Source organism: Lithobates pipiens, unplaced genomic scaffold (assembly GCF_037356315.1).
Source record: "Lithobates pipiens isolate NorthernLeopardFrog02 unplaced genomic scaffold, aLitPip1_a1.2 Scaffold_8, whole genome shotgun sequence".
NCBI classification, from domain to species: domain Eukaryota; kingdom Metazoa; phylum Chordata; class Amphibia; order Anura; family Ranidae; genus Lithobates; species Lithobates pipiens.
Window position 1 is genome coordinate 292,422,487 of NW_027507903.1, and position 72,089 is coordinate 292,494,575.

At 43.0% G+C, this 72,089-nt stretch overlaps 2 long non-coding RNA genes across 2 annotated transcripts; one reads left to right on the top strand and one right to left on the bottom strand.

Annotated features, from left to right (window-relative positions):
• Window positions 1-23,245: 23,245 nt before the first annotated feature.
• Window positions 23,246-24,772, bottom strand: LOC143962940 (uncharacterized). Its single transcript, XR_013270839.1, has 3 exons — window positions 24,065-24,772; window positions 23,646-23,780; window positions 23,246-23,516 (listed from the first exon to the last, which is right to left on the bottom strand). It is a non-coding gene; the product is annotated as an uncharacterized LOC143962940 (long non-coding RNA).
• A 9,669-nt stretch (window positions 24,773-34,441) lies between these two features.
• On the top strand, window positions 34,442-35,923 carry LOC143962941 (uncharacterized). The gene is made up of 3 exons (XR_013270840.1): window positions 34,442-35,149; window positions 35,434-35,568; window positions 35,698-35,923. It is a non-coding gene; the product is annotated as an uncharacterized LOC143962941 (long non-coding RNA).
• The last annotated feature ends 36,166 nt before the right edge of the window (window positions 35,924-72,089 follow it).

The window sequence follows — 72,089 nt, forward strand, 5'->3', positions numbered from 1 at the left end:
GGCTCTAATCAGGATGTTTATTAGAGCTGACAGCTCTAATCTGGCACTTCCAAAAACATACTCGCTGCTGTAATTCAGATGCCCGGCACCCGACAAGGGGCCAGACACCTGAATAGAGGGCGGCAGGAATCTATCTATTGGTGATAGAGAGGTGCAGGAGAGAGGGGGCAGCGCTCCTGCGCCCTCTATAGACGCACCGCCACTGGTTAGTTAATAAACCTTAGATTGTAAGATTCTTGATGGCAGGGACTGATGTGAACATTAATTTTGCTAAAATGAGCAGTCCTTATTCTTTATGTAAATCAACCCAATTAATGTCATATCAGTACAACTTTTTTTTAGTAAAAGAGTGGAGGCTGTTATCTTAGCAAAATTAACGTTGATACAAAAGATGTGCCTATGGTCACTTTAAATACCCAATGTAATAAAAAAGAGATTTTGCTAGCACATGATTGGGAATACAATGTGCACACAGGTTAACCCTATTTACCAACATTCTCTTCACGCCAAGTAAAAAGCCTCTACACCATTTGTAAATCAACCCCATTACCTTTTAGGGTAATGACAACAGACCTGTAAATTAGGAATGAAGTATTGTAGCTTCATTTTACTTATAAGGAGCCAATTGAAAAAGATACATTTTAAGTGCATCATGGAAAATGAAGTAGCTTTATTTAATAATTTCCTGTTCCGTGAACATAACTGTAATTGTATGTAGACAGGTGCTGGACTACAGAAATAAATAAAAGTGAGGAGGCACCCCATCTTAGTGTATCAGTTGAAAGAGTAAAGACAAATATAAAGGATTGCATTCACAGGGCAAGAGTAAACATCAATCATCATCAGTCCCAGCTGGCTTGCCGATTTCATCTGGGGGAATTCCAGTGGAGGTTGGGGGGAGAGTCCAAAGCTCTCACTGAGGGTAGAGGTGTCTGTGATTCCTGCTTGTGGAAAGATGGTGTTGCTTGGTGGATGAGGCTTGGCAGGAGCTCAGTAGGATAAAGAGAAAAACAAGAAATTTAGTGTACCTAAACACTTTAGAGAAGTAAATGCCCAATCCAATGAGGGTTTACAAGTGAGGATCATCGAAAAGATTCCCGGTACCTTCCAAAAAACAGAATGGTACAAAAAACTATGTGAACAGGGAACGTTCTGGATTTTCTCCTTAAATACTCTAATCCCTATATGACTCAAAGAGGAGATAGAAACCCACACTATTTTATGACATTCCATAGTACCACAGGCATCCCTGCTGATAAAGATGATCTATGTCTTTAATCTTTTAATAAACGGATACACTTGGATGGCAGCGCCTTCTCCCTTTTATTTAATTCCATAGTGCACAGAAGAAACCAATACCAGCATTAAGAAGAGCTGCAACCATCTGTAAGTAAACAGATTTACATGGAGCTTTCCCACATATAGACTTATGGCACAATAAGGTTATTAACCCATTCTCTGATTGCGATAGGAGTTTTTTTTTATTCACTAGACTACAGAATCATGGAGAAGGAGACATTGCCCTCTTTGCTTTCACTTTTACTGTTATACTGGGCGTTGTGTTACACTATCCCTTCCAGCCAGCAAGGGTAGAACTATAGTGAGAAAAGCCTATAGACTTCTATGCTGGATGCTGAGGATCACAGGAATTTAAATCCAGGGCGGCAAACATTGAATGGGACTCATGAATCATTTTAAACGACAGTTCCCAGAGAACCCTAAGGCGAAGGGGAAATGGTAATATAGTGTACCTGTGTGCTCACATATCAACAAGAGGTCAATCCAACAGGGACCAGAGCCTGATGCCCAAGTACTGCCATGCCAGGAGATGTGCAGTAGGGATCACAGCAATCACATCAATATCACCTATACTGCATGTTGATTTATCAAGACTGTGGTTAAGTGCTGCAACACTTCTCAAAGAGCCCCAATTATATCCGGCAGAAGAACATCATACAGGACTTCCCCTTACCTAACCATTTTCCTAGCTCTTACTCATTATTATACCTCCACCCTGTGAGACTAGGCCTAGCATAGTAAGCAGCAAGGCACTTTGGCAGTATAGTCTCCTGAACACAGTTAATTATGCTACATTACTGTTCAGTGCAGCTTTTCAATTACTTTTTTATTTACGCTGATCTGGCGCAAAGCGTCATCTTATGCCTAGTGCTTGCTATTGACTTCCATTAATGTCAAATTGTGTCATTACTATTGCCAAGCCATTTTATACTTTCTTTCATAATTATCCATATTGTGTGATTATATATTAAGACTTGCCTTTGCTAATTTGGTTATTGCCTGTTAATTTAAATAGTACTGCTATCGGGTATCCAATATTGCCTTCAGTAAATTTCTGTGATATTGCATGGTTTGTGTACTCAATCTAGTGCATCAGAGGGGCTGAAGTTCTTGAGGAGGTCTTGGCAAGGAACAGAGGACCCGTTCTAACAAGTGGCTCCTACAGAGGTAGCTCCCCATATATGTTTACAGTGCTGCTATTGTTTCCTTTGAGCTATAGAGGTCTCAAAGTTCTTAAAGTGGTTGTAAACCCTTACAACACACTTTGACCTACAGGTAAGCCTAGATTAAGGCTTACCTGTAGGTCCAAGAAATATCTCCTAAACCTACACGATTTTGGAGATATTTGGCGAAAGACAGGCACCGCTGTCTATGGCGCATGCGCCGTAGACAGCGGCGCGCAGGCGCACTGAGCGTGCCGCGGTCAACGGCGATATGCCACTAGTGCATAGTAGTCCATTATGCTTTACCTTTGCAGGGAATGAAAGAGGAAGTAAACCCATCAGGGTTTACTTCCTCTTTAAGATCCTAAAAATTAATATAGGCCAGTAAGAACATTTTGCTATGGGTGAAAGCTAGCTTGACTGTAATATTTGAAGATGTTTTTTAATCAGTGTCATAGAAACATTGGTCAGAATGGTCACTGACTGCCACCCAAAAGAGCCAACTGTAGCTACTCATATTGCTCTGATATATCAGCGTCCCTCCTTCCCCTCAACATGATAGTATATGGTATATGCAGAACATAGACAGCTGGACTGAAATTTGGATTATAAGGATATAGGATATAACTGAACTAAAAATTTGAGAGTGCACCAAGGATCTGAGCATACATGTAAGAATATAACCAGCTTGTGTTGTTACCTGGGGTTTAGACCCTGCACCAGGTTGGCAGAGTATTATTTTTGCAAAACAAAACAAAAAGCCCCTGTTGAAGACTTTGAGGTCGAAACGCGTAGGGATAGCAGTTGTCTGCTCCCCACATTGCTATTTTTTACGTATCACGTGATTTTATATTTTTAGTTCTGTTCATCAAATTTTTTTTCAATAAACCTTCATTGGTTGTATTTCACCATGCGAAGCGTCTTCTATGCTCTATTTCTTTTATGGTGAACCCCTACCGGACATCTGGCATCGAGTTCGATCGTAGTGTGTGGCGCGGAGGTTCCATTCACCTTTCCTGTCCGTGGACCGTGAGGAACCCTGAGAGGAAGACACATCGGGTCGGTGTACTGGGGTGAGTGGCTGGAGCCCCCCCATAAGCTCGCAAGACACACTACTATAAGGTGGATGTGTCCAACCCATCTGGTAAGGGTACTTATTCTTTCTACTTGCTTACAATCCAGTTCCAAGAGTCACCAAGGGCGGAGAGCGTAGTAGGATAATTCACCCTGAATGCCATCTGCGGACTTGTAATTTAGCCTTGGACGCTCCAGAGCGAATAATTTTTGGGACTGTTCTTAAACATTTCATGAACTTTTGCATTCACTTGCTTGTAGTGTCAGTTATGCACATTATTCACCTTTTTCACCTATTTAAATAGGTGCCTTTAAGCGCAGCACTAATTGTATTTATGTTTTGCAAAAAATATTGTGGCTACTTACAGTAAGCGGCTAAAAAAATTCATAAGGCGCTGCATAAGGCCTCATTGCGTCCTGAAAGGCTGCTGCCCAGAGGAAACGGTTAAACCTGAGCGGAGCCTTAAAAGAGGGAAGCTGTTTCATACATATTTATAAATATGTCATAAAGTAGGACAGTTTCTTAAATGTGCTGCCCAGTGAAAGGTTAAAGGGTTGTATCTGCTGACTCTTTTGTAAGTGAATGGAATTTAAATGCACAGACCCAAAGCTAAACAAGTGAAATCTTATTTTCCCCTTTTCTGGAAACATGACAAATGCCTGCAGGCTGAGTAATTGCTTAGATTTCTTATGGACCAGCAGCGGTGTGTGTATTTGAATCAGAGTCTTAGACAACCCCTCCTATCTGCTTGCACACTGGACTCTCTAAAGTCGCATAGCTGTCTTTGTGTCAGATTATTTCAGCATGCTGGACAGTTCCAGACACCGTTATTAAGCTCTGACCACTCCCTTGCACCTGTACCGTCTGTACTATTAGCTCTCTGCTAGCTCAACATAAAGAATATATATGGGTATTTCAAGGCTCTCATCATTCTATGCACGTACCTGATTGCCTTGGTTTATAAGCACAAAAAAAAAAAAATGCATTTTTACAGTTTCAGAAAGGTAAATTTAGGCTGACAAAAAGCAAAGTCAAATAAGGGCATTTACAAAGTGCAAAATGCAGTGGAGTGCAGCCACTCATTAACACATTAACGCATTCATTCTGTTAGCGAACATCTATCGATGAAAAAAAAATCTGCTGCAAAGTGTTGAGACTATGCATTTGATGGGGTTTACACAGAAGATAATACATATGCCCAGAGTTAGGAAATCATAAAAGTCCACATAATAATAAAAAAAAAAGACTTTAAAGATGTCTATGTCCAACATGCAAGCATTTTCTTTTTTACAACTCTGTTCAATAAAGACCACAGTCACAACCTAAACGTGTTTAAACTACAATTTAGTGGTTTACATCAAAAATATTAAATAGTATTGGTCTGGACATACATTATTCATCATTTTGGATCCCACTGATCCAAAACTTATATTTTGAATTTGCTCCAAAGAAAATGGTGACTGACCTTTTCATTTGAAAATAGAGTCGAGTGGTTATGGGGATGGTATGTAGTATTTATTAATAGATAAAGTATTTAAAGTGGTAGTAAACTCTTTTATACCACTTATACCTATAGGTACGCCTATAATAAAGCTTACACGTAGGTACTGTGAATATGTCCTAAACTTGCACTGTTTAGAAGATATTCAGAGTGCATGCAGCCGGCACATGCTTTCTGAAGGTCCGGCATACAGTGCAGGACCTTCAGGGCCCGTGCTGTAAACAGCGGCTCCCGCGCACATGCGCAGCAGTGACGTCATAGTGCCCGTGGCCACTCATGTAGGCTGCAAACTCGGAAGGAAGATCGGAGGATGGAGGACTTTGTTTTGAGGCAAGTCTCTCATAATGTGCTAGTATGCAATGCATACTAGCATATTATGACATTGTTTTGCAGGGGATTTTTTTTATCTTCAAATCCGGTTTACTACTGCTTTACAGCAACATTAAAGCTTTATTTTTATTTTTTATTAAAATAACAGACATGCTATACTTACCAGCTCTGTGCAATGGTTTTGCACAGAGCAGCCCCAATCCTCTTCTTCTGGTGTCCCCTGTCAGCACTCCATGCATGTCCCCTGACCATTGCCCCCTTGTAAAGCCGCTTTCCATTGGGGCACCCCTGCATGCTCGCTGCCGAGCCACGCTGTCTGCATCTATTGACACAGAGCAGACGACTCAGCCCCACCCCCCATTTGGCGCAGCATTTAATTGACAGCCATTGGCTCCCACTGCTATCAGTCTGCTCAGTGAGGAGGGAAACAGTGGTGAGAGCCACTGCTCTCATGCACATCGCTGGATTGGATCAGGCTCAGGTAAGGAAAAAAAGGGGGGCTGGGGGGATCCTACTGCACATAAGGCTTATTATCACTTCCTTATTCTTGCAAACTGAGAATCACTTTACTCCAGGGAGTCAAAGGAAATCCAGGAATGATACTTGTAGTGCTTTCACTACAGGAGGGATAAGGACTTATTCACACCAACAACATTGTGCTGCACTCCCAAATAAGTCCCAATGCAAGAAAATTCACTTAAATGAGTTGTGATTGGCAGGCAGTACTGCCCACACAACATGATGGAGGAGATAATTTTTGCTGTGCATAGTGGCATGTGTAAACCTAGCTTTTGCTGGCCATACACAATATGAAAAATCAGGCGAACCCAATTTCCAAAAACGAATGTTCGGCCGCGAGCGCAAACGATGGTGCCGTCATGTAATGACTGATAAATCGTTCAGTGGACATAAAGAAGTACATTTTATGTTTTGTTTTTTTTACATATACCTAGTGCAGACAGGTCGGACTGGAAACACATTAACCTTTCAATCTATCGTTCGTTTGGCAGAACATTTTCAAACTTGTCCTTAGTTTTTTCGGCTCAAAAACTGAAATTTTGCCCGATTTTTCATATAGTGTATGGCCAGCATTAGTAGTTTAAGGGGGCAGTTGGTGAGCAGTAAAAATGCAGCTCATTCGTCTGTATTACCTCCTCCCAACAGTAAGCCTTGCAGTGTTTTCTTGATAGCTGTCTGATTGTGTTCACCTGTTTCCTGTTAATAGTTCACAAATCATTTTGCTTATCTCTGTTCTTTGGTTCTTATAGTTAGTGTAGATAGCAGGCAAGTGGGGGCAAGTAATTTAAAAAAATAAATAAATACATTTGTGGTAGATTTGATTTTAGCTCACTGATTGTGACATTATAATGGCTTGAGATGGAGGGGGTTGGTTCACACCCATGCCCACACTATACACGTGCATGCTAGTGTCTGTCTTGTAGGCAGTGAGGGACAGTAGCAATACTTCAGTGTTTACCTTCTTTTCTTTTTTTCCATAAATGTTTTTATTTATGAAATTAAGTATAAAAAAGTGTCATACAAGTAGATTGAATGGAGATTGTACAGTAACAATGATAATGTGTAAAACTCTTAGCTCTATACAACAGCACATTGTGATGCCCTGCGGTGTGGTGACTAGGGATGAGCTCAGGCATGCTCACTTGCTCCACGTGCAGAGCCCACCAGGAAGTCGGCGCAGCGCTGCGCTAATCACAGGCAGTGAGACTTTTCCTGATCTCTGCAGCCACGCACCGGGGCAATGTCTCAGTGCCTGTGATTAGCGCAGCGCTGCGCTGACTTCCTGGCGGGCTTTGCACGTGGAGTGTGTGAGCACGTCGGAGCTGATCCTTGGTGGTAACTAAGAATGAGCTCAGGCGTGTTCGCATACTCCACATGCAGAACGCGCCAGGAAGTTGGCACAGCGCTGTGCTAATCACAGGCAGTGAAACATTGCCGATCTCTGCAGCCGCGCATCAGGGCAATGTCTCACTGCCTGTGATTAGCTCAGCACTGTGCTGACTTCCTGGCGGGCTCAGCACGTGGAGCATGCGAACACGCCGGAGCTCATCCTTGGTGGTGACTAGGGATGAGCACAGGCATGTTCGCATACACCACGTGCAGAGCCCGCCTGGAAATCGGCGCAGCGCTGCGCTAGTCACAGGCAGTGAGACATTGCCCGATCTCTGCAGCCGCGCATCGGGGCAATGTCTCACTGCCTGTGATTAGCGCAGTGCCACGCCGACTTCCTGACGGGTTCTGCACGTGGCGTATGCCGCGCGGTGAAGTACAGACATTTTATAAAATGACACGAGAAATCAATTCAATTTTTTTTATACAGTGTTTTGCAATGTATATAAAAAGTTTTCTTGTTTAATGTTCAAAATTATTATTGCACCTTTACAAATTGCTGATGTTCTTGTCTCACATTAATAGGTTTAAATTCCACAATCTCTCATGAGACTTAATATGTGAATCATTTGAGTAATTTGCAGTAACCCTTATAAATGTAATATTGTGAGATTACTCCAAGGACATCCACAATGTAATAAAAGCACTCACATGAACTATAGTCTGCTTTTGATATATTGATTAATGACAGTGCCCCTATATGACATTCACGTACAAAGTGCACTCACTATGTGACATGCAAGCCAAAAGAGTAATCCCTACCATTAGGAAACCTTCCTAGTGTGTCAGTACACACATGATTTTCTGACACGGAAGATTTGTGTTTTGTGCCATTTTATTCAGAGTAATGAAATTTCCACTTGGCTGGGTGAGGAGACACAGGACAAAGCATCTCTCCCCCTTATCACCAGAAAGCCGAGAACCGCGTGACCCTCTTGGGACCTTCACTCCCCACACATCACTGTGGATGGGTGAAAAATGAGAGGAAGAGAAGAAAATGCAATTATCCGGCTGCGGAGGGAGTTGCCATGCCCAAGACACCTATTAACAGGTTATCTAAAGGTGGCCTGGTCCCCAAGCTCTCTATTGTTCTCACAACAAGCCTATCATACAGATCAAACAGTCAGTTAAAAGTTTATTTTTGGAGAAGCTGGGCCAGCGTTTGCTAATCGATAAAAACTAGGAAGGCTCATCGGAAACAGTCACGTGCACGGCCTGGTACATTGCGGTTGCACACAGGGGTGCATTCAGGCTGCAACCATATAACTTTTTACTGTTTCCTGGGGCTTGTTAAATATTGTTTCTTTTTAATCTCTTTTATTTGGCCAACCTGTTCTTCAGTGCAGAAATTCTGCTGGGATAATTGCCTTTGAAACTGTTTACCTCAGCACGGGCCGATCTCTTTTCCTTTCCTCTCTCAGCTCACCTTTTTTCTGCTTTCAATGCATAATTCTTTTTTGGGTTTATCTTAATTTTGTCCTTTGCCATTTTTGTTGTTTTTTACCTTGTTGTGCCGTTTTCATTGCTGCAAACTCACAGGCTCATAATCTAATCTATATTTTAAGAATATCCATCTCCAATTCCTCTTCTCTCTGCAAGGTTATGAGTGTTTTATGCATGTGTGTTTCTGATTTCTGTCTGTTAACCATTGCTTTCTCTTTTCCTCTGTCACAAACCATATCAGAACAGAGTCGTGTATGATAATGTAATATCCACATACTTTATGTCGGGGAGCTACATACAGAGGTTTCATCCAGCCAAGTGGTTGGCCGCAGCAAGATCAATTGCCTGTAACACAATCAAGCATCAAGGAGTCGGCTACTGCATTTTTCTGCTTGTCTTCTGTTGTTTCTTCTCCAGCTGCTGTTGCTGATTTCAATACATTTGTTAATACTGATTATGCTTCCACCCCCTGCTTGCCTTCTCTGGGTTTTCTTATAATGCAGATTACCTTCCTGCTATCGAACCAGGGATGTGCAGAGAACTCTTCATGGGCAGGTGTTCACATGAATAAAGGGGCACCCCTTTAACCACTTAAGCCCCGGACCATTTTCCAGCTAAAGGACCAAGCCCCTTTTTGTGATTTGGAACTGTGTCGATATAACTGACAATTGGCTGGTTGTGCGACGTGGCTCCGAAACACTTTTTCTCCCACAAATAGGGCTTTCTTTTGGTGGGATTTGATCACCCCTGCGGTTTTTATTTTTTGCGCTATAAACAAAAAAAGCGCGTAAATTTTGAAAAAAAAAACACATTATTTTGCTATGGTAAATATCCCCCAAAAATATATGAAAAAACAAGCAATATACAGGTAAGTAATTGTGCCCAGCCATGCCATTCTGCCAACGTACATCGGCGTGAGGCGATCCTTAAGCGGTTAAAGTGACACTAAAGGTTATTTTTATTTTTTTGTTTGTTTTGTTTAAAGAACAAACATGTCATACTTCCCTCCACTGTGCAGTTAATTTTGCACAGAGTGGCCCTGATCCACCTGTTCTGGGGTCCCACGGTGGCTCTCGAGCTCCTCCCCGCAAAAGATAACCCCCTCTGGGAAGCTCTATCCCAAGGGGGTTACTTTTCAGGCATGCTCCTGTGTCGTACACTCGGCGTCCATAGCTGCCGAGTGTATAACTCGGCCCCCACCCACGGCGTCATTGGATTTGATTGACAGCAACAGGAGCCAATGGCTATGTTGCTATCAATCTATCCAATGTAGTGCCGAGAAGCCGTGGACCGAGCGACGCGGGATCGTGCCTGCGGAAATTCAGGGCTCAGGTAAGTAAAACGGAGGGGGGGTGGGCTGGCCACTGCAAGGTGTTTTTTTACCTTAATGCATAAGATGCTTTATATTTAAATAGATATGTGTGCATGTTCTAGGAGTATGTATGTGTGGTTTTGTTGAGAAGTGTTTTTATTGCTGCTGTAAAGAGTACCCGGAAAAATGTTGTATGTATACAATGACAATAAAGTATATTTATATCTATATGCATTAAGGTGAAAAAAACACAAGCCTTTACAATCCCTTTAACCATCCATATAAATTAAGGCAGGTCTTATGCCTAAATTGTATATGCTACACCGAAGTACACCATGAAACTCAAAGCAAACTACACCATGCAACTGAATACATACTTTACCATGCAAAATATAAAGTGCAGCGCTAGGTTTAAACACAAGATGACCCTGTGTATGAAAACATATATAAAAATAAATAGTAGTGCTACATATAAACTATTTTTTTCCTCAGTTTAGGCAGATATGTATTCTTCTAAATATTTTTGGTAAAAAATTAAGTGTATATTGGTTTGTGCACAATTTATAGCATCTACAAAATAGGGGATTGTTTTATGGCATTTTTATTTATTTATTAGTAATGGCGGCGATCTGCAATTTTTTTTTTTTCGGGACTATGACATTATGGCGTACACATCAGACATTTTTGACATTATTTTGGGACCATTGTCATTTATACAGCGATCTATGCTATAAAAATGCATTGATTACTGTGTAAATGACACTAGCAGTGAAGGGGTTAACCACTAGGGGGCCGTGAAGGGGTTAAGTTTGTCTTAGGGAGTGATTCAAAAGCCTCATACACACGATAGGACTTTGTACAAACTTTCCCTTGGATTTTTGTACAAAGGGCGTCGGCCCTGAACTTGTATTGCATACACACGGCAGGACTTTTTCAGCCAACTTTCACCAAATCATGTGTTTTTTCTGCTCTTTACCGCCACCTTTGGTCAACTTCTGTATTGTTGTCTGATCTTTTGCATTGGTTCTGAGCATGCCTGTTTGTACTTTGTACAAAAGTCCTATGGTTTTCTGTACACACGATCAGACTTTGCTCCATCTGACTTTTGTTGCCAGAAAGTTTGTCCGTTCGCACAGCCAACAAAAGTCAGATAAAAACCAAAAAAGTTTGTCCGATGGAGCGTACACGCGGTCGGATGTTGCTCCAAAACAGCTCATTTGCATGTTTGTTATCAAAAAGTCTGACCGTGTGTATGGGCCTTAACTGTTAGGGAGCTGGACTTCAACACACAGGACAGTGATCACAGCTCTCGATGAGAGAGAGCTGTGATCACTGTCCTATCACTAGGCAGAACGGGGAAAAGCTTTGTTTATAAAAGCATCTCCCCGTTCTTCCTCTCTGTGACACAATCGCGAGCACCCGGCAGACACTGACTCCGCGGGATCCATGGTCACAGAGACTGCAGCGGGCTCGCGCACGTGACACCGCTTCTTAAAGGGGACGCACCTGTACACCCTTTTGCCTACTGGCACCATTCTGACGATGTACATGCGCTGGTTGGTAAGCAGTTAAAAGGAAGGAGTTGCAGTACAAAAACTCCAAGGCAAATATATCAAAATTGCAATAACAGTTCTTGCAAGGAAAAATGTGTGCATAGGACGATCGTTTTGTCAAATGTGACGCCATTAGGGGTACGCGCACACGTCTGCACCTGCGCATTAAGTACCTCACTCGCAAAATGGGGAAGTGCTGCCATAGGTTGCACAAATTGGTGCATGAGAGCTCGTTGGGTGTATTAACACGCCAGGTGGAAAAAATGTTTAATTAAAAAAATATAACTACTGGAGTGTGAAAATACACACCCCAATCAGTTACCAAAAGGCAAAATGGTGCATAATGCCATCTTGTGGAGAAACATAGTAATCCAAGTAAAATTTGTACCTAAAATATATATATATACACATTATATATATATATATATATATATATACACATTATATATATATAATATATATAATGTGTAATAGCCAGCTGCCCGTGTTGCCACAGGTTTAATTAAAAACAACCGATACATGCTGCAAACCAAAGTAATATATTCAAGAGAAATTGGCATATGAATGACCATAAAATAAATTATAAAGGTGTATAAATTCAACAATACTTATAATCAGAATCACAATAGAAAACATATTCATTGCTGTTTAATAGACCTGAGGGATATAAAGTACAGCCCTTAGAGAAAAACTCTTTATATCAATTATTTGATAATTTACAAAAAAAAACAAACAAAGGATTTATTTTTTTAAAGGAGTATAAAATTGGGAGATTTATAAAAACAGTGGAGGGGACATCAACTGTTATTCATAAAACAGTTGATGTCCCACTCCACATTCAAGGCATTCGGCACATTGGACCCCAGTTTGTATATCCAATTTGTTTCAGATCTGGATATGGTATGTCTTTTATTGCGGTATATATTTCTCAAGTGCAATGAATGTAGTACCCCTAGGGTCTCTGTTGTGCTTTAGGTCATAATGCTTTGAAACATTATGCTTATGAAAACCTTTTAGAATATTAGCTATATGTTCTCTCAAGCTAACATGTAGCATCCAAATGGTGCGCTCCACGTATTCAAGCCCACAGGGACACCTGAAGAGGTAAACAACACATTTTGTTGTGCATATAATAAAAGATCTAATGGGGTATGTGACTCCTGTGCCAACTGAGGTGAATTCTGTCCTTTTTCTACCACTGTACCACTGTGGGTGTAAGAGAACTGCTGTTGCGCTCTGGGCGCATTTGTGCACGCATGCGCGCACAAGGGACTGTACAAATCATGGGCGCGCGAACGTGCGTGCCACTGCGCGCCATGGTGCGCGTGTTCGTAGGTGCGCATCCACGCACCTTTTGGCGCCAGACGGCCTACTTAGGGGGCGCGCTGACTTGTAGCAGATGCTGACTGATCTTTAGCTGTTCCTGTACCCATGCCATGTGACCTCTTCTTTGCCTGATTGATAACCGCTGCCGTACCCCTGGCTTTCCTTGACCTTGCTTTCAGACTCCCCCACTTTGCTGATTACTGGTTCCTGATTCCGGCCTCCTATCTGACTCTGCTCCTGTCTGATTTAGTACCTCGCTGCCCATCTGCTTCCGAGCCTGGCTATCCCTGTGACTCTGCTTCTGTCTCCTGTTTGGCTCCGAGCTGCCTGCCGTGTTTCTGCAACTCCACTCCTGCGACATGCTGAGACTTCCTGCATTCCTACAGTTGCATCATCTGTCTCAAGCATCTTGAGATCCATCTGCAGGCACTCGTGTTCCTCCTTTTCCTTGGGTCCTTCTGTCTCCATCCTCAGCGGGACCCGGGTTGGAGAGACAAGAGAGGCTGACCTCGTCGCTTCAGACTCCGACCAGGTACGTGATGCTGAGCATTAATTTTTCACACTTAGTATTTTCCACATAGGTAGTACCCCTTTAGATCTCTAAAGAAAGTTGGTCTAACTGGTGAATTGGGAATGTTAGGTGCTATAGAGTGCCTCAAGTTGGAAGCACCTATAAAAAAGATAACTCGGGGTTGGTCCGACAGTAGCGGGCCTTAGCCCTTGTACACACGGTCGGACATTTCAACAACCAAATCCGTCGGATTTTGTCCGACGGATTTTGTCTGGCGGATTGTGTCTGAAACTGTTGCGTACACACGGTCGGGCAAAGTTGTCGGAAAATCCGATCTTTCAGAACGTGGTGACGTAATTTCGTTACGGTGGGACAACCTTCAGGCTAGTAGCCAATAGCTTTGATGTAGGAATTTGATCTGAGCATGCGTGGCACTTTGTCCGATCGGAATTCTCTACACATGATCGGAGTATGTCCGATCGGACCAGTTTGTCGGAAAATATTTCCAGCAAGTTGGAAAATTTGGTCCGACGGATATTCCGACGGAAATAGTCCGATGCATACCACACAAGTCGGATTATCCGACAAAACGGTCCGATGGGACACATTCCGACAGATTCTCCGACCGTGTGTACAAGGGCTAAGACACGATCGTTCTTAATGACCGGCCAATGTCTCTTAATTCTTTTAATTGCCCAGTGCTGGCTGGAATATGTAGTAAAGAATAGAGATGAGTCCGATGTTTAAGTCGAATGTAAATTTGACTCAAACACCAGGTGTTCGCCGAACAGCGAATAATATGTGGTGTTCTTGGCAAATTCGAAAGCCGCCGGAACACCGTTAAAGTCTATGTGACACTAACATGAAAAATCAAGTGCTAACTTTAAAGGCTTATATGCAAGTTATTAAAAAGTGTTTGGGGACCTGGGTCCTGCCACAGGGGACATGTATCAATTTAAATTTTTTTTTTTTTAAACGGACATTTTTTCGGGAGCAGTGATTTTATTTATTTTTTATACTTAAAGTGAAACAATAATAATGAAATATTCCTTTAAATATCGTGCCTGGGGGGTGTCTATAGTATGCCTGCAAAGTGGCACAAATAAGGGGAGGTAAGAGAGGGGTTATGGGGATGAGGCCCTTGTTCCCATCAACATTGGGACAAGATGCTTTTGGGGGGCTACCCCAAAGCACCCTCCCCATGTTGAGGGCATATGGCCTGATACAGTTCAGGAGGGGGGGTCGCTCTCTCATCCCCCCCCCTCTTTTCCTGTGGCTTGCCAGGTTGCGTGCTTGGATAAGGGTCTGGTATGGATTTTTTTGGGGGGCTCCCACACCATTTTTTTTTTATTTTGGCATGGGGTTCCCCTTAAAATCGATACCAGACCTGAAGGGAAAAATGTGCCCCTTTATAGACATACTACAGATACCCCCAGGTATGAAATTTAAAGGAATATTTCACTTTAATTGTTTCACTTTAAGCATTATTAAAATCACTGCTCCCGAAAAAACAGCCATTTTTAATACTTTTTTTTGCATTGATACATGTCTCCTGGGGCAGGACCCAGGTCCCCAAACACTTTTTATGACAATAACTTGCATATAAGCCTTTGATATGAACACTTTTGATTTTTCATGATAATGTCCCATAGACTTTAATGGTGTTCCGGCGGCTTTCGAATTTGCCCCGAACACCGCACATTGTTCAGTGTTCTGCAGAACAACCAAACTTCAGCCCGAACCCTTTGCCCATCCCTACTGCACAACTAATAGTTTGGTGGACAGATTCTCCCACCTGAGCTATGGATCTCTGCAGCTCCTCCAGAGTTACTACGGGGCTCTTGGCTGCTTCTTTGATATTGGGATATTATTTTATAACCTAACCCTGCTTTAAACTTCTCCATGACTTTATCCTTGACCTGGTTCTCTAACAAACCTCTGAGGACTTCACAGAACAACTGTATTTATACTGAGATTAAATTACACACATGTGGACTCTATTTACTAATTAAGTGACTTCTGAAGGCAATTAGTTCCACTAGATTTTAGTTAGGCGTATCAGACAAAAGGGGGCTGAATACAAATGCATGCCACACTTTTCAGAAATGTATTTGTAAAAAATGTTGAAAACAATTTATCAATTTCCTTCCACTTGACAATTATGTGCCACTTTGTGTTGGTCTATAACATAAAATTTCAATAAAATTATACATTACATTTATGTTTTTGGTTGTAACATGACAAAATGTGGACAATCTCAAGCGGTACAAATACTTTTATAAGGCACTGTACATACAGCTCCAAGCACCCCAATACACACACCATCATGCACCCCAATAAACACTGCACCATATGCCCCAATACACACAGTACCATGCACTTAAAGTGGTTGTAAAGGTAGATTCTCCCTCCTGATTGGCTGAGACACAGCAGCGCCGCCATTGGCTGCTGCTGCTGCTGTCAAGTGAAGTCAACTAGAAAATGCTTACTGCACATGCGCCATGCGTTCCAATAAGTTTTCTAATTTGACAGAACACGAAGGCAGCAGTGGACATCTTCTTACACCCAGGGCAAGTCTTCAATTTCACACTTATTTTAGCCTTAAACTCACCTTATATACTGAAATACATTTTTTTTAAATCTGTGACACTGTTTTGATGTTGCATTTGAAAAGTAGCAACAAACCTGCATTTAGTAGGTGGTAACGGCCATCTTGGTACACATTAAACTGCTCAGTGCCAAACTTATAGTTATTTGGCGTTGAGAGACATTTTTCGAGACCCTCACTCTGTCTTGGTGAAATAGTCTATTTCAGAATAGGGGCCAGAAGCACAGAATAGGTGTCCGAGAAGAATATCTGGGCTGTTCTGTGCAAATCCATTGCAACAAAGCAGATAAGTATTACATGTTTGTTATTTTTATAGGAAAATCCAATACAATCACTTTAACACATTGCACCTTGCACCCCAATGCATACAGCTCCAAGCACCCCAATGCATACAGCTCCAAGCACCCCAATACATACAGCAGCATACACCTCAATATATGCAGCAACATACATTTGGCACACTGCACCATGCACACCTTTCTATGCATTCCCAATACATACTGCACCAAGCATCTAGAATTTTAGCTCAGTAGTTTGTATCATTCCTGGGCTCCTCACTGAAGTTAAGCTCCACTCACTCCTGTCCCCATTTCAATTACTCTTTCTGCAGTGTTAGGTGCTGTAATTAAATGTGCTCCAGTCCTGACTGCCGATGCCACACTGCAGTGCAACATCTGTGGGGGGGGGGGGGGGGGGATATACCTCATTGCACTGTAGTCACAAAAGTGAGTGAGGGCCATGGTCATCTAGACAATTTGAATCATCGAATGCACCCGACAATCAGACGACCACATTTGTGAAAGCAGAAGGTGCGCCTACAGCCCTCCCATAGGCCAATGCTTTGGGTACATTTATCAGCACATAATGAATGCACTCAGACTCACTGTGCAGTTAAGAGGAAGATATTGGAGCATATCTTGATTGGCTCAGGCTCTTTTGAGTTTGGCTCATTCCACAATCATGTTGCTCAATGTAGCATTTGTTAGCTTTAGGGAATGACTCTGTTTTTACTTTAGACTGACCTAGCTCACGACACTGGTTTTCCTCACCCTAATTTCTGTTTGCCTACCAGTCTCTTTTTTGTGGAATTTAAATGGAAAGGGGGATTTTAATGGTGCCACAGGTATAAACCAAAAATCTATTTTTTTTAATAAAAATTATTAATATCAAAATATTAAAAAGAGTGAACAAAGTTAACTCAAAAATGCAGAAATACATAAAAAAAACGTTTTATCAAGACATAATATTGAATAATAATGTGCATATAAAGCTATAGTAGCTGTATAAATGCCTGTTGGGCTCTACATGTTTCACTATGTTACACTATAGTACTTCTTCAGGAGATGTAAGTCATATATTGGCTACAAAAGATACAAGAAAGAAATATAAGATGCATAACATATACAACAATCAAGCACAGAATAATAATGTGCATGTGAATATCTTAAAGTGAACATAAATACTGTATACAAAAATGCAACAACAAATAATAACCCACAGGGCCCCATTCCATGGTCTATGGCTGTATGGCTCTCAAAGTCAAAAATGTGTGTGATGCCATTAAAACATACCCATCATATGTATGATAAATAGATTTATTAAACTCCAGTTGTTCAAATGAGAACCGCAGATAGGGGTCAATCAAAAGTCAGTATTGAGAATCATAGGGTGAGCACCAAAAAAAGTATTGAAATGATTCCTAAATAAATATATATGACAAAATAAGGGTTTATCCGTTCTATATAGATGCAAAAAATAACTCAGTTAAGGTAAAAAAATGTGTGTATATATATATAATATAATCTCACAAAAAGAGTACACCCCTCACATTTTTGTAAATATTTTATTATATTTTTTCGTGTGACAACACTGAAGAAATGACACTTTGCTACAGAGTAAAGTAGAGAGTGTACAGCTTGTATAACAGTGTACATTTGCTGTCCCCTCAAAATAACTCAACACGCAGCCATTAATGTCTAAACCGCTGGAAACAAAAGTGAGTACACCCCTAAGTGAAAATGTCCAAATTGGGATCAAAGTGTCAATCTATTGTGTGGCCACCATTATTTTTCAGCAATGACTACTCTTGGGCATGGCGTTCACCAGAGCTTCACAGGTTTCCACTGGAGTCCTCTTCCACTCCTCCATGATGACATCATGGAGCTGGTGGATGTTAGAGACCTTGTGCTCCTCCACCTTCCATTTGAGTATGCCCCACAGATGTTCAACTTGCTTGGCCAGTCCATCACCTTTATCCTCAGCATCTTTAGCAAGGCAGTGGTTGTCTTGGAGGTGTGTTTGGGGTCGTTATCATGTTGGAATACTGCCCTGTGGCTCAGTCTTCGAAGGGAGGGGATCATGCTCTGCTTCAGTATGTCACAGTACATGTTGGCATTCATGGTTCCCTCAATCATCTCTTGCTCCCCAGTGCTGGCAGCACTCGTGCAGCCCCAGACCATGACACACCCACCACCATGCTTGACTGTAGGCAAGACATACTTGTTTCTGTACTTCTCACCTGGTTGCCGCCACACAAGCTTTACATCATCTGGACCGAATAAGTTTATCTTGGTCTCATCAGACCACAGGACATGGTTTCAGTAATCCATGTCCTTAGTCTGCATGTCTTCAGTAAACTGTTTGTGGGCATTATTGTGCATCATCTTTAGAAGAGGCTTTTTTCTGGGACCCATGCAGACCAATATAATGCAGTATGTGGCGTATGGTCTGAGCACTGACAGGTTGACCCCCACCCCTTCACCCTCTGAAGCAATGCTGTCAGCACTCATACGTCTATTTCACAAACACAATCTCTGGATATGACTTCTTTGGTTGACCATGGCGAGGCCTGTTCTGAGTGTAACCTGTCCTGTTAAACTGCTGTATGGTCTTGGCCACCGTGCTGCAGCTCAGTTTCATGGATTTGGCAATCTCCACATAGCCCATGCCATCTTTATGTAGAGCTACAAATCTTTTTTGCCATGAGTTGCTATGTTGAACCTCCAGTGACCAGTATGAGTGAGCGCGATAACACCAAAGTTAACATACCTGCTTCCCCTTCACACCTGAGACCTTGTAACACTCATGAGTCACATGACACAGGGGAGGGAAAATGGCTAATTGGGCCCAATTTGAACATTTTCACTTAGGGGTGTACTCGCTTTCGTTGCCAGCAATTTAGGTATCAATGGCTGTGTGTTGAATTATTTTGAGGGGACAGCAAATTTACACTGTTATACAAGCTGTACACTCACTACTTTACATAGCAAAGTGTAATTTCTTCAGTGTTGTCACATGAAAAGATATAATAAAATATTTACAAAAATGTGAGGGGTGTACTCACTTTCGTGAGATACTGTATGTATGTACAGTATGTATATATATATATATATATATATATATATATATATATATTTTGTAACCTGGGTGGACAGGTAGCAGGTACAAAGCTCCCTGGGATAAGCAGTCTTTCAGGCACAGATACCAAATCCAGTGAGGTAGTGACAAACGGTGTTGTGTTTATTTGTGATGTATACAAGTCTATATACAGCTGCTGTACAGTGTTCCAGAAAACAAATAGGAACAAAGTGAGCCAAACAAAAACCTAGTCTTGTCTCGGCACAAACTATAAAATATTTACAGGTCCTAACTATCAGGCCTTCCACGTAATAGCTTTTACCAACCTTTTTTCTCTCCTAGACAGAAGTTGTCTGAGGTTCCCAGGCCAAGAGCACTGGCTGTTTGTCTCAGGCGAGTTTAAATTGGCCTGGGGTAGAGGACCAAGGCCCGAACTGGACCATGTATCAGAGATCCCTGAATGTGTATATCTATATAGATATACAGATATATCTATAGATAGATAGATAGATAGGAGCAGGGGAGAAAAAAAATGGGGGGGTGAGGGGACTGGGAAAGGGAGGAGGGAGGGTGGGTAAATAAAGAGAAAAGGAGGGGGGAGGGAAGAGGAGGTTAAAAGAAAAAGGGAGGGGAGGGAGGGAAAGAGGGGAGGAGGGAGGGGGAAAAGAAATGGGGAAAAAAAGGGTTACCTTAAATCAAGCTCTGTAAAGATGTCCAAACGAAAAAGTGTAGCATCCTATCACAGGTACTGTATGTAGGGGAGAAGTTTAACTTCCAAATCTGGAGGGGACGTATACTTCCAGACAATGTAGCCCAGAGTACATTCAGGCTCACAGAAAGATGAAAAGCCCAATCTATAAAGGAAAGGAAATAGTAAGGGAGAAATTCCCATCTCCAATTGGAAAGGCTGAATAAAGAGAATCGAGGAGTAAATCTCTAAACAAATGGGAACTTGAAAGTCACTTATCAGGCAACCCACTAGGAAAATCCAGACATCGTCCCTCTGCTCTCAACAGGAGCTGTGGTGGAGCCACCAACAGCCCTGTTTAAATGGGCCCACCCTTATCAGCCAGCATATGATGTCACCAGTGGATCGCAGACACCAATGGTACCACTGCGCAAGTGCAAACGTCACATCGCTTTGATGTCAGATGCAAGCAAGTCGAGTCTCAGGCCACCATCTTGGAAAATCTGTAAATAGGCAGATATCCATAGAACGGGACTCACTGCATCTGCATGCCAAATGGATTGGTTTCTTTCTTTGGGGTTTGACACGTTGGGGGAATCGTCGAATGTCTTTAATTTTTTTCCCACACAGCTTAGAAAATTAAAATGTAAAAGCTAATTGGCTTCACTCCAGTTGAGGCTATGCCTGCCTCCTCGAGTGGAACCATCTGTGCCCAGCTGATTTTGACCTACTGTATACTTATAAAAGTTCTCTAAGCATTAACCACTGAGTAACTTCAGTTATTCCTGATTTTAATGCAAACTGCCTGACCAACCACTATCTTCCCATCTGACACTTTAGAACACTTAATGTAGATTCTGTAAAGGATTTGTCCACATGTGCTACCGCAAAACATACATTTTTTATAAGGCAATAGCATATGTACAATACAATATTTGTTTAATTTACTAATACATTTTCTTGTTGTTGTTTCCTCCCTTCTACTTCATTTATGAAACTGTTCACTTCTAATATCTACAAATAAAGTTCCAGGCTGATAAGCTTCTAAGCGTAGATATACCCTGTTCTTTAATAAATGAGAGCTGAAGGCACAAAACTCAGTAATAAATATGCAAAGGGAAAAGCTGTTTACCTATGTCTGACTTGTGTTTTAGCATGCATGGTTTGAACAAAAAAAATTAAAGTTCCATACATTTTTTTGCAGCAAGAAATGGAGCCTGTCTGCATGCCTCCCGACTTTTTGAAACAAGAACGATAGACATTGTTTAGCACAAAGAATTTTAAGCACAGTGGGGTTTATTTACTAAAGGAAAATCCACTTTGCACTGCAAGTGCACTTGGAAGTGCAGTCGCTGTAGATCTGAGGGGGACATGCAAGAAAAATAAAAAACAGCGTTTTTGCTTGTACATGATTGGATGGGAGAAATCAGCAGAGATTCCCCCTCATTTCAGATCGTCACCTCAGATCTACAGTGACAGCACTTGCTGTGCACTTGTAGTGCAAAGTGGATTTGTCTTTAGTAAATCAACCCCAGTGTAAACTCCTGGACAAAAAAAGAATTGAAGCCCAGCTCTAGGTATTGAAAGTGTTAATGAGGGGAAGTAAGGGAGTGTTGAATAACAGCAGACAATTTAAAGACAGCATATCCTCCACTACTACAGCTATAACCTTTAGGGTGGAAGTTAGGCTTTAATACATAAAATATGTGTTTTCCCATATTTACAGAAACCCAAGCTGCCGGCTAAGCTAAAAGAAAATACTGAAATGAATCCAAATCTCTCATAAACTGGACTTTGGTGCCAGGGAGAATTGGAATTGGAGAATTGGAGAATTGGCCAGCACTAACAACATTTTTTGGGCTGTGGCCCTGAGTGGAGACATTCCCCCTTTAAAGTGGTTGTACAGGCACAAAGTTTTTTACCTTCATGGATTCCAGAAAAAATCTTCTGTGTGGAGCAGCCCCCTCCAGCCTCCCCTAATACTTACCCAAGCCCCATCTCAATCCAGCAATGACCACAAGAGCGTTGCCTCTCTGGGAACTCTCACTCCTGGTTAGCTTTTGGCAGCAGTGGGGGGGGGGGAGAAATGAAATAAATGATTTCCTCGAGCCAACCCAATAAATGAGATGTATACTGCTGCAAACACTGAACGTAATTTCAGAACCCTAGTATAAATATGAAATAAAAATAGTGCTGCGCTGTAATAAAACAATACAATAAAATAGTGCAAATGTGGAAAATAAAGTGACCAAGGGCACAGTGCTAAATACACATAAAAAGAGGCGATTCCTGTAGAAAATCGACCATAAGCGTCCTTTAGTTGTTGATAGAAACAAAGGGTATATAGAAAGGAAAAGTTATCACGTGCTATCCTAATACTTCTCAAGTGAAGGCAATGGCAATCTCAGGCATCAAAAAACAAGTCCAAATAAATACTGTGTAAATACAAAATTTTCTTTTCATACGTATGAAAAGAAGATTTCATATGTATACAGTATTTATATGGAGTTGTTTTTTGATGCCTGAGATTACCATTGTCTTCACTTGAGAAGTATTAGGACGTTGGGGGGGGGGGGGGGGGACCACAGGAATGTATTAAGTATTAGATTGCAGCGTACACCCCTGTTTTTCCAGTATTCATACCCACAGTCAATTTGGGAAATCCCATTTTGGGACCCACTAACATGTTTTTAAGGGTTTATTTATTATAATAAACCCCACCAACTGACCTTTGGGGAAGTGGATGTATATTTTACATCCCTCATTCCGAAACATTTATGGATTATACCGTGTGTTACAATTCCACTGCAATATCTTTAAAGTATGGCCATATGTCCCCGACATTATTAAGTGTTCCTACCTTATATATATATATATATATATATATATATATATATATATATATATATATATATATGGAGGAGTGCTGTTACTAATAATTGCCACGATATTGCTATTTCCTGCTCTCTACCCCGATGAAAGTTCTGCAATAGCGGAGACTGGAAACGCATTTGGCTTGGGACATCAACGAGAGTATCAGTGGTTTTTTGTATAGATGTTTTTTTCTGTATATTTCTCTGACTGTATATTTTATTGGAGACACTTTGTGTCTGGGTGTCTCTTTTTATTTTATTGTGTAATGAATAAAAATATAATATTATGGTATTCCAAGATAGGAAAAAGGGGGAAAAAGGGGATTTTTTTACGGTACAATATATGAAGAGACAAAAATTGTTTTTTAAGAAAAAAATCTTTCATAACTTTATTATAGAAATATTAAAAAAGCTGTATTTAAAGACAGAGAAAACACAAGTACATTCATAGTACAAAGAAGTACATAGCTATAAAAAATATAGGGGATCCTGAAATTAATAGTTGCTGGGACTGATCATGCTTCCTCCCGACATGTTTCGCATTTGTGCTTCTTCAGGGGAGTATACAACTAATAATTTAATAAAAGAGAAATTTAAGAATACAGAGTATATATGCATACTATTTATACAGATATAATGCAAATTTGTTTATAAAGTAGTTTCATATTTTGCTTAGTCCAAAGAGGAGCAATGCTTACCCAAAGATGGAAAGTCCAAGTCTCACAGCACATAAGCCAATAGATGTAAGAGTAAATGGCAAAATATTATGGGACAGGATCAAGTGATAAAAACACCCTAGCCCTATGCAGGGCATAGATGGAGGAAAACAAACGCTGAAGAGACAAGATGAAAAAATAGGAATAAAAAATAGATACTATGTTTTCAAATGTTATGAAAAATGTTATAATATAGTAAATAAGATAGAAAGAATTAATCCTACAATTATATGTAGGAATGGGGCTAAAAGAAAGTGCCTCCACATTAGAACATAATTATTCATTCATTAAGAATGCAGTAATTAATTGTAAATCGGATTAGATCAAGTTTATATGTAGGTTATAAATAATTGTATAGAATATATAATTAATACACTTAAAATAAATAGAATTCTTTTTACCTGCGGTAATGGTAAAGGATGAGAAGATTCGTTCCATAGAGTAATATTAATGCAATATAAAAGCAGCAGATCCCATTGAACAAATCAGTAAGCTCAGTACAGTGTATGTTCTGAAGGAACTGCAGCGTGCAGCATTAGGCTGCTACTATAAGCTTATTGCACCTACAGACAGATAATCAAGAAAGGGTAAATGAGTATGTGTAATGACTAAAGAATGACAGCAGTGTAATTTAAGAGTGAGAAGGTATGTTTACCATAACGGAAGAAAATCCAGCGTGGCGACAGTATCTATGTCAAACCTGCAGTGTTTGATGGAATGACAGCGCCGGTTTTTAAATCCCCCATCCATCGAGCCGGCGTCTGACGTCACCGGCTCGATGAGGACAGCCATTGGGAGAGACAGTGAGCACGTGCGAGGCCCGTCGAACCGATGCCCTGAACTACCATACCCATAATGCTTCAGTGCTGACACGAGATGGTTGAGAGTGGCAGCAGATGTTAATGAAGCTGAGCTGACTCTCCGCCCAGAGGGGGCGGAAAGAGAACAGGCTATAGTGGAGGCAGACAGAACGGCGGTTATCATGGTCTCTAACCCATAAGGGATACATGCTCATGTTCATCCCGGATCGGGCGCCACCTGGAACGAAAGCCAAACGGCGCCCTTGGGTGTCCATATGCCCGTGCGTACTTGGTGCCAGGGGGGAAGAAACCAAATGAACCCGTCCCATGCCTCAAATTAATGAGGCTAAAAATTGTGGTGCGGGAAGGAAAGGAAAAGACATACTCCTCACTGTGGGTGGAAATCATAGAGAGCAACAGAGATCCCCAAATATACAATCCATGATATCCATCTCTGGACCAAGCAAAATAGGACAATTACAAATGATACAAATCATGTGAAACAATAATAATAGTAAACTAACTGGGTTAATTTTGCAATAATATTTTTTATATAAATATATCAAGTGTGTAAGAGAACAAAAAATGAGATGAAAATAAAAATAAAAAATAAAAGATAAAAAATAAAAAATAAAAAGAGTAATGACAGTGGGGGAGGGGAATAGGGAAGAAAAGAGAGAAGATAAGTGTGAAGGAAGGAATAGAAAGAGAGAGGGAGAATACAGGGAGGAAGAAATGATAGATATTACTTATCTCTCTAATAACCTGGGTCCATGGAGGTCCGCAGCCAAGGAAGGAGGATTCCATGCAAAAAGCAAGAAAAAATTGACTATAAAAAAGGCCTGTAACTTATACTTTCGTTAAAGCCGGGATATTTTGTGGCTTTTAAAGTATAAATCCACTTAGCTTCTGTTTGTAAAAGGAGCTTATCCACTGAGCCCCCTCGAGAGTTTAGAGGTATATGGGCCAGGGCAATAAATCGGATCCAATTAGGATCAAATGCGTGATGGATCCCAATATGTCTGCTTATGGCTGTAATTATTTTTTTATTAAGGATAGGTTTAATGTGATCTTTTATGCGGATAGAGAAAAGTCTTTTTGTTTTACCAACGTAAAAACCTCCGCAACGGCATTGGGCTAGATATACAACGCCCGGAGTGGAACATGTCACATGGAATTTTGGAGCAAATGAATTGCCATTTGGTAATTTAATCTTACGAGAACTATGTATGTAGGGACACATGTCACATTGCCCACAAGGGTAAGTGCCTGGTTGTTTAAGTGTGATATCCCCTATAGGATCCTGAAAGTGGCTTCTAACCAGACTATCTTTGAGTGATTGAGGTCTCATGTAAGTGATGGATGGTACATCATTTATGTACTGGTTGACAATAGGGTCAGCTTTTAATAGCGGCCAAAACTTTTGAATTATGTCTCTTCAGCGTTTGTTTTCCTCCATCTATGCCCTGCATAGGGCTAGGGTGTTTTTATCACTTGATCCTGTCCCATAATATTTTGCCATTTACTCTTACATCTATTGGCTTATGTGCTGTGAGACTTGGACTTTCCATCTTTGGGTAAGCATTGCTCCTCTTTGGACTAAGCAAAATATGAAACTACTTTATAAACAAATTTGCATTATATCTGTATAAATAGTATGCATATATACTCTGTATTCTTAAATTTCTCTTTTATTAAATTATTAGTTGTATACTCCCCTGAAGAAGCACAAATGCGAAACATGTCGGGAGGAAGCATGATCAGTCCCAGCAACTATTAATTTCAGGATCCCCTATATTTTTTATAGCTATGTACTTCTTTGTACTATGAATGTACTTGTGTTTTCTCTGTCTTTAAATACAGCTTTTTTAATATTTCTATAATAAAGTTATGAAAGATTTTTTTCTTAAAAAACAATTTTTGTCTCTTCATATATTGTACCGTAAAAAAATCCCCTTTTTCCCCCTTTTTCCTATCTTGGAATACCATAATATTAGAATTATTGGGGGATGTGGTACCTATTATACTAATGTGTCTCTGGGACAGTGTGGACCAATTTATTTCTACTGTATTTATGCGTTTCAATACGCTTTTTGTCCATAGGCCCACCTCCCTGTGACACGGTAACTGTATGCAATGAAATTTTGTACTTATCTCTACTAATTTAAAATATTGTGTTTTTTTTTTTTTTTTTTTTTTTTCTCTTTCCCTTTTCCCCCCCCTTTTGTTTTTCTTTTATTTTTCCCTCTCGTTTTCGGGTCCATGGCGGCTTTCAGCGGCGAGGCCTGGGAAGGCCTAATGAACAAGGCCTCAGATTTTCAAAAGAACAGTGAACCATCAGATAAAGATCTGGATCTAGCATTGCAATATTTGCAACGACTTTTGGAACGCAAGGTTAGAATTTTCTGGCACAGAAAGTTTTTTCAAAAATACATAGATCAACAAATCGTTCCTTTTGGCCTTAGAGTACAAATATTCCCCAATCTTAATAAAATTGACAACCTCATTAACCAGTTGCCGACCGCCGCACGCCGATGTACGTCGGTACAATGGCACGGGCAGGCATAAGGACATACATGTACGTCCCTTGCCTCCCGCGGGTCGGGGGCCCGATCGGGCCCCCGCCCGGTGCCTGCGGCGGTCGGTATTCGTACGGGAGCGATCCCGGACGAGGGGACGGCCATTCATTCATGGCCACCCCCTCGCGATCGCTCCCGACGAATAGAAATCCCCGGTGACATCACTTCCTCTCCTGTAATGTAAACACAGGAGAGGAAGTGATGTATTCTCTCCTCCGTGTCGGTATTTTTCGTTCCGACACGGAGGAGAGCGGATCAGTAAGTTGCACCAACACTCTACACACACAGTAGAACATGCCAGGCACACTCACACCCCCCCTTTACCCCCCGATCACCCCCCCAATTACCCCTGCCCCCCAGTCACAGTGACACCAATGTCATTTTTTTTTTTTTTTTTTTTTTTTTTGCATTGGTGTCATTTGTGACTGTAATAACTGTTAGGGCAGTTAGAGTTAGCCCCCTTTAGTTCTAATGTACCCCCCTAACCCCCCCAATAAAGGTTTAACCCCGTGATCACCCCCCGTCGCCAGTGTCACTAAGGCTGGGTTCACATTGCAGCGGTTTATGAGAACGAATGTGATTCGCACCGCACTGCAGTGCAAATCACATCCGATCTCTGTGCGATTCGAGTTCAGCCATTCGCCGCACCCGCCGCACCCGCCACACCCGCCGCACCCGCCGCAAATTCGCACGGGACCCTTTTTTTGGCCCGCAGCAGAATCGGATCGCATGGGTGTTCACACCATGCGATCCGAGTTTGCAGATCGCACTGCGATATGCGAACTGATCTGGGGGTGTCAGTAACATTTCACTGACACTCCCAGCAGTTCGCATAGGGCAGTGTGAACTGCCGCCGGGAGGCATGCGATGCGGGAACCCGCCGCGCATTCGTGGCGTTTCCGCATCGCTCCAGTGTGAACCCAGCCTAATAAGCGATCATTTTTCTGATCGCCGTATTAGTGTCACAGGTGACGCTAGTTAGGCAGGTAGGTATTTAGGTTCGCCGCAGCTTTTTATAGCGCCAGGGACCCCCATATACTACCGCATAAAGCCCCCTGATTGCCCCCTAGTTAACCCTTTCACCTGTGATCACCATATAACTGTTACAGGTGACGCTGGTTGGTTAGTTATTTTTTTATAGTTTCAGGGCACCCGCCATTTATTACCTAATAAAGGTTTAACCCCCTGATCACCCGGCGGGTGTCATTTGTGACTAATAACTGTTAGGGCAGTTAGGGTTAGCCCCCTTTAGTTCTAAGGTACCCCCCTAACCCCCCCAATAAAGGTTTAACCCCGTGATCACCCCCCGTCGCCAGTGTCACTAAGGCTGGGTTCACATTGCAGCGGTTTGAGAACGGATGTGATTCGCACCGCACTGCAGTGCAAATCACATCCGATCTCTGTGCGATTCGAGTTCAGCCATTCGCCGCACCCGCCACACCCGCCGCACCCGCCGCAAATTCGCACGGGACCCTTTTTTTGGCCCGCAGCAGAATCGGATCGCATGGGTGTTCACACCATGCGATCCGAGTTTGCAGATCGCACTGCGATATGCGAACTGATCTGGGGGTGTCAGTAACATTTCACTGACACTCCCAGCAGTTCGCATAGGGCAGTGTGAACTGCCGCCGGGAGGCATGCGATGCGGGAACCCGCCGCGCATTCGTGGCGTTCCCGCATCGCTCCAGTGTGAACCCAGCCTAATAAGCGATCGTTTTTCTGATCGCTGTATTAGTGTCACAGGTGACGCTAGTTAGGCAGGTAGGTATTTAGGTTCGCCGCAGCTTTTTATAGCGCCAGGGACCCCCATATACTACCGCATAAAGCCCCCTGATTGCCCCCTAGTTAACCCTTTCACCAGTGATCACCATATAACTGTTACAGGTGACGCTGATTGGTTAGTTATTTTTTTTATAGTTTCAGGGCACCCGCCATTTATTACCTAGTCTCACTAGTGTACCCCTAAATTTAGGGGTGTCTACTTTCCAAAATGGGGTCATTTGGGGGGGGTTTGTGCCATCTTGGCATTTTATGGCCTTCAAAACTGTAACGCCCTTAGAAAGCCTGAAGGCGGTGCTTGGTTTTCGGGGCCCCGTACGCGGCTAGGCTCCCAAAAAGTCCCACATATGTGGTATCCCCGTACTCAGGAGAAGCAGCAGAATTTATTTTGGGGTGTCATTTCACATATGCCCATGGCATGCGTGAGCAATATATCATTTAGTGACAACTTTGTGAAAAAAAAAAAAAAAAAAAAAAGTTTGTAATTTTCCCGCAACTTGTGGCAAAATATAAAATATTCCATGGACTCAACATGCCTCTCAGCAAATAGCTTGGGGTGTCTACTTTCTAAAATGGGGTCATTTGTGGGGGTTTTGTGCCATCTTGGCATTTTATGGCCTTCAAAACTGTAATAGGTAGTGAGAAGTGAACTCAAAAATTTACGCCCTTAGAAAGCCTGAAGGCGGTGCTTGGTTTTCGGGGCCCCGTACGCGGCTAGGCTCCCAAAAAGTCCCACATATGTGGTATCCCCGTACTCAGGAGAAGCAGCAGAATTTATTTTGGGGTGTCATTTCACATATGCCCATGGCATGTGTGAGCAATATATCATTTAGTGACAACTTTGTGAAAAAAAAAAAAAAAAATAAAAAGTTTGTAATTTTCCCGCAACTTGTGGCAAAATATAAAATATTCCATGAACTCAACATGCCTCTCAGCAAATAGCTTGGGGTGTCTACTTTCTAAAATGGGGTCATTTGTGGGGGTTTTGTGCCATCTTGGCATTTTATGGCCTTCAAAACTGTAATAGGTAGTGAGAAGTGAACTCAAAAATGTACGCCCTTAGAAAGCCTGAAGGCGGTGCTTGGTTTTCGGGGCCCCGTACGCGGCTAGGCTCCCAAAAAGTCCCACATATGTGGTATCCCCGTACTCAGGAGAAGCAGCAGAATTTATTTTGGGGTGTCATTTCACATACGCCCATAGCATGTGTGAGCAATATATCATTTAGTGACAACTTTGTGTAAAAAAAAAAAAAAAATTTTTTTTTTGTCATTATTCAATCGCTTGAGGCAAAAAAATAAAATATTCAATGGGCTCAACATGCCTCTTATCAATTTCCTTAGGGGGTCTACTTTCCAAAATGGGGTCATTTGGGGGGGTTTTGTACTGCCCTGCCATTTTAGCACCTCAAGAAATGAGATAGGCAGTCGTAAACTAAAAGCTGCGTAAATTCCAGAAAACGTACCTTAGTTTGTAGATGTGACAACTTTTGCGCAAACCAATAAATATACAATTATTGACTTTTTTTTTACCAAAGACATGTGGCTGAATACATTTTGGCCTAAATGTATGACTAAAATTGAGTTTATTGGATTTTTCTAATAACAAAAAGTAGAAAATATCATTTTTTTTCAAAATTTGCGGTCTTTTTACGTTTATATCGCAAAAAATAAAAATCGCAGAGGCAATCAAATACCATCAAAAGAAAGCTCTATTTGTGGGAAGAAAAGGACGCAAATTTTGTTTGGGTACAACATTGCATGACCGCGCAATTACCAGTTAAAGCAGCGCAGTGCCAAAGTGTAAAAAGACCTCTGGTCATTTACCAGCAAAATGGTCCGGTCTGAAAGTGGTTAAACAAAAATGGGAAGAAAATTTGCAAACATGCTCTACAGCAATGATGACTTTATTAATTATCCAATACTCGCATGATATTGATACGATAGATAATTCAATTAAAAAATGGTATGAGGAATATGCCAAAATAATTTTGACTTCCAAATTTAAACGTAAGGAAGCTGAATTATCTAAACACATTGAGACTTATACTCTCGAGATAATTCGTTCAAAACAAAACAAATTCACACGTGACAGTAACTCTTATGTGAATGGCTCGGCATATAAATGGCCAGCAGATGGTCAAAACAAAAATAGATTCTTTAGAACATCACGAGCCTCCAATAGGAGGGGCTATAATGACGACGAAACTAGATCCAGTGCTTCGTCTACATCTTTTCCTTCCAATCACTCTACAATTTATAGGGATCTATCTGGAGATAGACATCCAAAAAGGAGAAAAAGCGATTCGGAGGGCGCCGCTATGGCAGCACCCAATCAACACCTTAGCACTCCCCTACCTTCTCGTACACATCCTATTTCTAAACAGGTTCCTGTTCGCCCTCTCACTATGTTCCATCACCCACCATCACTTCCATCCCTCATCACTCCCATCTCCATTAACACTTCCCTATCCACTTCCACTTCCAGTAACACTTCTCTGTCAACTACCCTCACGTCCTCTTCCACCAAATCAGCTCCCCTCACATTACCTTCATCCACCACTAATATTAATGACATCATTATATCACCCAGTGGTGCACCCCTACCGGCGGACCTCCGAATCGCCCCTATTTTTTTAGGGAAAGAACCTCCCCAATTACCCAACAACTAATTAAATCTCCTTCTATCAATTCAAAATTTAGTTCATATACTGAACTCTCCATTGTTAACTTGTCTTCTTATACTCTTACAAGCCATGAACTGGATGTTCTTAAACTAGGACTGACTTTCTGCCCTGATTCCAGCTCGGACAAATTTTCTTTAATAAAAGACATACATCTATTCGCACGAAAATTGACATATAGAACCCTATTTCATAAATCTAATCCACCTACTCCACAAGTAAACATTTCTAATCTCACGAATGAGGCAAATAGGGCCGACCAACAAGCCCTTTCCAATCTGATGGATCTATGGGAAGAGGGCCAAATTCCCTCTGACGACGAAACGACTATCTCCCTCACTGGCTTGTCGGTACAGTCAGTTTCTTTCCCCCCTCTAGAAACGTTCAAACCTAAATCAAAAAATTTTCCACTCTTAAACACGAATCCTAACATTTGGGCATTTACCCGACAAGTATGTCAGGAAATTGAACAAACTCAATTCCCACCAATCAATAAACATAATTTAACGAAAGATCAATTGATGGCATTAAAACAGCTTAAAACTAATCCAGATATAGTCATAAAACCAGCGGATAAAGGTGGTAACATTGTTATCATGAATACTTCGCAATATCTTACTATGTGTAATAAGATCCTTCACAACTCCGACTGGTATCGACCAATTTCTGTTTCTTTAATTTCACATTTTGATACACAATATCGTTTGATTATTTTTAACGCATACAAATCAGGTATCATAGATAAAGGTACATGGGACTTTTTAAACATCAAAGACCCTAAAATTGCTACCTTCTATGCCCTTCCAAAGGTGCACAAATCAATAACCAACCCCCCAGGACGTCCTATTATTTCCAGTATTGAAAGTTTAACAGAAAATGCGAGTAGCCTCGTAGATAAACACCTCATACCGCATGTTATTTCCCTTTTTTCGTATGTGAAGGACACCATTGATCTTTTAAAGACACTTGAGGGTATCAGCTTACCGGCACAATCCTGGCTGGTCTCTATAGACGTGGAATGTCTGTATAATGCCATACCACATACCAAAGGCTTACAAGTAATACGCTCTTATCTACAAGAAAGAGGCTCCACCTTTTTTGCCTATAATGATTTTGTTTTGAAGCTGCTGGATTTTATTCTAAAACATAATGTGTTCCAATTTAATCAATCCCACTACCTCCAGGTGCAGGGGGTTGCGATGGGGACTAAATGTGCCCCATCGTATGCGAACCTGTACCTGGGGGGGTGGGAAAAAGACACTTTCGCGCGTGAAGACCTTGCCCCTTTTCTAAGTAACATCATAGCCTGGTACAGGTATATTGATGATATTTTATTTTTCTGGTCAGGATCAGAATCAGATCTATTATCGTTTTTCAATCTACTTTCATTGAACTCATTTAATCTAAAATTTACTTTAAATTACAGTCAAAACTCTATTGAATTCCTAGATCTGACCATTAAAATCAATACCACTGGACATTTATGTTCTACTTTATATAGAAAGCCCACTGCTGGCAACACGGTTCTGCATGCGACCAGCTTTCACCCAAAACCGCTCCTTAAGAGCATTCCATACAGCCAATACTTAAGGGCCAAACGAAATTGCAGTACTGATTCGGACTTTAAGAACGCAGCTAATGACCTATACAAAAGACTGAGAGCACGTGGCTATAGTCATATATCTTTGAAGAAGTCATATAATAGAGTCAAAAATATAGATAGAACTTCCCTCCTCTTTTCCAATAAACAAAAAAATTTGGACAATAAAGTACGTATTATAACAAAATATTCCAATCAACATTACTCTTTTCGCGCCATAATTCAAAAGTTTTGGCCGCTATTAAAAGCTGACCCTATTGTCAACCAGTACATAAATGATGTACCATCCATCACTTACATGAGACCTCAATCACTCAAAGATAGTCTGGTTAGAAGCCACTTTCAGGATCCTATAGGGGATATCACACTTAAACAACCAGGCACTTACCCTTGTGGGCAATGTGACATGTGTCCCTACATACATAGTTCTCGTAAGATTAAATTACCAAATGGCAATTCATTTGCTCCAAAATTCCATGTGACATGTTCCACTCCGGGCGTTGTATATCTAGCCCAATGCCGTTGCGGAGGTTTTTACGTTGGTAAAACAAAAAGACTTTTCTCTATCCGCATAAAAGATCACATTAAACCTATCCTTAATAAAAAAATAATTACAGCCATAAGCAGACATATTGGGATCCATCACGCATTTGATCCTAATTGGATCCGATTTATTGCCCTGGCCCATATACCTCTAAACTCTCGAGGGGGCTCAGTGGATAAGCTCCTTTTACAAACAGAAGCTAAGTGGATTTATACTTTAAAAGCCACAAAATATCCCGGCTTTAACGAAAGTATAAGTTACAGGCCTTTTTTATAGTCAATTTTTTCTTGCTTTTTGCATGGAATCCTCCTTCCTTGGCTGCGGACCTCCATGGACCCAGGTTATTAGAGAGATAAGTAATATCTATCATTTCTTCCTCCCTGTATTCTCCCTCTCTCTTTCTATTCCTTCCTTCACACTTATCTTCTCTCTTTTCTTCCCTATTCCCCTCCCCCACTGTCATTACTCTTTTTATTTTTTATTTTTTATCTTTTATTTTTTATTTTTATTTTCATCTCATTTTTTGTTCTCTTACACACTTGATATATTTATATAAAAAATATTATTGCAAAATTAACCCAGTTAGTTTACTATTATTATTGTTTCACATGATTTGTATCATTTGTAATTGTCCTATTTTGCTTGGTCCAGAGATGGATATCATGGATTGTATATTTGGGGATCTCTGTTGCTCTCTATGATTTCCACCCACAGTGAGGAGTATGTCTTTTCCTTTCCTTCCCGCACCACAATTTTTAGCCTCATTAATTTGAGGCATGGGACGGGTTCATTTGGTTTCTTCCCCCCTGGCACCAAGTACGCACGGGCATATGGACACCCAAGGGCGCCGTTTGGCTTTCGTTCCAGGTGGCGCCCGATCCGGGATGAACATGAGCATGTATCCCTTATGGGTTAGAGACCATGATAACCGCCGTTCTGTCTGCCTCCACTATAGCCTGTTCTCTTTCCGCCCCCTCTGGGCGGAGAGTCAGCTCAGCTTCATTAACATCTGCTGCCACTCTCAACCATCTCGTGTCAGCACTGAAGCATTATGGGTATGGTAGTTCAGGGCATCGGTTCGACGGGCCTCGCACGTGCTCACTGTCTCTCCCAATGGCTGTCCTCATCGAGCCGGTGACGTCAGACGCCGGCTCGATGGATGGGGGATTTAAAAACCGGCGCTGTCATTCCATCAAACACTGCAGGTTTGACATAGATACTGTCGCCACGCTGGATTTTCTTCCGTTATGGTAAACATACCTTCTCACTCTTAAATTACACTGCTGTCATTCTTTAGTCATTACACATACTCATTTACCCTTTCTTGATTATCTGTCTGTAGGTGCAATAAGCTTATAGTAGCAGCCTAATGCTGCACGCTGCAGTTCCTTCAGAACATACACTGTACTGAGCTTACTGATTTGTTCAATGGGATCTGCTGCTTTTATATTGCATTAATATTACTCTATGGAACGAATCTTCTCATCCTTTACCATTACCGCAGGTAAAAAGAATTCTATTTATTTTAAGTGTATTAATTATATATTCTATACAATTATTTATAACCTACATATAAACTTGATCTAATCCGATTTACAATTAATTACTGCATTCTTAATGAATGAATAATTATGTTCTAATGTGGAGGCACTTTCTTTTAGCCCCATTCCTACATATAATTGTAGGATTAATTCTTTCTATCTTATTTACTATATTATAACATTTTTCATAACATTTGAAAACATAGTATCTATTTTTTATTCCTATTTTTTCATCTTGTCTCTTCAGCGTTTGTTTTCCTCCATCTATGCCCTGCATAGGGCTAGGGTGTTTTTATCACTTGATCCTGTCCCATAATATTTTGCCATTTACTCTTACATCTATTGGCTTATGTGCTGTGAGACTTGGACTTTCCATCTTTGGGTAAGCATTGCTCCTCTTTGGACTAAGCAAAATATGAAACTACTTTATAAACAAATTTGCATTATATCTGTATAAATAGTATGCATATATACTCTGTATTCTTAAATTTCTCTTTTATTAAATTATTAGTTGTATACTCCCCTGAAGAAGCACAAATGCGAAACATGTCGGGAGGAAGCATGATCAGTCCCAGCAACTATTAATTTCAGGATCCCCTATATTTTTTATAGCTATGTACTTCTTTGTACTATGAATGTACTTGTGTTTTCTCTGTCTTTAAATACAGCTTTTTTAATATTTCTATAATAAAGTTATGAAAGATTTTTTTCTTAAAAAACAATTTTTGTCTCTTCATATATTGTACCGTAAAAAAAATCCCCTTTTTCCCCCTTTTTCCTATCTTGGAATACCATAATATTAGAATTATTGGGGGATGTGGTACCTATTATACTAATGTGTCTCTGGGACAGTGTGGACCAATTTATTTCTCGAATAAAAATATAAGTTTTACCTCTAATTTTGGTGGCATTGGTGGTCTATTAAAGTCCCACTAAGGGGGTCTCTTTTTTGCATTTGATGTAGGGATGGGACCGCCATGCCACAGCTTTTGACACAGTGAGAGCCCTGCATGTTTTGTCTCCCAGGAATGAGACTATGATCAGCCCCTCCTGAACAGTTTTCTGTTATAGAGACTGGAAGTGAGGTGAAGTCTCCCCAAAGGGGCCAGGGACAGCATTACAAAATTTGGTCAGCAAATAAACAACAAAAACAAAAAATTTGAGTATCTTGAATATAAAATAATGGTAAAACAAATCTTTTGTCTAAATGTTTTGGCATAATGGTGGTACTATTAGCAACTTAAAGAGGAACTAAACCCTGATAGGTTTACTTCCTCTTTGATTCCCTGCAAAGGTAAAGCATAATGGACTACTATGCATTGCATAGTAGTCCATTATGTGTCACTTACCTGACACAGGAGCCAGCGAAGTCACCGCTGTCCCCTGTAGTTCTGAGCATCCATCTTCTTGGTGGGTCTTGCTGCTCCGGCGCTGTGATTGTCATGCGCACGGGAGCCGACACTCACAGCATATCGCCGCGATCTGCAGCCTGCCCAATGCGCCTGCGCGCCGCTGTCTACGGCGCATGCGCCGTAGACAGAGGTGGCTATCTTCGGGTAAATATCTCCTAAACCGTATAGGTTGAGGAGATATTTCTTGAACCTACAGGTAAGCCTTAATCTAGGCTTACCTGTAGGTCAAAGTGGTTTGTAAGGGTTTATAACCAATTTAAAGAGGATCTTCACCTAGAAAGAAAAAAGCAAAGGTCAGCAGCAACAAATGCTGTAGTTGCTGACTTTTAATAAAAGGACACTTACAGTAGCTATCCAGGAATCCAGTGTCGTTCTCACCCGGCCTGATTCTTTGCTGGTCTTCTGGTCCCTGCATGTTTAATTGTTGTAATTGTAAAAAAAAAAAAAAATCCCTTACTTACACTTTCAAAAGCAAATTCAGGATGCATATGTAAACATAGTTGGAGAGCATACTGTATATAGAAGACAAGCAAAGCCAATTCTTCATATTTGCTATTTGTAACATGTGTCGGCTCAGCACTACTTTTTATAGAAATTCATTTTTCTGTTGAGAAAAAATTCTTAAATACAAACAGTTTCCAATTTGTCCATCATCCATAACAATCATTTCACCATAAAGTAAATTCCTAAATATATTTACCGCACAAAATTGCAGTCAGTGTAGATCTAAAGCTGAAGCATGTGACACATTATTAGAAATATGCAGGGTAGATGTATTTAATGTAGTGTTATTAGTAGTACGCTCTAGTGATTTTGCTGCGAGTGTATCTCTGCAGAACATTCCCCTCACAGAATAAACAGTTTGACTCCAAAATACAACAGCAAGTATATCATTAAATTCTGTTATCAGCAGCAAAAATGACCAGGCCCAGTATTTCCAAGACCCTGTAATAGCATTTGTCCCATGTGCTGCCTGTTCCAACCTGCATTTAGGTCAATTAGTTAAATGTCACTCTTTTCAAGGGATGTGGCAGGTTAGAGTTTTTGTACAGCCAGGAAATATACACAACAATGTAATAGAAGAGGTGAGCAGAGGGCAACCAGGTTATAAAGACATTCTATCCATAATTTGTGAAGAATAGTATCCCAGCACAATATAATCACAAATACGGTCATTTAAAAGTAGTTAACTCTGTTTCCTTATTTATGTTGCTATATTTTTTTGCAGGTAACAAATATGTTGTAAACATTGTATATTATAGGTATTTTTTTTAAAACTAAGCAGCAATATATACCACAACAGGGCATGCTTGAAAGCATCAAATATGAAGTGAAGTGAGCACTTTGCCTCAGGTAGTGCCCAAGAGGAAAATGTGTTGGCAGCTGGACAGACTTAAGCATGCCAAGTCTTTTTGCTTACTGCTTCTAAGGCCCCAAAGCAGCAACCTTAACATAGAAGACTGGAATTTGTACATTGTAATTCCCTTTGTGGGACAATACCTGCTGCTATTTGTATAATGTTAGAAGGTACAGCTTTCTTACTGGCTCCTGACAAGTGCTATAGTTAAGCACACTATTCAAGCATTCAACACAACTGGGGCAGCAGTAAGGTTAGTAATGGGAGAGCTGATGTTCAGGCAACTATAGCCAAATTACATGTCTAAAAGGACCATAGAACAGACCTTGTAAAATAAAGCTGGTCAGCATTTTTTTTCTATTTTCACCTTATTTTATGCTCAGCATATTCTTCCAAGAAGTGGATTTACCAATGTTAGCAGAACATGGTTCCTTAAAGTGTATATCAAAGCAAAAAAAATGCAGCATGCCTCTACAATACTTGTATATTCCCCTATGCTTTATCCTTCCAAGGGCACTGCAAGTATGGAAAAAGCCTGTGTTGATTTGCCAGAAATGCAGTCTGCTTTAAGTGCTGTTGTGAACTGACAACACACCTATTTTTGCTAAACGATTCAAATACTCTTAGATCTAACACATAAAGAATGATGATTCTGTAGTCCAAGGTAAGAACTAGGAGGAATCTTTGAGATAACACAAGACGTATGGGGGAGGGCACAGAACGGCTTTGAATTCCTATGAATGCTTCCATTGGTATATTTTAACAGACCAAAATGATTGAAGTTTATTGTTGAGCTTTACATACACTGCATTTTAAAAGTTTGACTTCATGGGCTACTGTTATTGCTAGATAAAACTCATATATGAATTATAACTAATGCATATAATGAAGAGCACAGGATTAATTAATTTGGCTGGCTCAAGATACTGCTGAGAATATTGAGTATAATGGTCAGTAATTATACTTCAGCACCAAATATACTAGCTAAGCATATTATATGCCACCAGAGATAGCATTGTTAGTTTTTCTGATTGGCACTAAATGTAGCTGGTACATTATTGCTTCAGTCATTATGGTTCAGTTCTGCATTTGTAGCATTGTCTGTCGGTGATAATATTCATCAAACCGGCTAATTTTGTTTAAGTGTGCAGCAAGCTTTTACCATTTTATACCACACTGGGATAAATATTGAGCTACAGTGCCTTGAAAAAGTATTCACACCCCTTAACTTTTTTCACATTTTGTCCTGTTACAACCAAAAACGTAGATGTATTTTATTGGGATTTTATGTGATAGACCAACACAAAGTGGCACATAATTGTGAAAGGAAAAAAAAAATGTGACATGCATTTATTTTCAGCCCCCCTAAGTCTATACTTTGTAGAACCACCTTTTGCTGCAATTACAGTTGCAAGTCTTTTTGGGATGTCTCTACTAGCTTTGCACATCTAGAGAATTCGATTTTTGCCTTTTCTTCTTTGCAAAATAGCTCAAGCTCTGTCAGAGTGGATGGAGTGCGTCTGTGGACAGCAAATTTCAAGTCTTGCCACATATTCTCAACTGGATTTTGGTCTGGACTTTGACTGGGCCATTCTAACACATGAATATGCTTTGAGCTAAACCAGGCATGTCCAAAGTCCGGCCCGCGGGCCCATCGCGGCCCGCAGCCCAGTTTTGAATGGCCCGCTTGGCTATCAGGGCTGTCAGATGTGCGATCCCCTGCCGAGCTGTACATCGGCACTGTGAGAAGCTCCTCAGCCTCAAAAGTGAAAGTAAAATGCAGGGAAGTGTGCTGTGCTCTCTGCTTCCCCCTACAGTGCAGTACCCGGCTGAATGAGGAAGCTGGAGAGGTACTGTACTATGCTAGAAGTTACATTCGTTTTAAAAGTGCTTTATTCATGTATGTGTGTCTGTCTGTCTGTCTGTATGTGTCTGTCTGTGTGTCTGTTTGTATGTATGTTACACCCCCCCCCCCATTCCTGTACTATCAGAACTGCTTTTGTAGGGCTTGTGTGTGATAGCAGCCAGGACTGCTGCTCCTCTGCAAAGCAATCCATACACAGATCGCTTTTCAGAGGCATTTGAAAGGCGGTAAAGAGGCATTATGTTGCCTCCTCACCACCTGTTTTAAGCCCGTAAATGCAGCATCACTATACCGCAACTGTGCAATGCACACAGTTGCGGGGTAGTTGCAGTGCAGGCCCATTCACCCTGGGTATACCTCCAGCTGCAGCCATATCATGTGTACACCCCCAGCTGTTCCCTCTGCAGCTAAAAGGGGAGAAGTTGGGGGTGGTAAAAACAACTTAACCATGTAGTTTTACTGCCCCTCCAACCTGACATGTGAACAAGCCCTTGGTTCACATCTGTGTGGCTGCATACTGCGTGTAGGGAAGCCCATTCATTTCAATGGACTTCCCTACTCACAAAAATGCAGGGAAAGAAGTCCCCAATCTTTTTTTTCTTTTTTTTATTGAACTGCACCAAAAGAACCCCACAATTTCCAATGTGTGGTAATGGTACCCCTAAAGAGCAGAGGCAAGATAATTCTTGCTGGGCAGTGTATTAGTGCTTGAACGAACACGCAGACAGAATTTTAATGGTTCAATGGTCGGCCCTCGTGCATGTTCACTTCATCAAATCTGGCCCTCTTTGAAAAAAGTTTGGACACCCCTGAGCTAAACCATTACATTGTAGCTCTGGCTGTATGTTTAGGGTTGTTGTCCTGCTGGCAGGTGAACCTCTGCCCCAGTCTTAAGTCTTTTGTAAACTCTAAGGCCGCGTACACACGCGGGGACTGTTCGCTCAACTTTGTCCGTCAAACAGTTTCAGCGGACAGTCCGCTCAAAATTAGCATGGACGGACTTGGCCACACACGACGAACGAACAGTCCGCTGAAACCGTGCGCGATGACGTACGTCACGTACGTCGGGACTAGAAATAGGAAGTCCAAGACACAGCAAAGCACCCTTTGGGCTCCTTCTGCTGACTTTGCGTTAGTAGAAGTTTGGTTAGAGACGATTCGCGCTTTTCAGACTTCAGCTTAATTTGTCCGTTCGCTGCGGCGCAGTCTACCTGTGAGGTTTGTATCTGTCTTTCAGTACGCGTGGATCAGTTGTACCTGTTATTAGGCGCTTCTGGTCCGCTCGTTTCTGGGTTTCAGGTCGTTCTTCATAGGTCTGGCTGTTCTTCAGTGCGTTCAGTTGAGCTTGTCTGTCCAGCCGACCGTTTCAAAGCCATGGAGTGTGGACGTACTCGGGAACGAGTTCGTGCTATATGGGGGCTTGGTGTTGGGGTTAATACTTTGACCCGAGCCCAGTCTGTGAACAGGGTGAGGAGGAGTTCATGGACAAAGAATTGGTTGCGCCAGCGTGACCAATTCTCGCATATGCCTTTACTCCGTGAGATCCGTGAGAATAATCCTGATGATTTCAGGAATTATCTCAGGATGACGGACCCCGTTTTTCACCGTCTGCTGGCTTTGCTGACCCCTTATATCAGCAGGCAGGATACCTGCATGCGGCAAGCCATCACTCCGGAGCAGAGGCTCGTCGCCACGTTGCGCTACTTGGCGACAGGGAGAAGCCTTCAGGACCTCAAGTTCTCGACAGGCATCTCCCCCCAGGCTCTGGGGATCATTATTCCAGAGACCTGTTCTGCCATTATTCGGGTCCTGCAGAAGGAATATATGAAGGTAAGTTTGTTCTTTTAATATTGCATTGTATGTTTGTATTAATTTCATCATGACTTTTAATATCCATGACAGGAATATGATGTGAATGTCCCCTTTATATGAATGCATGCATTTTTTTTTTTGTGTCATTTTTTTTTTAGCTTTTTACCTTTTTTGTGTATACACCCTGTGTGTGGGGGGGAGAGAGAGAGAGAGAGAGAGAGAGATAGATAGATAGATAGATATAATATAGATATAGATATAGATAGATAGATATAGATATAGATAGATATATAGATATAGATATAGATAGATAGATATATATATATATAGATATATAGATATATAGAGATATAGATATGGATTGTCAACTCATTAATTATTCCCCCCACTCAAATTGGTTGCATGTGTTGTATACTTAGTAATTAGTCCCCCACCCCACTCAAATTGGTTGCATGTGTTGGTATACTTAGTAATTAGTCCCCCCCCCACCCCACTCAAATTGGTTGCATGTGTTGTATACTTAGTAATTAGTCCCCCCCCCACCCCACTTACCCACCTAATTTATGTCCCCTGGTCCATCAGAGGGCTGATTAATCTGTGAATTGGTCCGCCTACTTTTTTTTTTTTTTGGCAGAAAACAAATTTGCAAGATTTCTTTTTAACTGTTGTTCCAAAATGTTTTTGAATTTTATTTGTTATGAATTGTTTTTATTTAATGACTCATTTTTTTGTTTGTTTCATGTGTTTGACTCCCCAGCTTCCTTCAACGCCACAGGAATGGCAGACTGTGGCTTCCCAGTTCGCTGCCCGTTGGGACTTCCCCAACTGCGGAGGGGCCATCGACGGGAAACATGTGAGGATTGTGCCCCCACCCCATTCAGGGTCCTACTATTGGAATTATAAGGGGTTCCATAGTGTGGTGCTAATGGCGGTGGTGTCAGCACAATGTGACTTTCTTTATGTGGATGTGGGGAAGAACGGCCGGATGTCTGACGGAGGAGTCTTTAGGCAGACCGAGTTCTGCCACCGTCTTACCACTGGTGGCCTGGACTTGCCACCAGATGCCGAAAATGTGGAGGGGCTCCCGTTTGTTTTTCTGGCTGATGAAGCGTTCGGTCTGAGTGAACATCTCATGAGACCCTTCCCCCAAAGGACCCTCACCCCGGAGAGGAGGATTTTTAATTACCGGCTGGCCAGAGCAAGAAGGGTTGTGGAGAGTGCCTTTGGCATTATGGCCAGCTGGTTCCGTCTGTTACTGACAGCCATCAACCTGGCAGAATATAAACTGAACTATGTTATTCTGTGCTGCTGCATTCTGCACAATTTTCTAAGGAAATTTTCAGGTAACCAGTACCTGCAGCCTATTGGGCCTGAGGCCGGACTCAGGCTTCCAGAACTGACAGGGCTGGATCATGCCCTTCCTGGCTTAGCCCCCCAAACAGCACGTGAGGTGCGTGACCGCTATGTCAGCTATTTTAATGGTAGGGGGGCTATTCCAATGCCAGCTGACCAATAAAAAAATCTTTTTCTTGAAATATGTCTTGTCTGTTCAAATTTTGAAGTTTGGTTCTTGTTTGCTTTTCACGTTGCTTGTATCCTACATTGTCCTAATTCAGGGATATGCAATTGGCCAACCTCCGGCTGGTGCAAAACTACAAGTCAATCATGCCTCTGGGTCTCATGCTTGTGGCTGTCAGTCTTGCTATGCTTCATGGGACTTGTAGTTCTGCAACAGCTGGATTTCCACTAATTGCATATTCCTGTCCTAGTGCATTTGTATAGCAAAGTGTTTTTTGACAATAGGAAATAAGGCCCTTTGTGACAGAAAACACAAAATGACTTCCCAAACTGGTATTGAGTATTGAAAGAAGTAGACACACACACACACACACACCTTTTTTTGGGGGATTTTTTAATAGTGCACATTCCAACCAGTGCCTCTTATTTAGATCTTTTTTTGTGTCTTTTTTTTTTTTTTTAATAAATTCTTTTTTTTTTTTTTTGGGGGAAATTGTTTTTAAACATTTTTTTTTTATAATTTTTTTTGTTTTTATAAATTCTTTTTTTTTTTTTTTTTTTTTTTTCTTTTTTGGTAAACATAGAAATATATAAATATATCAAAAATGCAATTATCACAAAAATAAAAAAATAAAATCAGATTTTTAACTATTTACATAAAACAAGGGGTAAAGCCAAATTTTGAAGATGCACACCAAAAATTGGTAATGTCAACAGGTGCTATGTACCATCATGAGTGATCAATGGACGTGTTTGGTGTGTGCAATCCCTTCCTCTCACATACTAGAATGAGGAAGGGTTTGCAAACACCAAATGCGTCCATTGCGATCCTCTGATGGCACATAGCACATGTTGACACACCGTGTGCATCTTCAAAATTTGGCCTCTAAAAATCAAGTAAAAACCTTAAAAACTTTTTGGCAAGGAAATGAAGAACATGATCGATTGTGTTTTAGGGAAAAGGGGCTTAGATTCTCCCTAAAACATCGATCATGTCCTTCATTTCCTGCCTCATAGGGACCAGCTGTTGTTGTAGAGCCTGGATTTGGTGTAGCATGGCCTGGATGTTGCTCTCCATCAAATCCATTCTTGCATTCCAGGCCATGACCTGCCTAATCAGCCTGTGGGCACTGTCCGAGGTAAATGGCTCGGCTTGTCCTTCCACAACCAGATCATCACCTAAAAACATGTGTAGATAAAAAATTGGTTAACATATACAGCCATTAATTGTTTACCTTAAGCTGGGTTGTCAGACACTCACTTTCACTTTGTGGGGTGTGTAACTCCACCTGCTCTTCCTCCTCCACATCTAGCCCTGGGCTGGGCTCATCCAGTGGAGCTACGGAGCTTGGTCCAGCGGAGGATACCGAGCTTGGCTGCTCCCTCGAGGACACTGGGCTGGGCAGCTCCAATACTGATGCGGGGCTGGATGGCTCCATCACCGACACGGGGCTGGGGCTAAGTGCCCAATCAGGCTGGCGAGGTCGGGGGGTCCTGGGCTGCTCCGCCTCTTGTCTGAGTCTTTGTTCCCCTATGAGAATGAAAAAAAAAATAAAAAATAAAAAAATACTTTTAAGCATAGTGATATTTGAGTTCAGAAATTTGAATATGAAACATTGGTTTGAAGTGGTGTAAAATTATTAGCTGGTTATTACAAGATCCTAGTTTAATACATCCTTAAAATGACTTTTTTTTAGTTAGGCTGTGTTCAGACTGCTGCGATGTGTGAACGCTGCAAATCTACTGTGGTTTCACGCATCGCATGCGCAGTTCGCACTGCCCTATGTGACCTGCTGGGAGTATCAGTGTAAAGTTTTATTGACACCTCCAAATTAGTTCTCATTTCACAGTGCAATCTTTAAACTCGTACAGGAATCGGACCACATGGTGTGAACACCCATGTGATCCGATTCGGCTGTGGACTAAAAAAAGGGCCATGTACAAGTTTGGTCCAGATGCGATGCAAATTCAGCCATACTATATGCATGGCTGAAATTGCATCACACAGAGATCACATGTGATTTGCACTGCAGTGCGGTGCAAATCACATTTGATCTCGTACATTGCAGCAATGTGAACCTAGCCTTTAACCAAACTGTGATACTGTATATCTTTTGTCCAAGTTTCACAGACGGACACACTCGAATCATCCCCTGGAGTACCTGTGTGTGATTATGTCAAAAATGTTCTATGAAGGCCCAAACTACACTTATAAAAGTTTCCTAGTCCAGATGTTGAACCAGCATTTTATCTATCTATCTCATTTTTTTAATTGAGTCTACATTGCACTGAATAAATTTATGAAACTTTAGTAAAAATTTATATCCTATAAACTGAGCGTGACAATTCAGTTTATCATGAACAATACAAAAAAAAATAATAACTAATTAAAATCTAATCCAACACCAGATAAATTTACACCATACACAAATTCATGCTATTTACGCCCACATATACGAACAACCATAAACTACCTACACGAACGATTACGATCTAATCCGCCAGATTTACATACACCGCCTACACGAACGATTACTATAAAATCCGCCAGATTTACATACGCTATCTACACGAACGATTACGAACAAATCCGGCAGATTTACATACACTACCTACACGAACGATTGCGAACAATTCCGCCAGATTTACATACACTAACTACACGAACGATTATGTCCGACAGTCACGAGAAACGCAGAGTTTACTCACTTTTTTTCAGGACCTTTTTGATGCGGTAATATTGGTCCGGCTCCCTGGACTTGATGTCCGACCATCGTTTCCGCAGCTGGTCCTTTCCTCTTCGTACCCCAAATTTCGTCTCCAAGGCTGTGACTACCTCATCCAAGATGGCGCTTTTCCGGACATTAGGTTTTGGGTAAGGGCCATGTTCCCCATCATAATCCTCCCTTTTTAAGATAGCCACCATCTCCACCATCTCTTCGAAGGCCATATTGGTGGCCTTATATCTCCTCCTTGCTCCTGAAGCATGGGGCCCATGGCTTTCCTCCGCGCTGCTCACGCTGCTCCTAGAATTTGCGTCCGCCATTTTCTCCTCTCATTCACCCACAGCGGAAGGAGGGTAAAAGGGGCGGGGAAACACGGTCGCAAGGAACGTCAGGGGCGGGCGACGCAGGCGGAGCCTGAGCGCATGCGCTGTATATAAAGCGTTACCACGAGGCCGTACGCTTGTCCGAACGGAAGCAGCGAGTGCTACACGCGACGGTAAGATAGTTATCATTTTATTTTCGTTTAATTTAAAGCCTGCGTTAGGGATGTGCATATTGAATTTTATTCTTATTGATGTTTTATTGATTTTTATGTGGGTTGGTGGTTGAGTGGGCTTGGTGTTTTGTGTGGTAGTGTGGGGGTGGGGGTGGGTGTATAGGGGGTGGGGCTAGTGTGTGTGTGTGTGTGTGGGGGGGGGTAGTGTGTGTGTGTGTGTGTGTGTGTGTGTGGGGGTGGGTGTGTGTATGGGGCAGTAGTGTGTGTAGAGTGTGTGTGTGTGTGTGTGTGTGGGGTGGGAGTGTTTGTGTGTGTGGGAGGGGTAGTGTGTGTGTGTGGGAGGGGTAGTGTGTGTGTGTGTGTGGGAGGGGTAGTGTGCGTGTGGGAGGGGTAGTGTGTGTGTGTGGGGGGGGGGGTAGTGTGTGTGTGTGTGTGTGTATGTGTATGGGGCAGTAGTGTGTGTAGAGTGTGTGTGTGTGTGTGTGTGGGGGGGAGTGTTTGTGTGTGTGGGAGGGGTAGTGTGTGTGTGTGGGAGGGGTAGTGTGTGTGTGTGTGTGTGGGGGGGGGGGGTAGTGTGTGTGTGTGTGTGTGTGGGGGGGGGGGTAGTGTGTGTGTGTGTGTGTGTATGTGGGGGGTAGTGTGTGTGTGTGTGTGTGTGTGGGGGGGGGGGGGTAGTGTGTGTGTGTGTGTGTGTGTATGTGGGGGGGGGTAGTGTGTGTGTGTGTGTGTGTGTGGGGGGGGTAGTGTGTGTGTGTGTGTATGTGGGGGGGGTAGTGTGTGTGTGTGGGGGGTAGCGTGTGTAGTAGTGTGTGCCTCGCCTACATTGTCACAATATAGTGTGCATTTGGTCTGACTTTTTTTTTATTTATTTTTTTTATTTTTTTTTTTTATTTTTTTTCAGAAAATGCAAAAGTATACTGCAGACCCCTTTAAGGAGGAGGCCTTCCTCTCAACCTTTATCGATTTAGTGGAGTCGCACAGCAATCTGTGGGATACAAAACACCCCCAATATCCAATCCGTGCTGCCCGGAAGAAGACACTGGAGACAGTTTTGGCGTTTGTGAGAACCCGAGTCCCCCAGGCAGACACTGACTTTGTGAACGCCAAAATTAAGAACCTGCGTAGCGTGTATAGGCGGGAGCAAAGAAAGATCCTAGAGTCCCAAACATCAGGATCAGCAGCAGGTCAGGTCTATGTACCTAGGCTGTGGTATTATGACAGGCTGCGTTTTCTGGATGACACGTCAGAAGCCAGGCAGTCACTTTCGACTCTTCCGTCTACCCGTCCCTCCACCCTTCCCTCCACCTCAGGTGAGCCATCCCTGGAAGATCCAGACCCTTCCTTGCTGGACGAAGTTGATGCGCCCAGCTGGAGCCAGGTATATTTTAGTTTCTAAAGTCTGGATTGCTCAAATATTAATGATGTCAAGTTCAATGTTTGAATTGCTTCCAAATCTAGGATTTCATCACAAATTAAATTAGATAGAAGGATACAGTAGTTTACACAAATGTGGCTCAAATCTTGGTGAACTGATGGAAAAATGATGGTGTCAAAATGATAGCCTTTTGTATTTCAAGACAAATGTATTTGCAAGTGAGAACTGTAAAATTGTTAGTGATTGATGATTTCAAAATATAGACATATTTTAGTTATTGATTGCTTTGTTTTTTTACACAGGATGAGCTCACCCAGGAGGAGGCCGGGACCAGTGGTATGGAGGAGGAGGCCAGGACCAGCCACACACAAGAGCTAGCTGGGCCCAGCAGGAGCCGGACTGAAAGCCAGGTCCCTCCCCTCCGCCTAGCCAGCAAAAGGCCCAGGAGGATGGGCCGTACAGAGGAGGAGTCCTTGGTGCTGATACGGCAAGCCACACAAATTTTGTCAAAACCCCCCAATCCGGAGGAGGCCTATGCCACTTATCTGGCTAGCAAGCTACAAGAAATGGACAAACCACAACGAAACTTGTGTGAGGCAATCTTTTTTGATGCCATCCAACGGGGTCTGAAGGGTGAGCTCACACCCACCACTAAGCTTTACAACACAGACCCTACTGCTCCTCCTCCTCCTCCTCCTCCTCCTCCTCCTACCACAACTCCACCACCAGAGGCACAGCCTCCAGCGACGCGTGGAGGGAAGGCTAGACGGAAGAGTCACAAGTGACTGCCTGGCTTCAGTCTGCTCTGAAAGAAGACGCAGGCTGTTGTAGTACCACAGTCTGGGGACATAGATCTCATCTGCTGCTGTTCCTGGTCTTTGGGATTCTAGGACCTGGTTGTGCTCCCTATGTACATGCTACGCAGGTTCGGAATTTTGGTGTCCACTCACTTGATGTGTGCCTGGGGGAAAAAAGGCTTCACAAACGTCAAAATTGTCTCTAGTGTTGCCTCCCTCTTGATTTATTTTGGTTCTGAGGAAAAATAAAAATTTATTATTTACAAAAAATCTTGTATGTTATTTTTTGGATTTTATTTTTTTTTCAATATTTTTGTATAATTTTGGCTTAAAAAACAAACTTTATTTGTGAGTAGGCAGATACATGTCAAAAGACTCTGGGGGTTATTTACAAAACACACGTTCATGTAAATATGCTAACTTCAAGTGCAATTTTTAAAGCACTGCAAGTGCACTTGGAAGTGCAGTCCCTGTAAATTTGAGGCTTAACATTTGAAATGAGGGGAAGCTCTGCTGATTTTGAACATGCAATCATGTGTAAGCTAAAATGCTGGTTTGGGTATCTATCTATCTATCTATCTATCTATCTATCTATCTCTACTTGCATAGTCCTGCTTGGCCCAAAAAAAATGCAAGTCCATCTTGTTTCAAACCCCCCACCAAAAAAAAAAAAAAATATGACAATAGTAGTTCCAAAAATATATAGTAATAGATAAATTCTATTTTTTTTCTGAAATAAATATATATATATATATATATATATATATATATATATATATATATATATATATATATATATATATATATATATATATATATATAAATATTTTTTTTTTTTTTTTAAGATAGACACATATATATATATATATATATATATATATATATATATATATATATATATATATATATATATATATATATATATATATATATATATATATATATATATATATATATATATATATATATATATATATATATATATATATTTTTTTTTCATAGGGTTTTTTTTTTTTGGTTTTTTTTTTAAATTTGGAATATATTTTTTCTATAATTGGAAGATTAATCATAGGATGAGGATGAATAAAAACATGTAGTATAACTCTGTGTGAATATAAGCAGCACAGCTACTTCACCTTTCTTGCATTACGAAGAAGAAAAGAACGGGCTATATTAAAAAAACACAAAATTAGCAGCATGACGAATATGCTAGCTTCAATACGAACACTAGTTTTACAAGACCGAGCGCTTCCGCCCTGTAAATTCTTTCTGAGTATGCGCGGAACTTAGTTTGACGAACAAGCCTACACACGAGCGGACTGTTCGCTGAAACAAAGTTTCAGCGGACAGTTTTTCGGAAATTCCGAAAAACTTTGTTCAGCAGACTGTTCGCTGAAACTGTCCGCTGAAAGCCCACACACGAGCGGACTGTCCGCTGAAACACTGTTCAGCGGACAAAGTTGAGCGAACAGTCCCCGCGTGTTTACGCGGCCTAACAGGTTTTCTTCTAAGAATGCCCTGTGTTTGGTTCCAATCAGTTTCCCGTCAACTCTGACCAGCTTCCCTGTCCCTGCTGAAGAAACGCATCCCCACAACACGATGTTGCCATCATTACATTTCACAGTGGGGATGGGGTATTCAGGGTGATGTGTAGTTAGTTTTTCGCCACACTTAGTGTTTTGCTTTTAGGCCAAAAAGTAAAATTTTGGTTTCATCTGACCAGAGCACCTTCTTCCACGTGTTTGCTGTGTGCCCCGCGTGGCTTCTCGCAAACTGCAAACGGGACATCTTATAGCTTTCTTTCAGCAATGGCTTTCTTCTTGCCACTCTTCCATAAAGGCCAGATTTGTGGCGTGAATGACTAATAGTTATCCTATGGACAGATTCTCCCATCTGAGCAGTGGATCTCTGCAGCCTCCTCCACAGTTACCATGGGCCTTTTGGCTGCTTCTCTGATTAATGCTCTCCTTGCCCGGCCTGTCAGTTTATGATGGGTTGAACAGTACTCTGTAAAGGTTAAAAACTTGGGATATTTCTTTATAACTTAATCCTGCTTTAAACTTCTCTACAACTTTATCTCTGACCTGTCTGATGTGTTCCTTGGCTTTCATGATGCTATTTGTTCACTAAGGTTCTCTAACAAACCTGTAAAGGGCTTCACAGAACAGCTGTATTTATACTGAGATTAAATTACACACAGGTGGACTATATTTACTAATTCGGTGTCTTCTAAAGGCAATTGGTTCCACTAGATTTTAGTTAGGATTATCAGAGTAAAGGGGGCTGAATACAAATGAACGCCACACTTATCACATATTTATTTCTAAAAAATGTGGAAAGCCATTTATCATTTTCCTTCCACTTCACAATATATGCCACTTTGTGTTGGTCTATTACATAAAATCCCAATAAAACACAATTACGTTTTTGATTGTAACAGGACAAAATGTGGAAAATTTCAAGGGGAATGCATACTTTTTTGGGTTGCATCACAGTTCACTCACACCTGCTGGAGGTTGAGCCTGTTGCATTTAGATCAACCTTTGAGAAATGGAGATCTACCCAGTGGCATCACTGGGGTTGGTGTACAGTAAAACATGGTATCACTTACCTCCACTAATTATAGTCCCCCCTCAGTACAGACTCCCCTCCCTCAGTACAGACCCCCTCTCCACTAAGTATTGACCCCCCCTCCACCAAGCATAGTCCCCGTCATTGCAGTCGCCTCCTCACCACAGACCCAGCTCTCCACTAAACATAGACCCCGCCACAGTAGAGACCCTCATTTCCACTAAGTATAGACCCTCCTCCGTCAGTACAGACCCCCATAGCGATGCCATTGGATCTACCTAGACAACCTGAAAGAGATCAAAGATACCTGGAGTTTGGCGCCTTTTTAAAAAAAAAAATATCTAGCAAGGCCTAGCTATAGGGAAAACTTAAAAATATATAATAAAACAAATGTCAATGTAAAAATATAAACTTAGTCTACCTTAAAAGTGGACAGTGTCAGTCAGTAGGGCAGTGGACAGTTTCAGTAGAGCAGTGGATGTGTCAGTAGGGCAGTGGACAGAGTCAGTGGATGACATCAGTGGAGCAGTAAACAGTGTCAGAAGGGCAGTGGATGGTGTCAGTAGAGCAGCGGATAGTGTCAGTAGATCAGTGGACAATGTCAGTAGGGCAGTGGATGGTGTCAGTAGAGCAGTGGATGTGCCAGTGGAGCAGTGGATGACATTAGTAGGGCAGTGGATGGTGTCGGTAGAGCAGTGAACAAGTCAGTAGGACAGTGGACGGTGTCAGTAGAGAAGTGGATGACGTCAGTAGGGCAGTGGATGGTGTCAGTATAGCAGAGGACGGTGTCAGAAGGGCAGAGGACAGTGTCAGAAGGGCAGTGGATGAAGTCAGTAGGACAGTGGACCTTGTCATAAAGGCAGTATCAGTCAGGCACTGATGTGTCAGTCAGTCATTGATTGGAGCAGGTGCTGATGTGTCAGTCGGTGATGAGGAGAGGACAGACAGTATGTGAGGGTCAGTGATGTGCACAGCAATTGGTGTTGATGTTCTCTCATCTGCTACCTCTGTATCTCAGTCCCCGACTCCAAACAGCGTATATCCTTCTCCAGTTCTTGCACCTGCATGATCTCTACCCAGTACAGGCTGCCCGCATTGCACGATTAGTCACTGGTAGGGATGAGCCGAACACCCCCCGACCAGAACTTTCGAACGGACCCCAAATTCGAACGAACTTTAGAACCCCATTGAAGTCTATGGGACTCGAACGTTCGAAATTAAAAGTGCTAATTTTAACGGCTAATATGCAAGATACTGTCCTAAAAAGGGTTTGGGGACCTGGCTCCTGCCCCAGGGGACATGGGTCAATGCCTAAAATGTTTTTAAAAATGGCAGTTTTGGCGGGAGCACTGATTTTAACCACTTTCAGACCGGACCATTTTGCTGGTAAATGACCAGAGGTCTTTTTACACTTTGGCACTGCGCTGCTTTAACTGGTAATTGCGCGGTCATGCAATGTTGTACCCAAACAAAATTTGCGTCCTTTTCTTCCCACAAATAGAGCTTTCTTTTGATGGTATTTGATTGCCTCTGCGATTTTTATTTTTTGCGATATAAACGTAAAAAGACCGCAAATTTTGAAAAAAAATGATATTTTCTACTTTTTGTTATTAGAAAAATCCAATAAACTCAATTTTAGTCATACATTTAGGCCAAAATGTATTCAGCCACATGTCTTTGGTAAAAAAAAAGTCAATAATTGTATATTTATTGGTTTGCGCAAAAGTTGTCACATCTACAAACTAAGGTACGTTTTCTGGAATTTACGCAGCTTTTAGTTTACGACTGCCTATCTCATTTCTTGAGGTGCTAAAATGGCAGGGCAGTACAAAACCCCCCCAAATGACCCCATTTTGGAAAGTAGACCCCCTAAGGAAATTGATAAGAGGCATGTTGAGCCCATTGAATATTTTATTTTTTTGCCTCAAGCGATTGAATAATGACAAAAAAAAAAATTTTTTTTTTTTTTTACACAAAGTTGTCACTAAATGATATATTGCTCACACATGCTATGGGCGTATGTGAAATGACACCCCAAAATAAATTCTGCTGCTTCTCCTGAGTATGGGGATACCACATATGTGGGACTTTTTGGGAGCCTAGCCGCGTACGGGGCCCCGAAAACCAAGCACCGCCTTCAGGCTTTCTAAGGGCGTAAATTTTTGAGTTCACTTCTCACTACCTATTACAGTTTTGAAGGCCATAAAATGCCAAGATGGCACAAAACCCCCACAAATGACCCCATTTTAGAAAGTAGACACCCCAAGCTATTTGCTGAGAGGCATGTTGAGTCCATGGAATATTTTATATTTTGCCACAAGTTGCGGGAAAATTACAAACTTTTTTTTTTTTATTTTTTTTTTAACAAAGTTGTCACTAAATGATATATTGCTCATGCATGCCATGGGCATATGTGAAATGACACCCCAAAATAAATTCTGCTGCTTCTTCTGAGTACGGGGATACCACATATGTGGGACTTTTTGGGAGCCTAGCCGCGTACGGGGCCCCGAAAACCAAGCACCGCCTTCAGGCTTTCTAAGGGCGTAATTTTTTGATTTCACTCCTCACTACCTATTACAGTTTTGAAGGCCATAAAATGCCAAGATGGCACAAAACCCCCACAAATGACCCCATTTTAGAAAGTAGACACCCCAAGCTATTTGCTGAGAGGCATGTTGAGTCCATGGAATATTTTATATTTTGCCACAAGTTGCGGGAAAATTACAAACTTTTTTTTTTTTTTTTTTTTTTCACAAAGTTGTCACTAAATTATATATTGCTCACGCATGCCATGGGCATATGTGAAATGACACCCCAAAATAAATTCTGCTGCTTCTCCTGAGTATGGGGATACCACATATGTGGGACTTTTTGGGAGCCTAGCCGCGTACGGGGCCCCGAAAACCAAGCACCGCCTTCAGGCTTTCTAAGGGCGTTACAGTTTTGAAGGCCATAAAATGCCAAGATGGCACAAACCCCCCCCAAATGACCCCATTTTGGAAAGTAGACACCCCTAAATTTAGGGGTACACTAGTGAGACTAGGTAATAAATGGCGGGTGCCCTGAAACTATAAAAAAATAACTAACCAACCAGCGTCACCTGTAACAGTTATATGGTGATCACTGGTGAAAGGGTTAACTAGGGGGCAATTAGGGGGCTTTATGCGGTAGTATATGGGGGTCCCTGGCGCTATAAAAAGCTGCAGCGAACCTAAATACCTACCTGCCTAACTAGCGTCACCTGTGACACTAATACAGCGATCAGAAAAACGATCGCTTATTAGGCTGGGTTCACACTGGAGCGATGCGGGAACGCCACGAATGCGCGGCGGGTTCCCGCATCGCATGCCTCCCGGCGGCAGTTCACACTGCCCTATGCGAACTGCTGGGAGTGTCAGTGAAATGTTACTGACACCCCCAGATCAGTTCGCATATCGCAGTGCGATCTGCAAACTCGGATCGCATGGTGTGAACACCCATGCGATCCGATTCTGCTGCGGGCCAAAAAAAGGGTCCCGTGCGAATTTGCGGCGGGTGCGGCGGGTGCGGCGAATGGCTGAACTCGAATCGCACAGAGATCGGATGTGATTTGCACTGCAGTGCGGTGCGAATCACATCCGTTCTCATAAACCGCTGCAATGTGAACCCAGCCTTAGTGACACTGGCGACGGGGGGTGATCACGGGGTTAAACCTTTATTGGGGGGGTTAGGGGGGTACCTTAGAACTAAAGGGGGCTAACCCTAACTGCCCTAACAGTTATTAGTCACAAATGACACCCGCCGGGTGATCAGGGGGTTAAACCTTTATTAGGTAATAAATGGCGGGTGCCCTGAAACTATAAAAAAATAACTAACCAACCAGCGTCACCTGTAACAGTTATATGGTGATCACTGGTGAAAGGGTTAACTAGGGGGCAATCAGGGGGCTTTATGCGGTAGTATATGGGGGTCCCTGGCGCTATAAAAAGCTGCGGCGAACCTAAATACCTACCTGCCTAACTAGCGTCACCTGTGACACTAATACGGCGATCAGAAAAATGATCGCTTATTAGGCTGGGTTCACACTGGAGCGATGCGGAAACGCCGCGAATCCGCGGCGGGTTCCCGCATCGCATGCCTCCCGGCGGCAGTTCACACTGCCCTATGCGAACTGCTGGGAGTGTCAGTGAAATGTTACTGACACCCCCAGATCAGTTCGCATATCGCAGTGCGATCTGCAAACTCGGATCGCATGGTGTGAACACCCATGCGATCCGATTCTGCTGCGGGCCAAAAAAAGGGTCCCGTGCGAATTTGCGGCGGGTGCGGCGGGTGTGGCGGGTGCGGCGGGTGCGGCGAATGGCAGAACTCGAATCGCACAGAGATCGGATGTGATTTGCACTGCAGTGCGGTGCGAATCACATTCGTTCTCATAAACCGCTGCAATGTGAACCCAGCCTTAGTGACACTGGCGACGGGGGGTGATCACGGGGTTAAACCTTTATTGGGGGGGTTAGGGGGGTACATTAGAACTAAAGGGGGCTAACTCTAACTGCCCTAACAGTTATTACAGTCACAAATGACACCAATGCAAAAAAAAAAAAAAAAAAAAAAAAATGACATTGGTGTCACTGTGACTGGGGGGGGCAGGGGTAATTGGGGGGGTGATCGGGGGGTAAAGGGGGGGTGTGAGTGTGCCTGGCATGTTCTACTGTGTGTGTGAGTGTTGGTGCAACTTACTGATCCGCTCTCCTCCGTGTCGGAACGAAAAATACCGACACGGAGGAGAGAATACATCACTTCCTCTCCTGTGTTTACATTACAGGAGAGGAAGTGATGTCACCGGGGATTTCTATTCGTCGGGAGCGATCGCGAGGGGGTGGCCATGAATGAATGGCCGTCCCCTCGTCCGGGATCGCTCCCGAACGAATACCGACCGCCGCAGGCACCGGGCGGGGGCCCGATCGGGCCCCCGACCCGCGGGAGGCAAGGGACGTACATGTATGTCCTTATGCCTGCCCGTGCCATTGTACCGACGTACATCGGCGTGCGGCGGTCGGCAACTGGTTAATGACGATTAAAGTGAAAAAAAAAGTGAAATATTCCTTTAAATATGGTGCCTGGGGGGTGTCTGTAGTATGCCTGTGAAGTGCCACGTGTTTCCCGTGTTTAGAACAGTCCCTGCACAAAATGACATTAAACGGAAGTAACACCATTTAAAACTGCTTGCGGTTTTAATGTTATATCTGGTTCCTGCAATATGGTTGAAAATCATTGAGAAAAATGGCACGGGTAGCCCTCCCTGCCCATTACCAGCCCCTTTAGGTCTTGTACGCATATTAAGGGGAACCCCGTACCCATATTAAAAAAAGGAAATGCGTGTGGCCCCCAGGCCCTATATACTCAGAACAGCAGTATACAGGCGGTGCAAACAAGACAGGGACTGTGTAGGTTTGTTGTGTTAAGTTAAATCTGTTTGTAATTTTCAACTGGTACATTTTTAAAGTGTAGCTCCAGTCAAAAAAACTATTTTTAAGCTTTTTGGAAAACATAGGGAAGGGTTATCACCCCTGTATAATTTGTTTTGTCGTCCATCTTTTTTCATCTCACTTGCTGTTGTCTCCTTCCGTTTGCAAGTAGGAGATGTTTGTAAATTGGATGTTTGAAAGTAGGGGCCTGCCCTATATGCTCTGCAGAAATGGCGGAACAAGGTGTTGGTTTTGCCACAACATTGTAAGCCCTCAAAGTGACTCTTGGTGGGCGCTGGAGCGCCCTGCTGTGAACGATTATATCAAGAATTGTCATTACATGCCATTGTTGAACAGTGGTAGAAAAATTGACCTTTGGTGGTTGTGGTGCTGGTGCCACAACACTATAAGTCCTCACAGTTACTCTGGGTGGGCACAGGAAGGGGCCCTCCTGTGAAATATTATATCAAGAATTGTAATTACATGTCCCTGTTAAACAGGGGCAAAAAAATTGGGCCTTAGGCACTGGTGCTGGTGCCACCACACTGCAACCTCTGCCATATACTCTAGTTTTATTGCAGGAATTAGCCCTGCTGCAAAGCATTGCATCAAAAATTGTAATTAAACGCCCCTGTTAAACAGGGGCAGAAAAATTGGGCCTTAGGCACTGGTGCTGGTGCCACCACACTGCAGCCTCTGCCATATACTCTAGTTTTATTGCAGGAATTAGCCCTGCTGCAAAGCATTGCATCAAAAATTGTAATTAAACGCCCCTGTTAAACAGGGGCAGAAAAATTGGGCCTTAGGCACTGGTGCTGGTGCCACCACACTGCAACCTCTGCCATATACTCTAGTTTTATTGCAGAAATTAGCCCTGCTGCAAAGCATTGCATCAAAAATTGTAATTAAACGCCCCTGTTAAACAGGGGCAGAAAAATTGGGCCTTAGGCACTGGTGCTGGTGCCACCACACTGCAACCTCTCCCATATACTCTTGTTTGATTGCAGAAATTAGCCCTGCTGCAAAGCATTGCATCAAAAATTGTACTTAAACGCCCCTGTTAAACAGGGGCAGAAAAATTGGGCTGATGGCATCAACCAGAACCAGAAATGTTCTTCCAACATATCAGCGGAGGAGGAAGAGGATAGAAAATCAACATAACAGGACAGTCAATCAGCATCAGCATAGGCAGTCTTGAAGGGATGTGATATTTCAAAAAAAATTATTCTGTTACATCAGCTTCAGGTGCTTGGTAGCTGTGGGTGATCCAAGACTGATTCATCTTGATGAAGGTCAGTCGATCAACTGATTCGGTGGACAGGCGCACCCTGTGATCGGTAACAAAGCCACCAGCAGCACTGAAGGTGCGTTCCGAAAGAACGCTGGATGCAGGACAGGCCAGTAGCTCAATTGCATACTGTGCAAGCTCTGGCCAGTGATCCATCCTCAAGACCCAGTAAGCCAGAGGATTTTCGGTGGGAAAGGTGTCCAAGTCTGACCTTGCCCCTAGGTATTCCTGCACCATGTAAATCAGACGCTGGCGATGGGTGCTGGAACCGATCATACCTTGGGGCTGCGGACTAAAAAATTGTCTGAAAGCATCAGTCAGACGGCCACCTTCTCCACCGCTCCTTCTGACCGATGCCTCAGCAACACGTTGTCCAGGACCAGGAGTTTGTAATCTCCCAGTCTCTGGGAACGCGTTGCACAGACCTTTCTGCAAGGCCTCCCGAAGATGTCTCATCCTCTGCTCCCTCTGCGATGGCAAGATAAGGTCGGCAACCTTACCCTTGTACCGTGGATCAAGGAGAGTGCCAGCCAGTAATGGTCCCTCTCCTTGATCCGAAGAATACGAGGATCCTTCTGCAGGCTTTGCAGGATCAGGGAGGCCATGCAGCGTAGGTTAGCTGAGGCATTTGGTCCGGAGTCCTCTGGGTCACTAAGGACAACATGATCCGCAGCTACCTCCTCCCAGCCACGTACAAGTCCACGTGTTTCTTGGGACTGTAAATCATCCCTACAAGACTGCTGCTGCTGCTGCTGCTGCTGCTGAATGCCAGCCTCCACCTCCATGCTGACACAATCATCTTCCTCCTCCTCTTCCTCCTCCTCATCCTCTTCCTGTGTGATGGGTGGCACAGCAGGAACACTGTCTGGATAAAGGGGGCCTTGAGAGGCAAGGAAGTCCTCTTCCTGCCTCTGTTCTGCCTCAAGTGCCCTGTCCATTATTCCACGCAGCGTATGCTCCAAGAGGTGGACAAGAGGTACAGTGTCACTGATGCATGCACTGTCACTGCTCACCATCCTTATGGCCTCCTCAAACGGTGACAGGACAGTGCATGCATCCCTGATCATGCCCCACTGGCGTGGTGAGAAAAAAACAAGCTCCCCTGACCCTGTCCTGGTGCCGTAGTCGCACAGGTACTCATTGATGGCCCTCTGCTGCGTGTGCAGCCGCTACAGCATGGCCAATGTTGAGTTCCATCTGGTGGGCATGTCACATATAAGGCGGTTCTTGGGCAGGTTCAACTCCTTTTTGGAGCTCAGCCAGCCGAGCACAGGCATTAAATGATCGGCGGAAATGCACACAGACTTTCCTGGCCTGCTTCAGGACATCCTGTAAGCCGGGGTACCTGCCCAAGAACCGCTGCACCACCAGGTTAAGGACGTGAGCTACACAGGGCACATGGGTCAGTTGTCCCTGTCGGAGGGCGGAGAGGAGGTTGGTGCCATTGTCGCAAACCACCATTCCTGGCTTAAGCAGGCATGGCGTCAACTACCTCTCGGCCTGCCCCTGCAGAGCTGACAAAACATCTGCCCCAGTGTGGCTCCTGTCCCCCAAACAAACCAGCGCAAGCACGGCATGGCATCGTTTTGCCTGCGTACTTGCGTAGCCCCTGGAACACCTACGGAGCACCGCTGGTTCTGAGGACAGAGCACTGGAAGAGGCCATGGAGGAAGAAGAAGAGGAGGGGGTGGAGGAGAGAGGTGTGTCACAACCAATAGTAGCATTTTGGAGGCGTGGTGGCGGAACAACCTCCAAAACTACTGCACCTTGTTCTGCATCCTTCCCATCTGCCAGAAGAGTGACCCAAAGGGCCGTGAAAGACAGGTAACGTCCCTGTCCATGCCTGCTGGACCATGAGTCAGCGGTAATATGCACCTTACCGCTGACCGCCCTGTCCAGCGAGGCAAGGACATTGCCTTCCACATGCCGGTAGAGAGCCGGAATCGCCTTCCGTGAGAAAACGTGGCTTTTGGGGACCTGCCACTGAGGAACCGCACATTGTACAAACTCACGGAAGGGGGCCGAGTCTACCAACTGAAAAGGCAGCAGTTGAAGTGCTAGCAATTTAGCCAAGCTAGCATTCAACCGCTGGGCATGTGGATGGCTGGGAGTGAACTTCTTTCGCCGGTCCAGCAGCTGGGGCAGGGACATTTGCCTGCTATAATCGGACGTGGGTGTACCGCTAGCAGAGTTCCTGGAAGGACTTGGCTGTGACACACCTAATTCTACACCTTCATTCCTCTCAGAGCAGGTTTCAGAGAGGACAGAAGGTCTAGTGGGGTTGGAGATGCCAGCTGATGAGGAGCAAGGAGAGGTCCGCTTTGTTCTTTGGTGTGGGTCTTTCAGGTACGCTTGCCAACGAGCTGCATGGCAGGTCAACATATGTCTGGTCAAGCATGTGGTGCCCAAGCGGCTGATGTTTTGGCCACGTGAGATACGCTTGAGACATATGTTGCAAATAGCAGCGGTGCGATCTGATGCACTCGTCTCAAAAAAGGCCCACACCAAAGAACTCTGCACAGGCGGAGCTCTGCGGTGTGATTCAGTCGGTGTGCTGCCCCTAAGCTAGCCCCCGGAGGGCATCCTGCCTCATTGGACATGTGCCTCCTCCTCCTCCTCCTCCTCCTCCTCCTCTCTCCTTCCAGGCACCCACGTGGAGTCAGTGCCCTCATCATCCCCTGCCTCTTCATCGCTGTAGCAAACCTGGCAGTATGCTGCAGCTTGTGGAACATGACTGCCAGATTGCTGTCCTTCTTGAGCATCCCCTCTCTCTGCGCTCACGCTACTGCCTTCCTCTAGCTGAGTGTCATCATCAGAGCCCACAAAACACTGGGCATCCTCCTGGAGCATGTACCCAACACTGTGCTCAAAGAGTTCAGGAGACTCCTCAGGAGGACGTGGTGGGTCTAGGGAAGGAGTCACTGATGATGACATTGAGAGGAGGGAAGACGATGCGTTGGCAGCTGCTTTTCTAGTACCCTGAGACTGGGTGAGAGAGGATGAGGAGGATGAAGAGGGCTTGGTCATCCACTCTACCAAGTCGTTGGCATGTTGCGGTTCAACATGACCTGCTGTTGAAAAGAAGGACAAGAGTGTCCCATGGCCACGTGCTGATGACAATGCACCGCGTCCACGACCAGCACTGTTGTCTCTAGACACAGAGCCTGCTTGCCCTCTTTTATCGGCTCGCGCCTGTCTGCCTCTCCTTGCTGGCCTTCCAGACATGGTAATGGCCTGAAGGGAGTTGGGTAAAAAAGCAGTTGGGTAGTGTATATTGTGCTAGAGGCACACAACACCCACTAACTCCTGCAGATGCCTTTATTATAGAACACCAGAGATAAAGGGGTATATACAGATGTATACTGTGCTGTGCTGGAGGCACACACAACTTCCAATAACTCCTGCAGATGGCAAGTGGGCTCAAATAGAGAACAGCTATGTAGGTGGATATAGCAGTATGTACTGGGTACAGAGCACGCAGACAGCACGCACAAGCTCCTAACACTACTGACTGCAAGCTCTATTATAAAAGATAGATCACTAGCTATATAGGTGAAGTGAATATAGCGGTGTATACTGCGGTCAGGGCACACAGACAACAACCACTACACAACAGCAAGATCGAAAATCGTCCGAAAACGATCAGTGTGTACTGTGTTGAAGGTACACAGAACACCCACTAACTCCTGCAGATGCCTTTATTATAGAACACCAGAGATAAAGGGGTATATACAGATGTATACTGTGCTGTGCTGGAGGCACACAAAACTTCCAATAACTCCTGCAGATGGCAAGTGGGCTCAAATAGAGAACAGCTATGTAGGTGGATATAGCGGTATGTACTGGGTCCAGAGCATGCAGACAGCACGCACTATCTCCTAACACTACTGACTGCAAGCTCTATTATAAAAGATAGATCACTAGCTATATAGGTGAGGTGAATATAGCAGTGTATACTGCGGTCAGGGCACGCAGACAATAACCACTACACAACAGCAAGATCGAAAATCGGTCGAAAACGATCAGTGTGTACTGTGTTGAAGGTAGACAGAACACCCACTGCTTCAGACGCCAACACACTACACAAGGCTGCCGCGCTGGCCGCCTTATATAGTGTGGGGCGTGCACTACACAGCCTGAGCTATGATTGGCCACAGGCATCCTGCCTGTGGCCAATCATGGCTCTCCTCGCTGCTGGCGCTGCGATTGGCCAAGCATGCGGGGTCACAGTGCATGCTTGGCCAATCATGAGCCAGCAATGCACTGCGCCATCGCAGTGCATTGTGGGCCGTGAGCGCCACACGAATTTGGCGCGAACGGACCAAAATGTTCGGACTTCGCCGAACGGATGAACAGCCAATGTTCAAGTCGAACGTATGTTCGACTCGAACGCGAAGCTCATCCCTAGTCACTGGCAATCTTGGGCCTGCATTTCCCAGCACAGCAGCACTTGGGGTGGAGATGGCCTTACTCCTGCAATCAGGACTGGCTAACAGGGGAGTGTCTCCCATCATCTGCTACTATCAGCAGGTCCTAGTGGACCTTCAAAAAGCTCAGAGGTGCAGTAGGGATGATACTGATCACTACCGACACCATCATCAAGGAAATTTATATTATTAGTACTGCTGGTAGCAAAGGTCTAGTTCACCGCCACCTAATCCTGGAGCCCCTCTCAATCCGGGGGGGGGGGGTTGTCTAGTTGACCCCCCCTCCCCCAATTTCTGCCCTGGTTACTGTAATTCTTATGAGAACACACATACAGAAGAAGAGATAGATAGATAGACTTTGGACAGGCAGCTGTGGTAGAAGTATCTGGTTGCAGTAAAGTAGAGCTGAAAAGCTGGAATGATTATTATTTAATTCTACACTTGTAGTCTGTCCTCATCTGCTCTCACAAGTTCTCTTTACAAACTACATCTCCCATGATCCATCATGGCCTTGCAATAAAGTCTTCTGTGGCTTAATGTCCAGCCAGGCAGGTGGTTTTAGCAGTTCTTGCTCATACAAAATGTTTTTTTACTACTGGACTTTTTCTGTCAAGTTCTCATTAAAATGTATTAAAGAAAAAAGAGTAGGCAGGTGTTTTACTACAAGAAACAGCATTAAATTTGGATAGCAGCAGAATAATTTTAATGAGAAAGGTTAGGCCCAAATATACCAGAGACAAAGAGCATAGGCTAGAATTTTACTACAAGGATTAAAATACAGCAGAGAATACAGGCCAGCAGCAGGAGAGTTTAAATTAGGGATAATAAGCATAACTGGTGTATACCTTACATTTACTACATCTATAAGGCTGGATTCACGCCTTTGCATCTTTTTGTGCTTTTTGCATTTTGCAGATTTGCACTACAGAACGTGTTCCATAGGAAACCATGTTAAATGGACTGTAGGGCAAATCAAAAGCACTAAAAATGCATAGGTGTGAATCCAGCCTAAGGATCGAGGGTGTGATTAATGTGAGTGATAAAATGTGAAGTGGTTTAGGTGCATGCTGCTCTTCATTTATTCCTTTTAAATTACATAGCAGCATGCTGAAAACAAAAGGCAGCTTAAAGAACAGATGGTTAGTAACAAATGAATGATGTACTTTAAAAGGGAAGTATGGGGAGTGCGCATGCGCGGGCGGCCGGAGCGGATGCAAAGCTAGACTGCTCCGCACTCTCCCGGCACTTTCAGCTACAATACGCTGCCCATCGGCCCCGCTCGTCCCCATATACCTACGGGACAGCGGGCACTGTACACGTGGATCGTTTCCCCATGCCTACTAGGTCGTCGGGGAAGGCGCACGGCGGCACTTTTCAGCAGCCTCGTGGATCCGGCCGCAAATCCAAGATGGCGGCCGGCAAATACACAGGGCCCGGACCGGAGCAACAGCCACAACTACAGCGGGACAGGAGACGTTTAGCTGGCTGCAGGTCCTTTGATGAAGGCTCCCTCACAGCTTCTCCACCTTCAGGTGAGCGGATGGATCATCCCTGTCCTGCATCCAGCCCTGTTAGATCTCTCTCTCAGGCCTCTGCTCCATCCCTGGGCCCTGTTTCTCAGGACTCCTCTGCTCTGGAAAAGGACCTATCAGATATATTTCTTAGCCAGGCCAGCAGCCATGATATGGATCCTGATAGTCCTGAGGGGTCTCCTGACCCTCTGCCTGCACCATTGCCATATTCCCCTGATACTGTTTTGCTTGCTCGCTTTGCGGACATGCTGAGGAAGGAGCTAGAGAAAGCTACATCCAAATTAACCTCTGATCTACGGCAGGATTTCCAGAATTTGGGTTGTCGTTTGGATAGTATTGAATCTAAAGTTGATGAGACTGTCCATAGAGTGTCACAGAATTCTGACATGATTACCGAACTCCATGATCGTTTAGAGGAAGCCTATAATAGAATTGACGACCTGGAAAACCGTGCCAGACGTTATAATTTCCGTATTCGCGGTTTACCGGAATCGGTTAAAGATATCACCTCCTTTACTTCTTCTTTGATGCATTTGGCGGTCCCAGAGATTGATGACGTTCATATGGAAATTGATCGCATTCATAGAGCTTTGGTTCCCCTGAAGCCTGATGGACCACCCCGTGATGTGATTGTAAAGCCCCATTTCTTTGGGATTAAAGAAGCCATTATGCGGTATGCCAGGGATCACCCTGATTTGGAGGTTGAAGGTCATCATATTCAAATTTTCGCGGATATATCGCAAGCTACCATTCAGAAGAGGAGGGCATTTAAACCGCTGCTATCCCCTTTGATTCAGCACAATATTCGCTATCGCTGGAACTATCCTTTCCGACTACAATTTACTTATGACAATCGATCCTATGCTTTTTCTACATTCGCAGATGGGGAAAAAATCTTGCTGAAATTGGGGTTCATTTCCCAGGCCCCAGTCTCTGGTCCGCCCACAGCTACTGATCTCCCCCCCCCCGCTTTTGCCGCTCTGGTCTTCCCCGACTTCGAAGAAATCCGCAACATCGCGTCAAGTTACTTGAAAGACTCTATTTTTTTCTTTTTTTTGATTTTTTGATCTTACAGGTACACCGGACTCTGGGGGGAGGGGGATAATATAAAGAGTTGTAGATTTATGTTTTATGTTGTTTTTTCCCCTTCTTCCTGGGGTCTGGGGATGTTTCTTTTTTTTGTGCGGTAGCTTCTCTGTGGTCCTTATATAGGACATTAGCTGCCGCTTGCATAATTTTTGTCGCTTATTCGGATAATTGTATCCCCTTTTTTCTTATATTACTTAGAGTTTTCAAGTATGGATATATGGGCATAACATTTGCTGTCTCATATTGTGCCGGGAGGTGGCTATGTGCTCTCCCTGTTGATAGGACTCTCCCCATTGATTTTCTTTGGTGGAGACTCCCACACTTCCAGACTTAGATTCTGGTCTACGTTGTTATATTATGTTTACTTATTGTTGCTTAATGTTTTTTATTTCCGTTGATACTGGGTGTTGTTGCACCCATGTATCATTTTTTTTTCTCTTCTTCTTTCTCTCTTTGTTTTCCTTCCAGTCTTCACTATTAATTCTTTTTTTTTTCCTTGAGGATCGACCAGCGGCATTCTGGTTCATCAAAGAGGTCCATGTGTTGCCATCGTTAGGTGAGTCTGTCTATCATGCACATTTATGCTTTTTACCATGTCCCGGTTAACTGACTCGACTGGAACCATTCGACTGCTATCCCATAATGTTCAGGGATTGGGCTCCCCATCTAAGCGAATCCAGGTATTTAACTATTATAAATCTCTGCATGTAGATATTGTAGCTCTTCAGGAAACCCATTTTCCCTCTTCTTTTACCCCCCGCTATATCCATAGAGATTACCCTGTGTGTTACTTTGCTAATGCCACAGAGAAAAAGCGTGGGGTAGCACTCTGTTTGTCACGGCGACTTTCATTTACAGAGACTAAAGTACTGCGGGATCCAGAGGGGAGGTTTCTACTGGTTAAAGGTCATTTGGGGAGCAATTTGGTGACAATTCTGGTTTATTATGCCCCCAACACGAATCAAGTAGCATTTTTTAAAGCCTTGCTCCGGTCCTTAGCGTCGGAATTTGAGGGTGATGTGATCCTAGCCGGAGATTCTAATTTAGCATTAGATCATGTCCTGGATAAATCACATTTATCTGGTCTTCGATCCCCTCCCAAATGTAGCCGAATTTTTGCTCAGTTATTACATCGCTATGATTTAGTCGATGCTTGGAGGGAGGCCAACCCTACCGCCCGCGATTATTCTCATTTTTCTAGGGCTCACAACCGCTATTCGCGCATTGACCATGTGTTTCTTGCCTCGGGACTGTTGCCTAAACTGACTGCAGCTAAAATTGTATCTACACCTTGGTCAGACCACGACCCAGTAGTATTACTGTTTTCGAATTTAACGTTTAAATTGGCGAAGTCCCACTGGAGGCTGAATGAGTCTATCCTTGGCAATGAATCTCACTGTACGGAGATTGTCACCCACCTAAAAGCATATTTTGCGGTTAACAAAGCAGAGGATACCAACCCTGCTGTTAATTGGGCGGCTCATAAAGCCTCCATTCGGGGCTCTCTAATTCAGTTGACGTCCAGACTTAATAAGGCTAGAAACATCTTGATCATGACCAAAACTAAGGAATATGAAACCCTAGCTGCCCAACATAAACGACTCCCTCATCCGGACTTACTGCTTAAGCTTGAACAGGCCCGCACCGAACTTAATATATGCCTTACTACGAGGGCCGAAAAATATCTTCGCTGGACCAACCAAAGGTTCTTTACGTGGCGTGATCGTCCAGGCTCATTGCTGGCACACAAACTTACCCCTAAACATATGCATACAGCTCTCCCTAAAATTAGACTTTCAGGAGGTAATCTTTCTCAAAATCAGAGTGTCCTTGACGAATTTCAGAATTTTTATACTACACTTTATGCCCCAACTCACAACAATACGTCTGTTTCTATCAACACTTTCTTAAGCACCTTATCGCTACCGTCTCTTACGGAACCTCATAGAGAAATTATGGACCAACCTATCACTTGTGAAGAGTTACACCATACCATTAAATTATTATCTTTGCATAAATCGCCTGGTCCTGATGGACTCCCTAATAGCTATTATAAAAAAAATTCTGAATACCTGGTCCCCCATATGGCTCTCTATTTTAATTCCTTACGAGACGGTGGCGAAGTACCTTTAGATGAAAACAGGGCCCACATTAGTGTTATACCTAAACCAAACAAAGACACTACTGATATTCTTAATTATCGCCCTATATCATTGATTGTGATCTCAAAATCCTTACGAAATTATTAGCATTACGATTGGGTGCCTTTTTACCACAATATATACATAAAGACCAATCAGGTTTTATACATCAACGCCAAACTTTAGACCAAATTCGCCGATCCATAGCTTTGATTTCTGCGGTTCGCTCCCAATGGGATGCTCCTGGATCTCGGGAACTGCTATTGCTCTCATTGGACCTTCACAAGGCCTTTGATAGCCTTAATTGGGACTATTTATTTACTACTCTTGGGGCCTTTGGTTTTGGTCCTGTTTTTATTTCATTATTACGAAAACTTTATAGCAAACCGTCGGCCCAGGTTGCTATCCGGGGTTATAGATCATCCTCCTTTCTCATTGGCCGTGGCACGAGGCAGGGCTGTCCACTTTCCCCATTACTTTTTGCGTTGGCAATAGAGCCTTTAGCGGTAGCAATTCGATCACATCCCCGAATTTATGGAATATGTTGTGGACAGCAGGAACATAAATGTTCTTTGTTTGCCGATGATGTTCTTATGTATATTACCAACCCCACAATTACCCTGCCTAACTTGTTATCCCTATTTCGTCAATTTTCCCAACTTTCCGGACTTACTTTAAACACTCAAAAAACGATGGCCCTTAATGTCTCTTTGCCCCCTTTAATAGAACAACAGTTGCAACGCGATTTTCATTTCCAATGGACCTCAACCTCTATTCCCTATTTAGGTATCCAGTTGACATCCTCAATTAGCACTTTATACAAAGCCAATTATCCCCCACTTTTTCGCCGTTTACGTGAGGACCTTCGGTGTTGGGCGGATTATTCCTTATCTTGGTTTGGTAGGATTAATTCCGTCAAAATGACGTTTCTCCCCAGACTACTCTATTACTTTAGGACCTTACCCATTGCAGTCCCGAGGAGAGAATTGCAACAGTTACAAGGAGATGTTCTCCGTTTTGTTTGGGGTAATGGGAAACCCCGTATGAGTAAATCAACGTTATATACCTCAAAATTGCGCGGTGGGCTTGGCCTCCCTAATTTGCAAGCTTATTATCAGGCGGCTCAAATAACACAGCTTTCCTATACCACGGCCAGGGGGCCTCAGCCCCTTTGGGTATCTATTGAAGCCCTTTCGTGCCATCCTCTTGCTATTGGCTCCCTGATATGGCTGCCAAGTCGCCTTCGCCCTCCTATCTTATGCCCCACCCTGTCTCACTCCCTTGAGGTTTGGGATAGGGTGCGCCATCGTAAACCATTGGTGTCTTCACATACTCCCTTGGCTCCGGTGTTTTGTAACCCAGAGTTTCCACCTGGCTTGACCCCACAGGTATTCCAGTAGTGGCTCAATAAGGGCCTCCTACGGATAGGTGACTATTTAACTGGAAGCCGACCTCATTCCTTGCAGTACTTTGTAGAGACAATACAGATGCCATCTAGTGAGCTGTTTCGGTACAATCAGATTGTATCCTTTATACATTCTAAACTTGGTATGCTTGATAGACCGTTTACTCTTACGAATTTTGAATTATCTTGCCAATCACAGGACCAAATAAGGGGACGTATATCTACCATTTATGCTACTATTACGGACCCACTTACTAAACTTCCCTATATGACCCATTGGGAACGGGACTTGAATCTTACCTTTGACCTGTCTGATTGGCAGGATATAGCCTATGCTTTATCTAAAGTATCTGTTAATACTGCACTGATTGAAGCAAATTACAAAACTCTACTACGATGGTATTTAGTACCAACCAGGATAGCTAAGATGCATCCATCTGCATCCCCCATGTGCTTTAGACGGTGTGGTCAGCTGGGTACAATGTGCCACATTTGGTGGCAGTGCCCGATCATAGTCAGATTTTGGATTCGTATATTTAACCTTATATACACGGTTACTGGGGTTAATATTCGTAGAGCTCCGGAGGTAGCGCTTTTTCAAAAGCTCCCAGATGGGGTTCCCAAGAAATCTTTCAAACTGATCACATATATAATTCTAGCTGCTAGGATTACTATAGCTAGATATTGGAAGCAGTCGGTGGTTCCTCTTGATTCTGTAAAACTCAAGCTTAACTGGATTATGGTCAATGATAGACTCACCTGGACCCTTCGTAATAATTCCAAGAAATTTAACGTAATTTGGGATCCGTGGATCACATATATTTCTCCACTGTGACTTGCCGCTGGCTGACCCTCCCTCTTTTCCTCTTTTCTTTTTTCCTTTTCTCTTCTTTTCTTCTCTCTTTCCTTCTTCCCTATACCTACTGTCTAACAAGATATTTTATAATTTGTAAAAAGGTCAGACACCATTCTGTGCGGTCGTTCCTAGTGGAAGGGGGGTGTAGGGGAATTCTCCCCACCCTCCTTGTTTTTCTTTCTTTTTTTTTTTTTTCTTTTCCCCCCTCTGTTCTGCTCCGTTTTCTGTTCTGTTATTATTCTTGACAATATGGGTATTAAAGATTCTCTGGACAAGATCCAATTGGGTCTAACAGTGGGTGGGATGTGTTTGTATATTTGATTGGTGGAACACCATACTTTTTTGAGCTACTTTGTAATGCGTAATCTACCATTATATAGATTACGTTTAGCCTATTTGCCTTATAGTTTTACACTCTCATGTTTTACTGTTGATTGACCCGACTGCTGTGTGGGATAAGGGTCATATTTTTCAGATCTTACTTGTTCATTGACCGTATTACTTGTGATATTTTCTTACTGTCTCACCTTGATTTATAAATAAAAAACATATTGAAAGTAAAAGGGAAGTATGGGCAAATCTTTTTTGGCCATACGTCTATTCTGGGTCACAGTAGTGGATTTACTTTGTGCACACCTGTACCCAGATTCAGCAGACAGCAGCCTAAAGCCCGCTGTTGGCTGACATCACAGAGCTGGTCCAGGCACTAAAGGGATCTTGATGTCTGGATCCACCCAGATGGCCGACTGACAGCTGGCTCAGCCTCTCAGGGAATCCCTGTGAGACGTCTGGTGCGCAGATATGTGCATACACATGGTATTTCCCACGAAGCGGTTACCAGGTGCGTGCATGCATGCAAGAATGCGTGTACATGCACAATTCCTGTTTGTGCCAGATGGGCTATTTGAAGGACGCTCATGCCCATGTTCTGTGCTGTGCTGACTGATCTTTAGCTGTTTCCTGTGTCCTGCATTTATCCTGTATGATTGCCTTGTTGCTGACTGGGTTTGTTCCTGACCTGATCTTGGATTCTGCTTCTGATCTGTTGCTAATTCCAGACCCGGTTCTGTTCCTGACTTCGGCTTTGCTCATGATTTGGTACGTCGCTACCCACCTGTTGACCCTGGCAATTCCTGTGACCATGCTTCTGTCTCTGACTATGGCTTCCTGTCCTGTTCGAGTGCCTGCCTGGCTGTCTGTTGTAACAGCTCTGTGCACCGCTGAGTGATCCTGCCTTAAATCTGCTGAGAACTGACAAGTCACACATCCCGAACCAGCAGTGCAAGCAGAGTGCCCCTGGGCTAGACTGCTGAACATTGCTACTGTTCCTGTTCCATTGGTTCACCAGTCTGTTGCAAATTCTCCTGCGGCCACTCGTTTTACTCCTGTCCCTCTGTACCCTCTGTTCGAATTCCAGTGGGGCCTAGGCTGAAGATACAAGAGAGGCTGAGCTCTTCATTAGTCTCCTCTCAGGTAAGTGACAGCCTCTCAACATGCCGTTGAGAGCCTGAGTAAGCTGCCCAGCTCCCTTCACAGGCCAGCGCTCCAGGGAGCGTTGGAGGGCTGAGCAGAGAGCAACGATTAACAGCCACCTCTCTCTGCACAATGAAGACCAAGAACTGAGTGATAGAGCCAGCTGGGGACAGCTGCAGCATTGGACCAATTCTTAAGCCATATAGGTGAGTATGTATGCTTGTTTTTTGCTAACACTTCTCCTTTAGGCACCCCAAACTAAAAAATGTCTTATCAACATGATATAATAAGTCCACAAAACAAATGAAAATCCTAAATGCTCACTTTTTTGGAAGGGAAGAGTTACAGCAAGGAATAAAGCATATAAAAAAAACAATTAAAAAACAAAAACAAAACAACAAAAAATTTATATATACAGTGCATCTGAAAAGTATTCACAATGCGTCACTTTTTCCACCTTTTGTTATGTTATGTTTATTCCAAAATGTATTAAATTCATTATTTTCCTCAAAATTTTACAAACAATTAGGGATGGGCCGAACACCCCCCCAGAACATGCCGAATAAGCAAAAAATTTGACAGAACACAGGAATACCATTAAAGTCAATGGGACACGAACATGAATGATCAAAAGTGCTAATTTTAAAGGCTTATATGCATGGTATTATCATAAAAAGTGTTTGGGGACCTGGGTCCTGCCCCAGTGGACATATATCAATACAAAAAAAAGTTTTAAATACAGCCGTTTTTTCAGGAGCAGTGATTTTAATAATGCTTAATGTGGAACAATAAAAGTGAAATATTCCTTTCAATTTCATACCTGGGGGTGTCTATAGTATGCCTGTAAAGTGGCACATTTTTCCCATTTAGAACAGTCCCTACACAAAATGACATTTCCAAAGAAAAAAAAGTAATTTAAAAGTACCAGTGGCTATACAGACAAAAAATATGGCATGGGATCCCCCACAGTCCATTACCAGGCCCTTTGGGTCTGGTATGAATATTAAGGGGAACCCCTAAACAAAATGTATAAAAAAAAAATTGCATGGGGATCCCCCTTAATTCCATACCAGGCCCTTCAGGTCTGGTATGGCTATAATTGGAATCCTGCGCCAATTATTTTTAAAAAATGGCATAGGGGTCCCCCGCAAAATCCATACCAGACCCTTCAGGTCTGATAAGGATTTTAAGGGGAACCCCGCACAATTTTTTTTTTAAATGGCGCTTTTTAAAAATCCATACCAGACCCTTATCCGAGCACGCAACCTGGCAGGACACTTTACAGGCATACTATAGACACCCCCAGGTATGAAC